The sequence below is a fragment of the Anomaloglossus baeobatrachus genome, chromosome 6, assembly GCF_048569485.1.
Source record: "Anomaloglossus baeobatrachus isolate aAnoBae1 chromosome 6, aAnoBae1.hap1, whole genome shotgun sequence".
Classification (NCBI taxonomy): Eukaryota; Metazoa; Chordata; class Amphibia; order Anura; family Aromobatidae; genus Anomaloglossus; species Anomaloglossus baeobatrachus.
The window spans coordinates 210404320-210476408 of NC_134358.1; positions in this window are offsets into that span (position 1 = coordinate 210404320).

Genomic DNA, 72089 nt, shown 5'->3' on the forward strand with positions numbered 1-72089 from the left:
TTCAACTGGCCTAAGATGACCAATCCACTTTCCAGGACACTGTTCATGTAGGAATGCTCGGACCTGACATCCATAATGTGGTGGTGCACCATCACATTGCGTCAGTTCTCGTGAAGCACCTGAAGGGTTAATAAACTTGTTGAATGTAGTTTTGAGCAGTTTGAAAAGTGTAGTTTTAATATGGTGTGATTTGGGGACATTTTCTGTTACATAGACCTCTCAAAGCCACTTCAAATTTAACATGGTCCCTAAAAAATGGTTCTGTAAATTTTGTTGAAAAAATAAGAAATTGCTGGTAAATATCTACCCTTCTAACTTCCTAACAAAAGAATATGTTTCCAAAAATGTTGCTGATGTAAAATAGACATGTGGTAAATGTTACTTATTTACATTTTTTTTGTGGCAAAAAAATTAAAATTTGAAAAATTATGAAATTTTCAATTTTTTTTCCGAATTTCCAATATTTTCACAAATAAATGCAAAAAATGTTGCCCGAAATTTACCACTAATATGAAGTACAATATGTCATGAATACAATCACTGGGATCTGTTAAAGTCTTCCAGAGTTATTAGCTCATAAACAGAAACTGGTCAGAAATGAAAAAATTGGCCTGTCAGGAAGATAGTGGAGAGGTTAGGCGGGCTTTGCACACTACGATCGCAGGTGCGATGTCGGTGGGGTCAAATCGAAAGTGACGCACATCCGGCGTCGCAATCGATATCGTAGTGTGCAAATCCTTTTTGATACGAATGACGAGTGCAAAAGCGTCATTATCGTATCATAGGTGTAAGGTCCGACATTTCCATAATGCCGCTGCAGCAACAGGTACGATGTAGTTCCTCAATCCTGCGGCAGTACACATCGCTGTGTATGAAGCCGCAGGAGCAAGGAACATCTCCTACCTAAGTCCCGGCTGCAATGCGGAAGGACAGAGGTGGGCGGGATGTTTACATCCTGCTCATCTCCGCCTCTCCTGCATGTGAAGCCGGCGTAGCGATAATGTTCGCTAGCCAGCAATCACAAGATATCGCTGCTGCGACGGGGGCGGGGACTATCGCGCTCGACATCGCAGCATCGTCTTGCGATGTCGCAGCATGCAAAGTACCCCTTAATGTTACTCATAATCTGAACAATTCAAATGAAATACAATTTGAAATCTGTTTGGGTGCAAAAGAAAAATAAAGAACTCATATAAATGTAGTTACATACATATGCACACCCTTTAACTAACACTTTGATGAAGTACTCTTTGAATTTATGATGCATTCAGCCTTTTTGAGTAGATCAGCATGGCACAAATAAAATTGGCTAGTTTTGCAGTAGCACTCAAAATCTTTGAGATGTGAGGACATCTCTGGTGTACAGCCCTTTTCTGATGAACCTACAGATTATATCACTTTTATTCAGGTTTGGGCTCTGGCTGGACCATTACAAAACATTCACTGTCCTCTGGCAAAGCCATTCTTTTGTTGATTTAAAGGTATGCTTAGGTCGTTGTCATGTTGCAAAGTAAAATTGCGCTTCTTCAGCTTTTTAGCAGATATCTCAAAAATTTACTAATATTTGTAATTGTTCAAAATCATGAGTAAGGCTGAAACGCGTCGATCTATACGCTAATCTGCTGTTTCTTGACTGCATGTGCAAATCTTTTTAATGGATGGAATAAAGAAATTAATTTTATTATATGAAAATTCAAAAGAAAGACTGAGCTGGAACTTTTCTTGCATATTCTCTGTAACTACGGCAGCTCCAACCGGATCGGTGCGCCTTGATTGGGATCATATGGTACTGCAGCAGCGGGAGCTAACCACACCTTCGTTTATTTGAAACTGTTGAAAATTCACTCCACTTTGACTAAAGCTGCGGAAAAGCAGCCACAAAGCATGGTGCCTCCACCATACTTCACTGTGGAAATGTTGTTCTTTTGGTGATGTGCAGTGTTGGCTTTGCGTGAAAACATATCTTTTGGAATTATGGCCAAAAAGTTAAATATTGGTCACATAAGACCATAACACATTTTCCCTCTATGTTTTGGCAGACTTTATGTAGGTTTTGGAAAAACATAGCCAGGCTATTCCACCCTACCCCACAGGCCAAATATCTGAAAAATTCGGGAGGTTATTTTCACTTGCTAGAAATTTGTATAACTCGTTTAACGTTGCTGCAGACAGCTTTCAGGAAGAATTTTCGTCTTTCATCATTTTTTGAGGGATGTCCAGTTCTTGGCAATGTCACTGTTGTACCAAATTTAACCCACTTATTCATGATCATCTTCACTCTGTAATCATGATAGATCTACTCCTTTGGAAAATATGTTGTACTATTCTCCTTACTGATAATTTTCAACAATTTTCAACGATAAGATCCCTTTGCTGTGTTGTAAGTTTTTTATGGGCCATGGCATTTGCTATAAAATGCAACTAAAAAAATGTCGGAAAATCCTACTATGACATAAAAACTTTATATGGGGTCTGGGGACTGTGCTCTCAAAGACATTGGCAGGGACATAGTAAAGAGGCACTCACAGGTTCTCAGTACAAAGCTAAGTGTTTTATTCACACTGGTAGCAAATAAAAAAACACAGCCTTACTTCAGACAGGTATGTTATTCCCTCAAATTTTGCTTCAGCTTTCCAGCCCAAACACGCACCACACTGAAAAGTTCTGGCTGCCTATTTATGCTGTCCTAATCCTGCAGCTGTGCAACTTAGGCATTGCCCCAAAACCGAGAATAGCAGAGAAGGTCCAGACCAGGGTTTGACCCCTTCTCTGCTGCTCACCAGTAGAGATGAGTGAACTTGTTTGAAAATCTCAAACTCGGCATGAACCTTGCCCATTCGGGTTCGTCCTAGGATGCCCCACCACTTTTCTCAAAAATTGTCAAAGTTCGGCTTTGTTTGGTGACTGTTTGCATTTTACATTATTGCAGAAACCATCCACTTCTAGCGTCATCCCAGCCATGTCAAGTATTGGCATGGTTTTGATTGGCCAGGGAAATCACTGTACACAAAAAAGGAAGCAAAATGGTTAAAGGAGGACATACTTACCAGTCTTCACCTGGCTGTAACACTACTTCCTAGTCCGTTCATTATACCTCATGCATATTCACTGATTCACAGGCTCACTGTCTCTGACACCACATGTGAATGGCAGCAGTCTGACTGCAGGCGCTTGTCTGATTGGTTTCCCTCACAGTAGCTCTCTGTCTCTCTAAGTGAAGTGTAAGAATAAATAAATGTAAAAAAAGGCATGCGGTCCCCTACATATTGATACCCAGTGCAGATAAAGCCAACAGCGCTGCAGCCCCCAGCTTTGCATGTTATCTTGGCTGTGTATCAACATACAAGGGACCCAGTGCAGCTTTTTTTAAATTGTTTAAATAAATAATTTAAAAAAACTAGGTGTGTTACCCACAATTTTGATATTCATCCAAGATAAAACAAATAGCTGGGGGCTGGTATTCTTAGGCTGGAGAGGTTCATGGTTATGGGCCCCCCAAAGCTAAAAAGAGTAGCCCGCAGCCACCTAGAATTGTTGCATCCATTAGATGTGAGAATTCCGACTCTTTACCTGACTCACCCAAATTGCCCTGTGTGGTGCCAGTTGGAGTAATATAATGTCATCCACATGCGAGATACAGGGACGATCTCAGCTCTCTTACATCTGATGTTGCAGTGTGCGGTCACATTAGCAAGCATGACCACTCACTGCGGCCATCAGAGACACAGTGAGTCTGAGCCGCAGCTGTGAGCAGTGACATCACTGAGTTCACCTTACATCAAACCTCGAGGCTTCCATGGTACCCCAGCTGTGGCCTCAAGTGACCTGACTTCTGGTGAACTCATTGGACTCAATATCCTCCCCTCAGGTGAAGTAATTGAACTCAATGCTGGATTATCGGATAACGTATGCACATTGGTGCACATTGAGTATTTACTGAAGACATTCCTGCACTAAATCTGAATCGCCTGGCAAAAAATCACATCAATATCCCATCAAAACAGCATTGCATTTTGATTCTTGTTTTGCCAGAATATGCAGATTTGATGCATGAATTTTTTGATTAATATATGGTGGTATTATGCTGGGTCTATAAAATCAATTGTTATGTGATTACTTTATGTTGGTATTACACTGGGTCTATACAATGCAATTTCATTATTTCATGACTATTATGCTGGGTCTATACAATGGAGAGACTAAATTGGGGTGTACTGAGCTTAGGGTAGGTCACAGAATGAGAGTTTCATAGTGGAAGAAGGGTATCCCAGAAGCACAGAATTGTTCAGCAGAGGAACATCAGAGTCTTATAGGAGGGAAGAGGCATAGAGTATTTGATAAAAGCAGTAAGCTGATGTTGTAGTAAGTCACAGATGGAGCATTACACTGAATGATGTAGGGCTTCCTGGCAGCACAGAGGATTTCAGGATAAGAATGTTGTGGTAACGTGGCAGGTCACAAGCTGGAAAGTGTAGGTTCCACCCACAGCACAGTGTATTTCAGGGTTATGATAATGTTGCGGCTAGTCACAGACTGAGAGTTACATTGTGGAAGAAAAATTGTCTTCCAGCAGCACAGAGTATAGGAATTGAATGTTGAGATATTGTAGAGATGTTTCTCTCTTTATCAAGGCTATGCAATCAGTGAAGGACCAAGCTATAATTACAAGAAGGCATGGCAGTACACCCTGGAAGAGATGTAGAGGGGGGACTGTGATTCAATTCAGATACAATTTTAAAAACATTTTGACTCCTAAACTGGGAAAACCTATGCATTCAATGTGAGATCTAGCTACAGTCCCTGACAGACGTTCTGTCACTTATCCATGTTATGTAAATAAAACCTTATAACCTGACTTTAAATTCATCTATTGGTTTCATAAATTACTCTTTGAAAGCTGAAACCCTCCCAAATTTGGTTTAGGTTATGAAAATAAAGTTGAAATATTGATCGTTTAATGAACACAGAAAGGTCAGATTTTGGCAAGACAAACGTTTTGTCACCTTGTCATATAATGCACCCAACCCTAGTTTACATCCTCACCTGTGCTCACTAAATGATCGGTTAATTAGTGGGTGTGTATAAAAAGAAACCCAGCACCCCATATCTTCTCTTTAACTGCAACTTAACATCTGACAACATACCAAAAATCCATCCTGCGACCAAAACCTTGATTATCAAGAGGCTGAAGACCAGATCCACTGCAGAGGTGGCTGGCACCTTTAATGTGTCTCAGCGTCAAGTAGAAATAATTAAAAAAAATATTTGAAGAGAGTGGAAATTTTTTTGACAAACCGAGGTCCTGCAGACCCCGCAAGACAACTGCTCAAGAGGAATGTTTGTTGGTTAGAAAATCCAAAGCCAGCCCCTGTTCCACTGCAGCAGAGCTCCAAAAGGCCTGGTCACCTCAAGTCCCTGTGTCAACTAGAACAGTTTGTAGGATTTTGTCTCAAAATGGCCTCCATGGTTAAATCAGTGCCCAGAAGCCAGCACTAAACAAAAGGTAATTAAAAAAACCATGTGGCAGTTGCCAAGTCCCACAGCCTGCTAAAGAGTTGGATGCTGGAAAAGTGGCAGAAGGTGGATTTCTCTGATGAATCTTCAGTTGAATTACACCAGAGCCACAGCAAATACTGCAGGAGACCTACTGGAGCCCATATGGATCCAGAAAACAGTTAAGTTTGGTGGTAGAAAGATCATGGTCTGGAATTACATTCAGTATGGGGGTGTGCGAAACATTTGCAAGGTAGAAGGCAATATCAATAGCCTAAAATATCAAGAAGTATTAGCTACCTCTTAAATTCCCAATCATAAAAGGGGTCAAATTCTGCAGCAGGATGGTGCTCCATCTCATACATCCATCTCTACAACAAAGTTCCTCCTTGCAAAGAAGATCAAGGTGCTCAAGGATTGGTCAGCCCAGTCACCAGACATGAACATCATTGAGCATGTTTGGGGTAGGATGAAAGAGAAAGCTTGGAACACAAAACCAAAGAATCTAGATGAACTCTGGGAGGCATGTAAGACTGCATTCTTTGCTATTCCTGATGACTTCATCAATAAATTGTATGAATCATTGTTGAACTGCATGGATGTAGTCCTTCAAGCTCATGGAAGTCACACAATATATAAAATATGGTTCTAATAGCACCACAACTTCATTCACCAATGGTCTGCAACATATCTTTGTATTAGAAGTTAAGTATTTGTTTGAATTTCACATTACTTTTTGTGGGTGACAAAACTTTTGTCTTGTCAAAATCTGACCTTTCTGTGTTCATTAAATGATCAATATTTCAGCTTTGGAGCAACTTTATTTTCATAACCTAAACCAAATTTGGGAGGGTTTCAGCTTTCAAAAGAGTAATTTATGAAACCAATGGATGAATTTAAACAGATATAAGCTTTTACTTACATAACATGGATAAGCGAAAGAACTTCTGTCAGGGACAGTAGAATGATAAGGAGGCATTTCAGTACATCCTGGAAGAGACATAGAGGGGGAATTGTGATTCAATTCAGGTACAATTTTAAAAAGATTATGTCTCCGAGACTTGGTATTATCTGCCATCCAACAGATAACCTATTTGCACTGTTCAGCCTTCAGGAGTGGTGTCTTGCGCCTCCCCTGCAAAGTGGGACAGGAATCTAGGTCTTGTGAATGAGTGTTTTTGTTATGCTCAGCAGCAGGCAGTTTCATCTGTTACATGACCCAGGCTTGTGCGTGCGCCATGAGTAGCATATCCAATTCGTCATCCCTCACTGCATGCCTTGATCATATTAAATTATGCATGCAGCTAAAAGTGGTATTAATAGGGAATAGAATGTAATACATGTAGCCTAGAAAAGGTATTTCAGTTTTAGGATGCAGCAACAATTACTATAAGCAAAGAAACCCTGCCTATATGCCTCTAATGATAAACTATCCCTTCTCCAGCAGCTAGCTCTACATTAATAAAACCTACTCATAAAACCTATGCACTAAGTGCAAGGACTGGCACAATTTAAAAGAAGAATTACTATAGACCGAACGTCAAGGCGACCTCTTATTGTTGGGTCCCTATCAAACTAAGGGTGGCTTTACATGCTGCGATATCTGGCCCGATATCGCTAGCATGAGACCCGCCCCTATCGTTGTGCTGGACGGGCATATCGCTGCCTGTCGCGCACAAAATCGTGCACCCCCGTCACACATACTTACCTGTCCTTCGACGTCGCTGTGACCGGCGAACCGCCTCCTTTCTAAGGGGGCGGTCCGTTTGGCGTCACAGTGACGTCACTAAGCGGCCGCCCAATGTAAGCGGAGGGGCAGAGATGAGCGGGACGTAACATCCCGCCCACCTCCTTCCTTCCGCATTGTGGCCGGAGGCAGGTAAGGAGATGATCCTCATTCCTGCGGCGTCACACGTAGCGATGTGTGCTGCCGCAGGGACGAGGATCAACTTCGCCCCAGTGACAGCAGAGATAACTGGCAGCGGACCCCCATGTCAACGAGGAGCGATTTTGGACGTTTTTGCAACGATCCAAAATCGCTCCTAGGAGTCACACGCTATGACATAGCTACAGCGGCTGGATGTGCGTCACAAAATCCGTGACCCCAACGAGATCGCTGTAGCGAAATCGTAGCGTGTAAAGCCCGCTTAATGCCCCTCTTTGGGTTAAAAAAACCCTACAATTTATGGGCAGATAGGAATCTACACTGGCTGTTGGACTCATCTAAAACTGCCCATTTTTGTGTGCTAAGTATCGCAATTTTTACATGTTGTTCATAACATTAAGCATATTCATATATATGCATTGTTTGCATATCTTAGCACTACAGAGTGCAACTGTCTTTTTTTTGTTACTCAGTTTCATGCTCAGCATTTACCTGTTCACATTAGAAAGTTAGGAAGTACCATCAGTCTTTTTCTTAGATTATAGGGTCATGCCTTCTGATTGAGCTCTCCTGCACTTCAGCCTTAGGCGATTCTAATTCTTATTTAGCAGGTTCCTATCCCCCCCATAAATTTTAGGTTTTTTAATCTAAAGAGAGACATTAGCTTGATTGAGACCCAACAATAAGAGGTCGCCTTGGCATTTGCTGTTGGGATCACAGAAAACTGGCCATTTTTGTGTGCTAAGAATCTCAATTTTTACATGTTTTTCATAGCAGTAATGTATGTTTATATTCCTCTATTCATTGTTTACATATCTTATCAGTAAGGAGTGCAACTGTTACTTTTTTGATACTATGTTTCATGCTCAGGATGCACCTGTCACATTAGAAAGTTAGGACGTGCCATCAATCTTTTTCTTGTATTTTAATCCACAAAGGCATAGTGTGTTACTAAGGCCGGGGCCACACGGGGCAGTAGTACAATCCTCGCATGACACTCGGCTCACATTTGCAGCACAGCGGGAGCCGAGTGTCATGCGAGTGTCACTGCGACTGAGGTCCGATCATGCGATCGGACCTCAGCTGCGAGGGGGCGGGCCAGCACTCAAGAGGGGCGGGTCGGCGCTGAGGAGGGGTGGGTTGGTGCTGCAGAGTGATGGAGGGATTTATCTCCCTCTCTCCTCTGTAGCCGGCTATTGCCATTCTCAATTTTCAAGCCGTGTGTTTTAGGCCTAACTCAAATCTTTGAGACTGTGGTCCCAGCTTTATTTAGAATATTAACTGACCTTTCTCAGAATCATCCTTACCACACACATAGACTGAGTAAAATTGACAGTCATTTTGTATTCTGTAGTCAGTTGTATTCTCACCAAGCTGCTTGCCTATTTGCCTTTAGCTCATCCCAGCTTGCGCAGGTCTTCAATTTTATCCTTAGTGTCATGGTGGAGAGGTTGGACTGTGATTGAGAGTGTGGACAGGTGTCTTTTATACAGGTAACGGGTTCAAGCAAGTGCAATTAATACAGATAATGAATGCAGAGTAAGGCGGGCTTTGCACGCTGCGACATCGGTAACAATGTGTTACCGATGCTGCAGCGATAGTCCCGCCCCCGTCGCACGTGCAATATCTAGTGAAAGCTGCCGTAGCGATTATTATCGCTACGGCAGTTTCACACGCACATACCTGCCGTGCGACGTCCCTCTGGCCGGCGACCCGCCTCCTTCCTAAGGGGGCGGGTTGTGCGGCGTCACAGCGACGTCCCACGGCAGGCGGCCAATTGAAGTGGAGGGGCGGAGATGAGCAGGATGTAAACATCCCGCCCACCTCCGTCCTTCTCATTGCAGCCGGCGGCAGGTAAGGTGAAGTTCCTCGCTCCTGCGGCTTTACACACAGCGATGTGTGCTGCCGCAGGAGCGAGGAACAACATCGCACCTGTCGCTGCACCGGCATTATGGAAATGTCGGAGGCTGCAGCGATGATACGATAACGACGCTTTTGCGCTCGTTCATCGTATCAAAAAGGATTTGCACGTTGCGATATCGACTGCGACGCCGGATGTGCGTCACTTTCGATTTGACCCCATCGACATCGCACGTGCAATGTCGCAACGTGCAAAGCCGCCCTAAGGCTTCTTACTGAAAAATATACCAGGTCTGTGAGACACAGAATTCTACCTGGTTGGTAGGTGATCAAATAGTTGTTTCATGCAAAAAAATGCAAGTTAATTATTTAAAATCACACAATGTGATTTTCTGGATTTTGGGAGGGATTCAGTCTGTCACAGTTGAAGTGTACATGTCACGGGCGGAGGAGGGGATGCTGCGCTCTCCCACTGCTCGGGTCCAGCTGCTGCTGCTGCTCGGTGGTGGCTCGAGCGGTGGGCCGGATCCCGGGGACTCGAGCGGCGTTCCTCGCCCTTGAGTGAAAAGGGGATTTGGATTGGATGGTGGGGATTTGGTGATTGTCCGTGACGCCACCCACGGTTGCGGTGACACCACCGCTGCTCTGGACGGGGATCCCGGAAGCGATGACTGGGAGCAGCTTTGATGTTAATTCTCCCCTCCGTGGGTAGGGGGTTGGTTGTCCCAGGGCCCGATGATGGGGTAGGGATGGATGGCAGGCGGGTTACGGGGCCTGATGAGGTGCAGGGTCACGGGGGCAGCGCTGTGCCGCACGGCACGGTGGTAATCACTCAGCCAATGATGAGGACACAGTTCTCGGTAAAACACACGGCTGGATGGATGGGTCCGACAGACGGCTGCGGTGTTGTTTCTCCCGGCAGGTTGATGGTGACTGCCTTTCCCTGCACCGGTGTACTGTAAACGGTTCCAATGGGTTCCCACTGGTAACCCACTCCCCGGCTTGGATGTGGGCCGGAGGAGCCCCTTTTGCCCGTAGGCTCTGGCCCTGGGAACGGTAGCCTTGGCGGTGGCTGTGTTTCCCTCTCACGGTTGGACTGTTGCCTTCTGTCGGGACTTGGCTGCTGGGAAACCCAGGAGGTTCCCTTCGCTAACGAATTTGGCAAATTCACGGCGACTCCTAGCCTTGCCGGGGTCCGTAAGCCCCTGCCGGATGGTGCTGGCTTCTCTTTGCGTACTGGTCCGGTACCGCCGGGCCACCGCGACCGTCCACGGTCTTTACGGTAGACTCCGATAGGCCACTCCTGCAGACGGTCACCACCGTCTGCCAACCTTGCTGATCTGTCCGGGCCACACACCCGGACCAACTTCAGGCTGCTTAACTGCCACTTTACTCCTCTCACTTCCACTTCCCACTCTAATCTGCCTTACTTTTCCCGCCTCCAGGACTGTGAACTCCTCGGTGGGCGGGGCCAACCGCCTGGCCCACCCCCCTGGTGTGAACATCAGCCCCTGGAGGGAGGCAACAAGGGTTTGTGTCTGACTTCGGTGTGCCTGACCGGGAGTGTGGGGTGTGTAGGTGTTGTTCTCTGTGGCCCCTGGCTTGTCCAGGGCGCCACATACATAGGATACAAATTACAGAGCTGTCCATTCTTTGTATGTGGGAAAGCTTGCAAAATCGGCAGTATGTCAAATACTTATTTTCCTCACTGTATTAGGGCATCATTCAAACCCTTGAAAATTAAGATTGAGGGTCGAATCATGACCCTGTTGATATGGTATAGAAGAAGGAGGACACAAAAAGGAAGAAAACAAGAACTGTATACCCTTTTTGGGTGGGAGGTGTTGCATAGTAATACACCTCAATTGAAGTAACATTACCATTGCTTTTAGGTTCGGCTGGTGTCATCTGGTGGGATTGAGAAGTCTGAGCTAATCCACGCTTTGTTCATTTTGATCAGTCAGCCTGTCAACATTGTCAGTTGGCAAGCACATGCAACTATTGGTTATTATGCCTCCTGCGGCACTAAAAACTCAAACAAACAAAACATTAGTGGCAGGACAGGCCAACACCTCCAAGGCATAGAGGTACAATTCATGCAACGTGTCCAGCTTTGATACCCAATAGCTGGAAGGTTTAATGAAACTGTCCCATACCATTGATAATGTTCCCCTGCTCCTGTTAGTTCTGCTGTGTCTCTCCCGCCTCTTTACTCCTTGGTTTTTAAAAAAAACCTCTGACCTCGGTCACTAGTGTTGACAGATGGGAATTTTTTTTAATAATTCTTCAACTGTGGCCTTCTGCGATTGCAGCATTTTAGTAGCCCTCTCCACCACCAGGAGAGATGGAAAGTTATCCTTGTAGCATGTTTGCAAAAATGTCTATAACGGGAAAGCTAGAGAGACATAAAGTCTACTATGTGTGTCAGACTCTTAATAGGCAAGACTTCCCTGTCCTCACCAGAAGGAAGACTCTCCATCTCCTCCTCCTCCCCCTCCTCCTCCTCCTCCTCCTGCTCCTCCTCTTTAGACCATCCAAGCTGAACAGACGAGAAGGTGGTGTTGGTAGTTTTTAGTGCAGGCAGCCATGTCCTGTTCCTCCTCCTCCTCTTTAGCCTCCTCCTACTCATTACAAGGGGCTGCTGATAAGTCTTTGGCTTTACCCAGAAAGAAACGAGATAGGATGATGAAACTTTACATTTATTCCACATTCTCTCCACTGATGTCAACACACTTCTTACATCAGTATTCCAAGTTCTGTAAGCCTAGCAAAAAGAAGGATTTTGATTGTGCCTCAAACAAGGCATTTGTAGCAGCCATGGTATCAGAAATGGTGTGAAATTTGGTACACTTGAGGAGTTCCTTCAGGTTTGTAAACAGATGATAGTCGGAGGGAGCTAGATCTGGTGAATATTGTGGGTGTTCAACCAGCTGGAAAGCCAGCTCTGCCAGTTTTGCCGTTGTCACTTGTGCAGCATGAGCGGAGGTGTTGTCTTGCAGGAACAAGATTCCTTTGGACAGCTTGCCGCACCTTTTGGCCTTCAGAGCTATCTTCAATTGGTCCAAAAGTTCAATGTCATACCTTGCATTGATGGAACCCCTTATGAAGGTAGTCCACTAGCATCATGCCCTCCTTATCCCACAACACAGATGCCATTACCTTAGTGGCTGATTATTGCACCCTGAACTTCTTTGGACGAGGAGAAACACTGTGACTTCACTCTTTTGACTGCTCCTTGTTTTCAGGGTCATACAAATAATTCAAGGTTTCATCCATAGTGACCAGTCGATCCAGGAAGTTCTTATCAGTCCAGAAATGCTGACAAATGAACCAGGAAGTTTTCACTTGCATGCTTCTCTGTTCTGTTGTCAAACATTTGGGGACCCACTTTGCAGATAGCTTTCTCATGTCCAAATCATTAATGTTCATGATAATGACAGAAACACGTTCACGGAAAATTCCCATGACGTCTGCTATTGCTTTAGCTGAAATTCGTTGATTCTCCAGTATGAGGTTGTGCACGGCATCGACGATCTCCAGAACAACAACCACTCTCAGTAGTCCAGGACGCTCCTCATCGTTGGTGCTGAAGTGGCTCGTTTTAAATTTGGCAACCCAGTTCTTAACTGTGAAATATGAAGGGCATTGATCCCCCAATGTCTGTGACATATCACCATGAATATCCTTCAAGGACTTTCCTTGCAGAAACAAGAATTTTATCACTCCTCTGCTCTCAGTTGCTGTGAATATTGCATTAGACTCCGCCATTTTGTTTTCCCGCATGTGTAGAACACTGTTGCCATAAGCAACAAACACAAAATTTTAAAAACATATATTAGACACATAAGACTTTCATGTGATGTACCATTTGTTACCATAGAAACAAAAAAAATCACAAAGCCAAAGACTTATCAGCAGCCAGTCGTATCAATTAATCCACACTGAGAAGATGAGATGGGGTTGGGCTGGGCAGTATCACCCTGTGAACTTTCTTCCTCCATCTCCACCTGTTGCGCACGCTAAGCTTCCTCTTCAATTGTCCGCAGCAAGCGGTTAAGTAGATCCAGAAGTGGGATCATTACGCTTATTATGGCATCATTGCCACTCACCATCTGTTAATTTTTTGGTGAACCATATAGATGTCACACATCCATGGCCACTCATCGGTTCTTATGTGCGGAGGCTAACCAGAATATCAACGGGTATGTTGAAGCTGGTATTAAACTACTGCCCTCTGCTGCTCACAAAGCATTGCTAACATATGTCATGTTGGGTTCCAGCATATGGTCAGATAGCAAACTAGTCAGTGAGCTGGCACTTGCAAGCACTGCTGCAGCCCTGCCAGACCGGCAGCAGCTGTATGTGACTTGTAGAAATGGGTGCACAGGCGGCATACCTTCACAAGTAGCTCATTCAAATCTGGATTCATTTTCAGAAAGCGCTAATCCACTTAGTTGAGCATGTGGGCCAGGAATCGTATGTGTGGCAGCTTGCCAAGCTTCAAAACCATCACTAGGTTTCTGCCATTATCACACACAACCATGCCTGGTTGGAGGCTCAGAGGTGAGAGCCACAAATATCTATACTCTGTTAAACCTTTCAACAACTGTGTGGCGGTGTGCTGTTTGCCACCTAAAGATATCAGTTTCAGCAAAGTCTGTGGCAACGTCACTGAGGCAGTGCTGCAGTGTTTCCAGCTTGCAATTCATAGTGACAAAAATTCAGAGATAGAGGAAGAGGAGGAGAGGGGGGTACAGGAACTGGTGTAGGAGATGGAAGAAACCCTGATGGAACTAGAGCTTGCAATTCTAGGTGTTGGTAGCACGTGTGCCTTCCCAGGGTCCGACTAATTTCCGTCTTCCATAACATTCACCCAGAGGCTGTTAAGCAAATGTAGCATCCCTGGCCACAAGCACTTTTCCACGTGTCGGTGGTTAAGTGACCTTTCCCAGTAACTGCACAGGTCAGGGCAAGGGTGATGTTTTGGGACACATGCTTGTGTAAGGTAGGGATGGCACACCAAGAGAAATACTGCCGGCTGAAGGCAGAGTACCAAGGGATGGCAGCCGCAATCAGGGTGTAGAGAGTCTCAGTCTTCACAAGCCTAAATGGCAACATTTCCAGGGCAAGCAGTCTGGAGATGTGGCCATTTAGTCGTTGGGCATATGGGAGGATGGCTGGGGATTTCCACTTGCATTTGAAGGTCTGGGGTAGAGACAGCTGAAGTTTGCACTGGGACCAGGTAGTAGACGTGGTTGCTGATGGTGGTTTGAAATATGCAACAGGTGCAGGGCAGGAGGCATCCATCCTAGACAGGGGATGGCCCAGCTCATAGCACAAGGGAAGAGGCAGTAGTGTCACCCACAGACACTGATTGTGGACCCAAAATATTGGTGGGGGTCAGGCTGGTAGTGGTCTGGCCACTGCTGAGCTTGGATAGCACAGGTTGCGAATCACCATGTTCTTATCTTCTACACATTTTGTAAAAAAGCGCAAGACTGGAGAATACCTAACCCTTGGCATGTGATTTGGCCTCATGAGGGTGCTTTCAGAAACAGTTGCCCACCTTCTTCCTCTGGTCACTGCCTCTTCCTAACTGTTGAGCTGCTGCAGACCCCTCCTCCTATGTACTTGGCCAGCATGCCACCTTGGGTCAGTGATGTCATCATCCACCACCTCACCTTCCACTTCTGCACTCTGGTCCTCCTCCTAACTTGTTCACTTTACATTACTTGTTAACAACTGTCTCATCATCATCCACCTCTTGAAACAGTAATTTCCATTCCCCACCATTGGCTTCTTCTGACTGTGGCTGCTCAAATATTTGGGCATCACTGCACACAATCTCCTCATGACCCTCTGGAAATATGCACATTGAGATGCCAGAAGAAGCCATAAATTGAAATGTAAAGAGTAGTCATGGGTGGACCCGGAATGTAAAAATCCAGATTCATGCAAGTTCAAAAGTATCTGAGCACCGACCCCGGGCCCGAATTTCTCAGGAGACTCAGAGTAACGATCCGATTCCGGCAACATGGGTAAATAAAAACAATAAAGGAAAACTAAAGAAAAAAAATGGGAAGCAGGCACGCTATACGTACTTAACAAGTCTCTTGAGTGGCTATACACTGCTTCCAGGCCACTCATACTACTTCCTGGGCTGCTCATTAACCTAATACATATTCACTGCTCCACCCACCCACCAGCAGTCCCGGCATCTCTGATTGGTTGCAGTAAGATGCGCCCCCACCCTGTGTGACAGCGTGTCTGACTGCTTGCAATCAGAGGCACTGTGTATGAGTCTATTGGTATAAAATAAATAAATAAAAAAATTGGCTTAGGGTCTCCCCATATTTAGGATACCCAGCACAGATAAAACATACTTGTACAGGCTGCAGCCCGCAGTCTTACACTTATCTTGGCTGTGTATCAAAAAAGGAGGGACCAAATGTGGATTTATTTTTTAAATTATTTAAATAAATAATTTTTAAAAATGGGGCATGCAGTCCCCCCAATTTTGATACACAACCATGATAAAGCCAGCAGCTGGGGGCTGGTATTCGTATTCGTAACTCTATCCAATAGCCTTCTGGGTTGTCAAGGTTATCTTTAGCAAACTACAGACATGCAGCAATGTTCTTTTTGGAAAGCACTAACTTTCTTTTTATAATCCTGCCATAGATGCTATTGTTATTTAGTGTCCTTATGTTACTGGACTAATGAAAATTAACATTAGTATTAATTAAAATGAGAGACCTTTTGTTGCTTAAAGAATACCTTGATTTCCTTTGTGGAAGTACAGGAGAAGAAGCTATGGTGGAGCTTAAGTGGTTAATAAAATGTCGGTGTGATTCTGTTGAGCAGGTTATAAGTGATATATAATGTGGCACAGATCCTGTGTTCTGCCCATTGAAGGAAGGACCTTTGTTCAACAGGCATCGCTTCAGATCTCCACTTCATTATATTATATAGTATATTTGTGACTTTGTGATCTATTATACATTTTGATCTTGAAGTCGGTTTTGGTCTGCCAAACCTGGGAAGGAATAGACTTGAATTTCTTCTATCCATACACAATCTGTCTGACTATGGAATGGTGAAGTCTAAACTATTTTAGAAATGTTTTTGTAACCTTTTCTAGTCAGATAGGCACCAACAAGTCTTCTGAGGTCTTCAGAACTTCCCTATAGTCGTGCCATAATACATTTCCATAAACATGTTGTGAAGATCAGGCTTTGATAAATCCCTGTTCTTTAATTAAAACAAGTAGCCCTATCACACCTGATTGTCATCCCCTTGATTGAAAACACCAGACTCTAATTTCACATGCAAATTATTTGCTAATCCTAAAGATTTAAATACTTTATCCACTCACAGATATAGGATATTGGATCATTTTCCTCAATAAAATAACTGACGAAACCTAATATTTTGACTGCTTTGTTTTATTTGACTCTCTTCCTTTACTTTTTTAGACTGTGTGAAAGTTTGATGTAGTTTTAGGTCAAATATACAATGAATTACATAATATTCTTAAGGTTTCACAAACAGCTATTAACAACATCACAGGACAGTCATGAAATCCCCTAACATTAGGTGGTCAGTTGATCCCGTTGAAATTTGCAACTTCAGTCAACAATAATTTGTTGTACTGTATATGGCTTGTTTAAAAATCTGTGTGCAACTCAAAAAACCTTCATTATTAGCAAAAAAGGGAAGGGTAATTGGCCAGTGGGTCATTAAAAGTGTCACATGTAATAGAGGGTCTAGTTTTAACAGTAGACCACTCCCTCCTACTACAGATTCTCTCATCTCTGGGCATCACAGACTTGGCCCTATCTTGGATCTCCTCATACCTAACCGACTGAACTTTCAGCGTCTCCCATTCTCACACCACTTCCTCATCTCGCCCCCTATCTGTCGGTGTCCCCCAAGGTTCAGTTCTTCGACCCCTGCTGTTCTCCATCTACACCTTTGGCCTGGGACAGCTCATAGAGTCCCACGGCTTTCAGTATGATCTCTATGCCGATGACACACAGATCTACCTCTCTGGACCTGACATTACCTCCCTACTAACCAAAATTCCACAATGTCTGTCTGCTATTTCATCCTTCTTCTCTGCGCGATTCCTAAAGATTAACATGGACAAAACAGAATTAATTGTCTTTCCTCCTCACTCAACTCCTCCAACAAGCCTATCCATCAAAATTGTTGGCTGCTCACTCTCCTCATTCTCACAATATCATTGCCTTGCAGTAACCTTCGACTCTGCTCTATCCTTCAAGGCATGTCAGTATTCACACAGCAGTTTCTGCTTTTCATATATTCCCCTTACATAGTCACTGGTGTGCATACCTTCTCTCCATATAGTGTAGATTTTTTAGGTTTTTGCACCCAGTTCAGACTCAGAATTGGTGTTCCAGACGTTATTTCTTAATTGATTTGTAGTCTTTCGTTTGTGAACCCAGCCCCACCATACCTATTGCCAGTCCACATTATACGCATAAATAGCCTGGGTCTCAGCTTCCCAACACGGTAACTTTTTTAACTGCATGAGAGGACACACACTAGCTAGGGACCCCAACGTAGAGAAATACTTTGGTGTAGTGTTGGGGCTCTATTGCATTGATCAATTCAATAGCTAAATTTCTCTTTATTCATATGTTCATGGCAGTAGTGCATATTTCATTTTCATATTTTCATTCTTACATATAGCTAATGGATTTTTCATGTCAGTATTCACACAGTAGTTTCTGCTTTTCATATATTCCCCTTACATAGTAACTGGTGTGCATACCTTCTCTCCATATACTATCCTTCAAGGCACACGTCCAAGCCCTCTTCACCTCATGCAGACTACAACTCCCAGATCCGTGCTTTCCTTAACCAAGAATCAGCAAAAACATTAGTGCATGCCCTCATCATCTCCCGCTTCGACTACTGCAACCTCCTGCTCTGTGGCCTCCCTTCCAACACTCTTGCACCCATCCAATCTATCCTAAACTCTGCGGCCCACTTAATCCACCTCTCCCCTCGCTATTCCCCAGCCTCGCCACTTTGCTAATCCCTTCACTGGCTTCCCATCATCCAAAGACTCCAGTTCAAAACATTACCCATGACATGCAATACCATCCACAACCTGTCTCCTCCTTACATCTGTGACCTAGTCTCCTGGTACCTACCTGCACGCAAACTCAGATCATCACAAGATCTTCTTCTCTTCTCTCTTATCTCCTCTTCCCACAATCACGTACAAGATTTCTCCCATGCCTCCCCCATACTCTGGAAGGCTCTATCCCAGCATATCAGACTCTTCCCTACCATGGAAAGCTTCAAGAGGAACCTAAAGACACATCTCTTCCAACAAGTCTACAACCTACAATAATCCTCAGTCCAGAACACCAATGCGCAACCAGCTCTGTCCTCACCTATTGTACCATCACCCATTCCCTGTAGACTGTGAGCCCTCGTGGGCAGGGTCCTCTCTACTCTTATACCAGTCTGTTTTGTATTGTTAATGATTGTTGTACATATACCCTCTTTCACTTGTAAAGCGCCATGGAATAAATGGCGCTATAATAATAATAATAATAATAACTTTGCTTAGTTGCTCCACTAATTTCCACTGTTTGTAGGTATTTTCTCTACAGATTAATTGAAAATTAAATGGTCACCTGTGCCCATATTTCATTCTCCATTCGCTTATAAAAAACTTAAAAAAAATATACGGTAAATACAGTATTCTGTAGTGTAACTCTATGCTTGATAACATTTGATGACCATGCATGCAATGCAAGCAAATTGGAAAAGTGCACTACGCATCAGCTGCTTTAAAACACTTTATAGATTTTTTTTTCTCTTTAATTCCCTTATCGTTTTTATTTATTTGGTTAATGGTATTAAACAGATTTTAGTCTTAAGACCTCATTTAGCAAGGTTTTATGCAGACTATAAGGTATTTAACCCTTTATTGATGATGAAAACTCCATAGAACCACTGCTGTAATTATTAAGTGACTAAATACAACTGACCTGGTCCTCATTCTATACTATAAATATAATATATCACAAAAAAAGAAAGACCTGCTTAAAAAAAATAGCAAAAAAAATATTTAAAAAAATCTAGACATTTAATTCTGTTTTTGCATAACTGTTTACTAGTACAATTAAGCATTGATAAAAGCCACTTCTATAAAGTGGCCTATTGCAAAAAGTAATTGGCTTTTTGCATGTGTATCTAACTAACTGCTTCACCTTACATTTTCTGGCTTTTTAGATATGTGCCTAACTACCTACCTAGCATTTTTTGGTTACATACTTTTTTAGACAGAGGGAAAGAATTTTGCTTAAGAAATAGCAAAACATATTTAAAAAGAAATCTAGACATTTAACTGTGCATGTTTGTTTTGGGGGGCTTTTTTTACCCTTGTTTTACTAGTCCAATATAACACCTGTACACGCCAGACAGTGGCCTACTGCAGTTATTGATTTTTTGGATGTGTACCTACCTACCATTTTTTTTCTTACATCCTTGTTGGCAAGATGGGTAAGAATTTTGTGAAAATACAGCAAATAAATAATAAAATAAAAAATCCAGACATTTACTGTGCATGTCTGTGTTTGTTCACCTGTTTTACTTGTAAGATGGTGGTTGCGTTCCTACCCTGAAGACATCAAATATGTTATTAAATATATATATCTCTCTCTCTCTATATATATATATATATATATATATATATATCTATATATATATATATATATAGATATATATATATATATATATATAGATATATATATATATATATATATATATATATCTATATATATATATATATATATATATACATATACTAGCTGTAGTACCCAGCGTTGCCCGGGATAGCAACTGTATCTCTGTTTCACAATTAAGCTTTGACATTGCCTTCAAATCTGGTAATGACACCTTTATTTGGTTTGACTCTTTGTCCCCTGAGCCATAGTACTTGGGCACATAAGAAAAATATTTCACAACAGCGTATTAGTTTTTTTATTTTTTTGAATGAGATCAACAGTCTAACCTTAATATTCAAATGAAATTGGGTTGGAGGAGATAGATGACATAATTCAAACACTTAGCTGTGTTGGTGGATGTCAGCCGTAGTGGTAGGGTATTGTGAATGTCATCGGAGGGGTTGATGGTTTGGAGCTCCCTCTGGTGGTCAGGACTGGGGGTGAAGCTGACTGTGCCTCAACAGGTGGAGTTAATTGGGAGTTTGGGAAGCCCAATTGCAGATCAGCCTGAGTTATATAGTAGAGCAGTGTCTGCAGGCTGGGGCCGGTTATTGTTGTTGTTCTTCAGTCCCTGAATTGGTTTGGAGCTGTCCTTCCATTTTTCCTGTGCCTGTACCATTCCAGATAAGTTGCAAGTTATTTGCTTTATTGCCTGATCCACACCTAAGGGTGTTTGTTTTTCTTTTTGTTTTTCTTAAAGTCTGTTTTCTTACAGGAGAGGAATTGTCTTTCTGTTTTGATGAGCATGGGGGTTCCCCTTTTGTAGGTCCAACTGCAAAAAAAGGGAGACTCTCCCTGTTCTATTTGATTATTTGGACTTTTGTATTTCTTGTGGTTTTTTTTGGTATTTTGTTTCTCCCATTATTTACAAGAGTCCCTGATATAGTGGGGAAGAGACCCAGTGGTCTCAGTATTTTTCTTATCAGGAGATTGGTATTTTTTCCGCAGGGTTTATGTACTGACTGCAATCAGTTATCTGTCCTGTCCTGTTCTATCTAGGAAGTCGGGCCTCGACTTTGCTAATGTATATTTTCTATCTGTCTATTGTGTTTTCTTACATCACCGTTGCCTTTATATGTTGGGGGCTTGCTATTCCTTTGGGGATTACTCTGAGGCAAGATAGGTTTCCTCATTTCTATCTGTAAGGTGTAGTAAGTTTTTCCGGCCATGACATGGCGTCTTGGTGTGTTTAGGAACACTCTATGGCTACTTTTAGTGTGGTCTGACAGATAGGGGATTGCGGTCAGCTCAGGTTCCAACTACTCTTGTGTTTTTTCTGCTGATGGGATTTTTGTGATCATCCTGCTACTTGCACTCTGTAACGTCCTGGATGTGGATTGACTAGACCGTGCACCGGACTCCTCCAGTGGGGCAATCCAGAGCTAACCCCTATACAGGGACTGTCCGATCACCCTACCAGAGGGCCTAGATCACAAGAGACCAGGAACAGGACGCAGGAGAGCACGAGCGGGAGCGGTAGCCGTGACCGGTGGACACGTGGACTAGATCAGTGGTTAAGGAGCGTTGCCGTGATGGTGAGACCGGATCAGTGGGTAAGGAGCGGTGCCGTGACACCGGAAGCATGACAGTACCCCCCATTTACGCCCCCCTCTCCGCGCAAAGTACCCCCGGGGCACCCTGGATCGGACCTCCGGACCGCCAAAAAGCCCATCAACAGGGAAGGACTGCCGACCCCGCACCCTCTTCCTGGCCACTACGCCTCTTACCGGACCAATGGGCCCGACCAATAACGCTCAGGGTGTCCTCCCGACTGGCGTGATCAGTCGCTTTCAAAGAATTCCCCCACTGAAGGACCTCGAGTTTGTCGGACTCCGCGACGAAGGACTTCCCAGGAGGAACCTGTGCCAGGGGGAACGTAGTCACCGGAACAACTTCATGAGGATCAGTGCCGGACTGAGTGATCTCATCTTCTGGATCCTGGGGCATAAATGACTCTAGCGCCAAAGACCGTGGAACGATGCTGGGTTGCGTCGTCTCTTCTTCTTGTTCTCGCAGAACGAATGACTCCAATGCCAAGGACCGTGGAACGATGCTGGACTGCGTCATCTCTTCTTCTTGTTCTTGCGGCAGAAGAGACTCTGGTGCCAGAGACTGAGGAATGGGCCGCAGACAGTTGTTGTAGCACAACGGACCCCAACGAGTGACCGCGCCAGAGCGCCAATTGACAACAGGATCATGGAGTCGCAACAAGGGCAGACCCAGCAGGAGCACATGGGCCATTCTTGGGATTACATATAGAGCAATCGTTTCGGTGTGCAAGGTCTTCCGTCCACAGAGGCGAACCTGAGGGGTTGAGCAAGCGGGATGACAGGTATCCGATGTCGGTCCACAGTAGCCTGTTGGATGAAATTGCCCACTGCCCCTGAATTAATGTAAGCTTCTGCCGTTTTCTCGGTTGTCACCTGGACAGACTGTATAACTGGGACTGAGGGGGTTCCGGTACCAAGGGTGGCGGTTCCCACCAACCCTTGGACTTGGGGTCTTCCTGGTCTCTCAGGTCAAGAGCGGACAGGTGTGTACCATCTCTGCAGTAGAAACACAGGCCTTTAGCGAGCTGTTCTGCTCGGCATTGCTTAGCTTGTTCCAGATGGTCTATTTGCATGGGTTCGGGAGTAGAATCGCAGGATGACAGTGGCGGAGGAACGGTAGACCTCTGTGGAGTGGAGGTGTGACGGATTGGTCGCCTCTCCTGGGATACTTCCTTGGATCGTTCCTGAAAACGAAGATCAATCCGGGTTGCTAGAGAGACCAGAGCTTCCAAGGTACGGGGAACATCACGACCGGCTAACTCATCCTTGATGCGGCCTGGAAGGCCCTCCCAAAAGGCTGCCGTCAGTGCCTCGTTGTTCCATCCTAGCTCAGAAGCGAGCGTACGGAACTGGATGGCGTACTGACCAACTGTTAGGGTTCCTTGGCGTAGCGGGAGGAGCGAAGAGGTAACCGCGGTGGTGCGTCCTGGTTCATCGAAGGTGCTACGGAAGGCCAGAAGAAATGCCGAGATGTCGTAGTCACTGGGTCCTCATTCTCCCACAAAGGATTTATCCAGGCCAATGCTTCGCCTTCCAGGTGGGACATCACAAAATCCACATTTGCTCAGTCGGAGGCAAAGAGGTGTGGAAGCAATTCAAAATGTAGCGAGCATTGGTTTAGAAAACCTCTACAGGTCTTGGGGACCCCAGCATAACGAGGCAGAGCAGCAAGGCGAAGTTTCGACTCCGAGGACGAACCGTAAGCAGATGCAGTGGCAGTTTGCATCGCTGAAGACGTGGCTGCGGTTTGTAAAGCAAACAAACGGTGGTCCACAGACGTCAGGAAATTCATTATGCGGGTTAGGGTCTCACGCTGTCGCACCAGTTCCTGTCGCAGTTCAGCCAGTTCAGACGTTTGTGCTCCGGTGGAATCCATGGCCTGATCAATCTGTAACGTCCTGGTTGTGGATTCACTAGACCGTGCACCGGACTCCTCCAGTGGGGCAACCCGGAGCTAACCCCTATACAAGGACTGTCCAATCACCCTACCAGAGGGCCCAGATGCACGGCAGGCAGCCAGAACACTAGGGGTACGAGTCCTTCAGGGATTTGCAGGGAATGTCTCTGAGTCCAAAGGCACCGTGGGCAGGATGGATGGCGGGAACCGGGTTCAGGTGCCGGGTAGGAACAGCAGACGGGGTCTGGGTCCAGTGAGCCGTGCAGGCGGATGTACCAGGTGGAGTCGGGGATCGGTGATGGGAATATGCTGACGGAAGATGACGGGATCCTCAGCAGACGGTCACCGGGACACTTCCTGGAGAAACGGTAGTCAGGACCAGCGGACGGAGTCTGTGGACGAGACAGGGTTAATGGAGAGACACAGCACAAGGGGACCTGAGCACCTAGCTTGGGGAACATGTTGATCAGGCCCGCCCACATGGAAAGGGAAGTCTTATATACCCTGTCCCCGTAACATGTCATATCCTGCTTCAGGAGTGCTGGGCCTATAAGACTAGGTGAGTGGACGCGGCCCCGCCCTATACACATGCATGTGCCTAAGAATCAGAGTCAGACACAAGAGACCAGGAACAGGACGCAGGAGAGCACGAGCGGGAGCGTTAGCCGTGACTGGTGGACACGTGGACTGGATCAGTGGGTAAGGAGCGGTGTCGTGATGGTGAGACCGGATCAGTGGGTAAGGAGCGGTGCGTGACACCGGGAGCGTGACACACTCTAAGTTAGGGCAAATTTAAAGTTGGGGCAAGGAGGGGCAAGGATTTTAGGTCATTTCCCTCACTGAGGCAACTGTCAGCTAAGATATTATGATGATGAGGATAATTGGTGGGGAAAAACAACTGAGAACCAGATTGGGGTGAAGACGATGACCATGGAAAATAAATGATGATGCTGATGTTTGCTATGGTGATGCAGCAAAGTGTGGAAAGTGAACCAACAAAGCTCTCAGCCGTGTTGGTAAGCATGTAGTCTGCATGATCAATTTCTTGTGAGCTGATAGACATATCATTAGCATCTAACAAAAGGAATGACTATTGGATAAATATTTGTTTAGATCCTAACTATAAAAGAAAAATAGAAGAATTTTTTCTTACTTCCAAGAGGAAATTAAAAGCACACCTAGCATGCGTTTTACAAATGTTTTGGGGTTTTTCTTTCAATACATAGTATAAGCAGTCACATGATCATAGGTTCTAGTCCCCTGATGACTAAAGAACTATAGTAAAAAACAAAATGTTATTAAAAAACTAAATCCCTACCCTAAATCCCAATTTTACTTATTCAAAATAAATAAAATAAACACGTTGTTTCGCTGTATTCATAAAAGTCCAATCTTTCAAATTTTAAATTTAATAACTCAGTAAAATCTAAATACCTGAATTCCAGTTTTTTATTCATGGCAATGCGATATGAAGAAATAAAAATGTTGTATTTACCCCCAAATAAAATAAAGAAAAGCTTCAACACACCACACAAAAAATCAGGTCCTCATAAAGTCCAACGTATGTAAAAGTGAAAACTTTACAAGTCTTGGAAAATGTCAACTCAAATAAAATAATTTTTTTCATTTTCAGAATTTTCTGAACTACCATTCTTAAAAAAACTATGCAAGTTTTGCAGTTAAGGAATTTTACTGACCTGGAGAATCATATTGCCAGGTGATTTTTACAGGACAATAATTACCATAAAAACAAAACCCCCAAAAAACTGCACTTGGATTTCATTTTTTCCGTTTTCCAGTATATCAAATGAGAAAACTAATGGTGTCATTCAAAACTGCTCACTGTTACACAAAAAAAGTCCTGAATTGGCTATGTAGAGGAAAAAAAAGTTATGGTTCTTTGAAGAAAAAGAGAAAAAAGCATAAAAGAGCAAAAACAGAAAGTTACTAGTTTCGCAAGAGGTTAAAGCGGTTTGATTCAATTCAGTCCAAGGATGCTTTGCTGTAATGCAATTCGTTGCACATCGATTTTCTCTGAATCAAAATTATGGTGAAATAGCGACAAAACTGACAAATCAAAATTTCAAAAGATTTGCTTATTTCTATTAATATACAGGTAATACCAGAAATTTACATACACTATCTAAAAAGACACATATGCTTGTTTTTCTCACTATCTGACATGAAATCAGAATAAACCTTTCCCGTTTTAAGTCAATTAGGATTACCAAAACTATTCATAGTTGCCAAATGCCAGTAAAATGAGAGAGATTATTTTAACCCCTTCCCCCACCATTCTGAAAACACCTTAATGACAGAGCCATTTTTTACGATTCTGACGAGTGTCACTTTGACAGGTTATAACTCTTGTAAGCTTCAACGGATCCCCCTGATGTGCCTAAACAGTAGAACTTCCCCACATGTGACCCCATTTCGGAAACTAGACCCCTCAATGAATTTATGTAGATGTTTGCTGAGCCCCTTAAAACCCCAGGGGCTTCACAGTAGTTTATAATGTTGAGCCATGAAAATAAAAAAAAAATTACCACAAACATTTTTTTCACATGGGTGTCAGAAAAAAATGCACCATAAAGTGTATTGTGCAATTTCTCCTGAGTATGCTGATGCCTCATATGTTGTGGAAATCAATTGTTTGGGTGCACAGCAGGGAAGGGAAGGAGCACCATTTGATGTTTTGTGTTAGAAATTAGCTGGAATCATTAGCATAGGCCATGTCGTGTTTGGAGACACCCAGATGTGCCTAAACAGTGTAGCTTCATCACATATGACCACATTTTGGAAACTAGACCCCTCAAAGAATTAATCTAGATGTTTGGTGAGAAACTTGAACCCCCGGGGGCTTCACAGAAGTTTATAATGTTGAGCTATGAAAATATGTATTTTTTTACCATAAACTTTTTACTTCAACCAGGTAGCTTTTTTTTTTTTATACAAAGGTATCAGGAAAAAATGCACCATAACATTTGTTGTGCAATTTGTTATGAGTATGCAAATCCCTCATATGTGGTGGAAAGAAACTGTTTGGGCTCACAGCGGGGCTCAGAAAGGAAGGAGTGCCATTTGGCTAAAAAATTGGCTGAAATCATTAGTGGACACCATGTTGCGTTTGGAGAGTCCATGATGTGTCTAAACAGTGGAGCTCCCCCACAAGTGACCCTATTTAACAAACTGGACCCCTCAGTGAATTCATCCAGGGGTGCAGTGAGCATATTGACACTACAGGTGTGTCACAAAAGTTTATACCTGGGTGCTGAGGAAAGAGCCAAGTGTTAGCATCATTATCCCGTACCCCGAGTGTCGGCATCATTATCCTGTACCCAGAGTGTTGGTGTACGTGGAGGAGGGGCCCAGGTCCAAACTTTGCACCGGGGCACATCAAACTCTAGTTAAGCCACTGCTCCCTTGCTATAAGGACATCACAAGGAATGCTTTATAACCAGATATTTGTCCACAAAATTAAATGTGGCAACATGCTGCAGTATTGGTGTATTCTGTAAGGGAGTCAAATTGCACTAGAATATAATGTGGTGCAGGTTCGTAGTCATGGTCGAGGTAATCGTCTACTGCACCCTGGCAAGTTACATGAAAATGGAGGTCCTGGCCGTGTGTGTGGTGTTGCACTACAGAGGTGATACGTCTTTGCAGGCCTCATGTTGCCAATTGTTTTGGCTGGCCAGGACCAGATGGTGCACCGTTCATTGATCACTTAAGGACAAAGCCAATTTTGTACTTGATGACAAGGCCATTTTTTGCAATTCTGACCGGTGTCACTCTCACAGGTTATAACTCTTATGATTCTGAAAATGTTTTTTCATGACATATTGTAGTTCAGGATAGTTATAAATTTAGGACATTTTTTGCTTTATTTTGTGAAAAACTTGGAAATTTGACGAACATTTTGAAAATTTCGCAATTAATTTTTATGCCCCTAAACCAGAGAGTTATGTCACACAAAACAGTTAATTTCCCACATGTCTAATTTACATCAGTGCAATTTTTGAAACAAATTTTTTTGGGGTTAGGAAGTTAGAAAGGTTCAAAGTTCATCAACAATATCCCATTTTTTGAACAAAAGTTACGAAACCATTTTTTTAGTGACCACATCACATTTGAAGTGACTTTGAGAGGCCTAGGTGACAGAAAATACCCAAAAATTACACCATTCTAAAAACTGCACCCTTCAAAGTACTGAAAAACACATCTAATAAGTTTATTAACCCTTCAGGTGCTTCACAGGAACGAAAGCGATCTGAAATGAAAAAAAAACTAAAATGATCATTTTACCTAAAAATGTTGTTCTATCCCCAATTTATTCACATTTAGAAGATATAACACAACAAAATGGAACACAAAATGTGATACTCAATTTCTTCTGAGCGCGCTGATACCCCACATGTAGTCAGAAACCTCTATTTGGACAACTGGAAAGGCTCGGAACCAAAGGAGCAATATTTGAATTTTGAAACACAAATTTGGTTGAAATAGCTTGCAGGCACTATGTTGCATTTGTTGGGCCCCTAAGGTACCTAAACAGCAGAAAACTCCTACGAGTGTCCACATTTTGGAAACTAGACCCCCTCAAGGATTTTATCTAGGGGTATAGTGTGCATTTTGAACCCATAAGTATTTCACAGAATTTGATAGCATTAGGCTGTCATATTGAAAATATTCATAAAAATGTTGCTTTAGCACTAAATTTCAAACTTTTTCAAGAGGTAACACCAAAAAGTGGACAACATGGTTTGTTACCCACTTTCTTATGAGTGTGCTGATACCCCACCTGTTGTCAGAAACCTCTGTTTGGACAAATGGAAGGGCTCGGAATGGAAGGAGCAATATTTGAATTCTGTAAAGCAAATTTGGCTAAAAAAGATTGCGGGTATCATGTTGCATTTGTAGGTCCCATAAGGTACCTATACAGCACAAACCCCACACAAGTGACCCCCATTTTGGAAACTAGACCCCTCAAGGAATTTATGCAGATGTTTGGTGAGCACCTTAAAACCCTGGGGCATCAGGGAAAAATGTACCATAAAGTGTATTGTGCAATTTCCCCTGAGTATGCTGACACATCATATGTTGTAGAAATCAATTGTTTGGGTGCATGGCAGGGCTCGGAAGGGAAGGAGCACCATTTGAATTTTTAAGATAAAAGTTAGCTGGAATCATTAGTGGACGTCATGTTGTGTTTTGAGACCCCCTGATGTGCCTAAACAGTGTAGCTCCCCCACATGTGACCACATTTTGGAAACGTGACCCCTCAAGGAATTTATCTAAATGTTTGGTGAGAACCTTAAACCCCTGGAGGCTTCACAGAAGTTTATAGCGATGAGCCATGAAAATATATTTTTTTTTTTTACACAAAATTGTTACTTCCACCAGGTAGCTTTTTTTTTTTTTTTTTACAAAGGTATCAAGAAACAATGCACCATAACATTTATTGTGCAACTTGTTATGAGTATACAAATCCCTCATATGTGGTGTAAAGAAACTGTTTGGGTGCACAGCAGGGCTCGGAAAGGAAGGAGTGCTATTTGGCTAAAAAAATTGGCTGAAATCATTAGCAGACACGATGTTGCATTTGGAGAGCCCCTAATGTGCCTAAACAGTGGCGCTCCCCCATAAGTGACCCCATTTTACAAACTGCAACCCTCAATGAAATCATCCAGGGGTTCAGTGAGCATATTGACACTACAGGTGTGTCACAAAAGTTTATACTATTGGCCAGTGAACAAAAAATAATTACATTTTTACCACTAAAATGTTGTTTTAACCCCAGATATCCAATTTTCACAAGGGTAAAAGGTAAAAAAAAGGCCTCATAATGTGTTCCACAATTTCTCCTGAATGTGGCAATACCCTACATGTGACCGTACAGTAGTGTTTGGCTGCATCACAGCCATTTGATTTTTGGAGCACAGATTTTCCTAGAATAGTTTGCGGACTCCCTTTGCAGAGCCCCTAAGTGACAGAACAGAAGAAATCCTCCTGAAGTGACCAAATTTTGGAAAGTACACCCCTCTTGGATTTCATCTACAGGTCTAGTGACGATTTAGTCTCTGGAAAACACCCATGGTGTCAAATACAGTGAATGTTGCAGAATTAAAAATTGAAAATAAGACCTTGTTGGGCCTGTACATTGTAGTGCCCGTACATTGTACCCAGCTCGTGCTTATGTAAACCTGCACCCTGTACATTTAAGTGGGCTCTCTTCAATACAAACATGTGGACGGTAACTGTGGTTTCGGCACATTTTGTGTGGAGCATGTGTAAAAAATAACTTTATTAGTGTGTGTGTGTGTGTGTATATGTTAAAGGAGATTAAAATTTGGTAACAGAAAAAAGAAACGTACTAAACGGAAGTCAGTAAAAAACAAAAAAAGTCCTGCCCAAAATTAAGCACGGACACCAATCTGTGATGCGCATCACTGATTGGCGCTTGGTGCCTGCAGGTTGCATGCACGGATGAGGTGTTTCTTTTGGAGTAATGGCATCTTCCTAGTAGAGTGGCCTTTCAGCCCATCTCGATACAGTACTCGTTTCACTGTGGATCATTACACAATCTTACCAGGTTCCACCAGCATCTTCAGAAGGTCTGTTGCTTTTGTTCTTGGGTTAATATGCACAAGTCTGACCAAAGCATGTTCATCTCTGGTACACAGAATCCATCTCCTTCCTAAATGGTATGATGGTTGGACATTCCCATGTTGTTTGTACTTGCATATAATTCTTTGTACAGATGAATAAGTCATTTTTAGGTATCTGGAAATTGCACTCAATGATGAACCAGCCTTTTGCAAGTCCACAATTCTATTCCTGAGATCTTGGCTGATGTATTTTGACATTCCCATGATGCTATACAAAGAAGCAGTGTGTTTCAGGTGTGCATTAAAATACATCCACAGGTGTGTCTCTAATTAACTCAGATGTTGCCAATAAACCTATCAGAAGCTTCTTAAGACATGACATCATCATATGAGCTGTCCCAAAGTAATACAAATGCCTTAAAACATGATCTCTCTCTCTCTCTCTCTCTCTCTCGCTCTCTCATTATTCTGGCATTTTACAAATATAAAAAATGTTGGTAATGCTAATTGACCTAAAATTTTAAAGGTTTATTCTGATTTAATGTCAGATAGTGAGAAAAACATGCATATGTATCTTTTTAGATAGTGTATAAACATCTAGTTTCAACTGTAAATCTGTACCTCCGATAGAAACAGACCATGCAGCTGCTATGGGGATGGTAAATTGGGGGGTGGCAGTATCAACTGGGTAATCTGGAGTACGTTTGCACTGCATGCAGCATTGAAATTTCCATGCTCCAGTTGTTAACTTAAGACCTATTAAGATAGGCCAGTAATCATGAACGAGTGTTTCATAGAAAGCTTGTTTCCTGATTATTGGCTTCTGAACAAATGCCATCAATCACCCACCAAACAAACGTTAACATTCGTATCACCGATGATTGTTTTTTATATGGGCAGATCGGAAGTCGTCGGCATCTGGGAATGGGCATTACTGCTGGGATATTTAGGAAGCTGTCATAGCTGTCATGTGTATACAGTATCACTGTGGTCAAAGCTGCCTAACAGTAAGAAGCTGGCTGTGTGTGCTCTTCGCAGCTCCCCTCCTTTCCTCTCCCTTGTAATTTTGTGAGATGAGAGAGACACCTGCTGAGAGTGAAGGGCAAAGTGTGAAAAGATGTCCTGGGAATAAAAAGAAAATAAAACATATTTTTTTTTTTTTTTAACCCTAAGCCTAGGGTTAAGGTTATAGTTCCATAAATTAAAACACAAACAAATGGCCAGAAACATCAGTGCATTCAGCTGGTCAATAAACAATGGGAAGCTCTGCTTATGATAGCTGAGACTTCTGAGGTCTCCTCCTTTTTAAGCCCTGCCCAATATACGCTGTATATGTAAAGCAGAAGTCAATAGGAGTTGTATGGAGCAGGCTCACGCGCTGAGACTGCTCTGACTTGCTTTTGCCAGCGGTTTTAAACAGCAAACACCTGCTGCATGTTTTTACTTTTTTTTTAGGGGTGATGGCCCAATTTGGATGTATGCTATAGAGCTTTGTAAATTCTTTACGCCCCAGGATCTCCCCAATAAATGTTGAAATATTTTGGTAGAATACTTATAGAAAGTCATGGCCAGCTTTCTCCTTTTAATAGCTACTGGGAAGAAATCAGATTTTAGCCTGCCCAAACTAATTACAGCATAGAATCAATGTCGGTAACAGTCCCTTTTACCATAGAGATTAGTAGGGTGAAGAGGAGCTGAGAGAGGAAGTTCAGACACATCATTATTATTCACACTGTAATAGGTAATCTCACTAAGGACTTCAAGCTGCTTACTGTCAATTACTTATATGTAAATGCATGTAATGTACTAGGCCAACTACTTTGACGCAGTATTTATGACTGCTCATATACGGTTGTGTTTCTTGTTGTACATTATACTAAGAAACAATGTACATTTACATATATTGTGAGGCCTATCTTTTATACACATGTAATACTTATCTGTTCATATACAGCTTTAAGATTATATTCTAATGATATAAGGGTTGGGTTCATATATAGGCATATTAGGCTTGTGCCTTGAAAAAGTTACATTTTACATATGAATACACAACTTTATTCATATCTAATTTTTATAATAGTGGGTATATCTTTCACTTTTCACCATATTTTTCATGTAGAACTGAAGACACCATGTAAAAGTGGCTACAGAGTGGAATCAAAAAGGTTTTTTGTCTGCGAATTCAGTGTACAGCTTTCCACGGCCGGTGTTTAAACAGTCAGGCCTGGGTCCTGTTCTGCCCCGTCAATTTAGGCCTGCTGGCACGTAGAGCGGTTAATCACTAGAGTAAAGGGTACTTTACACGATGCAACATCGCTAACGATTTATCGTTGGGGTCACAGGGTTTGTGACGCACATCTGGTGTCGTTAGTGACATCGCAGCGTGTGACACGTACGAATGACCTTCAACGATCGCACAAGTGGTAAATATCCTTGGTTTTAGAGAGGTCATTTAAACACCAAATATCGTTGTCTAGTGAGTAGTGAGGTTGTTTGTCGTTCCTGCGGCAGCACACATCGCTGTGTGTGACACCGCAGGAACGAGGAACCTCACTGTACCAGCGTCCCGCTGCCAATGAGGAAGGAAGGAGGTGGGCGGGATGTTTGGACCGCTCATCTCTGCCCCTCCTCTGCTATTGGGTGGCCGCTTAGTGACGTTGCTATGACACCGAACTAACTGCCCCCTTAGAAAGGAGGCGGTTCGCCGGTCACAGCGACGTCGCAGGGAAGGTAAGTCCGTCTGATGGGTGTAAGGGATGTTGTGCGCCACGGGCAGCAATTTGCCCGTGACGCACAACTGACGGGGGCGGGTACGCTCGCTAGCGATATCGGTACTGATATTGCAGCGTGTAAAGTACCCTTTAGGCTCCATCCTGATTGGGTATACCTTATCACCGTCAGGTGATTTCATGCTTCTTTGTTCAAAATAATGTCAACTAAATACCTTATGTTATTTACATGTACTATTAGTATTTACTCATTTACTTACTGCTGGGTATTTGCTCACTTTGTTTTTATCTTAAGATGTGTTGTTACGCCTACGATGGCGGCCCCGTACTGTCCAGTTTCCTCCTGCCAGCATGGACACTGATGCATTCAACCTCTTGGGTTCTCAGAGGTGGTGTCTGCTCCTGTCCCTGCTGTTGGCGCCTGGGGTCTTCACATGGTGCATGGGTCTACTGGGAGCGCACTTAGGAAGTGCGCCTCACTGCTGTTATAGGGACAGCATGCCCTAACCCAGAAGTGCCTTTCAGCCTATGGCTGAGAGGCACTAGGTACTTAAGGCATCCTCTCCCTATGCGAGGTGCCTGAGCAACGTGGGCTTATTGCTAAAGACACGCTGCTAGTTGATAGGTCCCGTTACCTGTATCCTGTGTCTGATACCTGTACCTGCTGACCCGTAGCTGAGTTCTAGTAACCGCTGTACCTGCTAGTACATGCTATATCTGCCAGAACCTGCCATACCTGCTCTACCTGCTGTACTTTTCTGAACCAGCGATCCAGTCTGCATCACCCATCCTGCCTCCACCTAAGTCTGCCCCTGCATCCTAAACCCCTGAGGTCACCTGCCACACTGCCAAGATATCCCCTGAGGTAGCACCTGGCAGGTACCTTCCAACACAAGCCTATCCTGACCATTAGAGGCTCTAGTGAATATGAAGTAGTCACTTAGATAAGCCTGTTCTGTGAAACAGTGGGTTCACACCCACAAACGTAACATATGTTTGTTAATGGCCACAGTATCAATGTGCAATGACACAATGCACTTATGCTGACATGTACCAGCTCATGTCTTTGGTTTTCTTTAGTTTTTTGTACTTATAGGTGTATGGCCCCCACTTTGTGCTGTGCATTTAGTGTATATTGCATTCCACGGTCCGATGTTTAAATAGTCAGGCCTGGGTCTTGCTCTACCCCGTCTATTGAGGCCTTTTAGAACTCCAAAGACATGCAGATAGGGAATTTATATTGTGAGCCCCAATGAAGACAGTGTTGCTGATGTATGTAAAGCGCTGCAGAATATGTTGGCGCTATATAAAAATAAAGATCATTATTATTATAACTTGTAAAGGTGAAGTACTAGCAATAGGACCATCCTGACTGGGTACACCTTGTCATGATGGGATGGCTTTTATGCTTTTTAGATCAAAATAGTGTCAACTAAGTACCCCATGTTATTCACACATACTATTGGTATTTACTCATTTACTTAGTACAAATTATTTGCTCATTTTGATTTTATCATAGGTTATGTTTAACGGCCACAGTGTGAACATGCACCTACAAACTGCATTTGCTTTAGCTCATGTTCTTTTTTTATCATGTAATAGTGGCTGCAGAGCAGAATAAAATAGTTTTTTTGTTTACTCACTGTTGCAGACATAAATATTTGGCATCTAATGAGTGAATTTTATGGTCAAGTGGGTGGTATTAGTTTTTACTGGGGGTGTGTACTTCTGCCACCTGTATGAAGCTTACCAATCATAAGCAGGCAGTAACATAGAAGTGCACAAAGAGCTCTGATGATGTCATCAGGGTAACATGACCAGAGTCCACAGGTCCTGCCAGCCAGAGTGTGCAGCCTAAATAAGTAATAAAGATATATCACGTAGGACAGATGTAGCGCCCCACGGGGCCTAGAGGGTTACTCGTCACCGAGCCAGTGGTATTTGGGGTTGCTGCTGTGACTGGCCTGAACCGGCTCCGTGGCCGCGTTGGCTACATGAAAAGACAAACAAGCAAGTGCAAGGTTGTCCGGTATAGAGGGGGTTGGAAGGAGGGTGAAGGGCCCCTGGGGAGCGTCACTGTTAGCAGTAGTGACTGGGGGTTTCGGCCGCTGACCCCTCCTGTGACTTCTCCTCTCCCAGGAGCGTTGTTGAATGGGGATGGGGGATGCTTTGCAGCGCCACCCATGGTGGGCGGCCAGGGATTAGCCGCCGCTGCGAGATGTTGCTCTCCTCTAGGGCTGATGTTAACGCAGCTCAAATAGTTCAGCTCTCCACAGGTGGAGCTCTCCCCAGGGAAGATGAGGACGATGGGGACGGCTGATGGCGCCGAAGCGCGAGAAAGCGGTGCCGGCAATGACAAGTATGACACAGGGGGCTGCAGTTCAAAGTTACGTTTACTCACAGTTCTTAAGGTGCCCCAGAAGTGCCGCTCTCCGCCGCCATGAATGGACTCCAGCCGATCCTGGGTGAATCAGAGGCAATCACCGGTGTCTGTGGAAATGTGTGAGACCTTCCTCCTTGCGCTACCACACGGTTCCCCGTAGCTTGAAGCAATTTGGGGAACCACATTGTTGGTGTCAAGTGTCCCGTCCCATAGACAGGTGACGTGGGTCCTTGCCATGGGGTCCGACCGTAGCCTTGACCCTGGATTCTATATGTCACTGTGCTCCGGGAAGTGGGTAGTGGACGATGGGACATGAAATCCCCATCCCCTGCAGATTTGTTGGAGTCCGTGAAGGTGTCCCCAACCGAGGGTCCTGCACCCCGAATGCGCTGGCACTGTGAGAACGGTTAGGCTCAGCCTCAGCTACCATGTCTCCTCTTGTCCCAACATCTCCACCAGCTGCCTCTGTCTCTCTCCCTCTTTCAGTCTCACTCCTGAAGACTCAGTGCAGTGTTGTGGCCCCTGGCCCTAGGATTATCTCCATCAACTTCCCGTCCCAGGGCCAGCTTCCTTTATGCTGCTCTCAAGGCTGTCTGCTGTCTTCTCTGTCCTGAGCTGTTTGGTCTGAAAGTGAAACTACTTAAGTCTTTTTGCTCATTGAAAGTGCCCCCCCTCAGGAATGACTCAGCAGTGCTGGGTGATTTCCAGCCTGGCTTCCTGAATGTGAATCCTGAATTACAAACATCATGCTAGATGTTTGTAAGTGCATGATAGAAACCAGTGGTTAACCTCTTCTCCACCAGGAGAGAATTACAACTTAAACCAGAGACAATTCCCTGAGGCGACTGAGCATCTGGGGCGCCTCACAGACGTGTGGAAATATTAAAATGAATCTGTCACCAGATTTGTCCCCTATAAACTGCGCTCCACATGGAGCAGGGAAAGGAGGACGGCAATCGCAAGGTAAGAAGATCAAGATAAAGGCACCGATCAAGACCAGCTACGCCCATAGGATCGGACCACCCCTCAGGTGAGTATAATAAAAGCTGTTTTTCAGGTTTTACAGATTGACTTACATACAGTATTTTCGAATGTTGTATATAAGAGCTTACTGGTGGTGGAAGCAGTTTATTGGGGACAAATCTGGTGACAGGTTCCCTTTAATTCTAGATAATAGTTTCACACTTCAAAAACTTAAAAGTCCTCAAACTGATTTCACGCTCAGTTTCCACTTCAAAAGCTCATCAAAAAGAATCAGTGTGAACATACCCTTGCAGAGATTTTACAAAACTAGAAAACACATGTTCGCTGTCCTGGTTTGCCTTAAAAATAAACATAAACAAAACAGTGTTTTACCTGCCATCCTGGAGTCCAGCCTTGCGTTTCCGCTGGTGCTCCTGGTATCTGTTATTATCTGCATGGCCGACAGTACTGACTGCAGCTATTCAGTGAATTTAATTATTTTCACTGCAAATAATAACAAACGAGATGCAGCAGAGGACTCAGTATTGGACCCAGGAAGGGTGAGTAAAGCACAGTTGTTTTTTAAATAAACAGCTTCCAATAATCAGAGGTTTACAAAACCGTGAATCCTTTTAATGGTGTGCAGTTGTAGTCACAGTGCCTGTTTGCAGTGTATCAAGGACAATGTATAATTTATCTATAACTTGTTTTTAAAAGTATTCATGTGTTTATCCGATTATAAAAGGGTCCTTCTTTGATATCCAGTGACATTCATTGTCTTTCTGGGGTTTATTGGATAGGAGTAAGAGCTACTTTCAATCTATATATAACATGTGAATGTTGTTATAATTGTACAGATAGGACATTGGATCTGGGATCAGAGAGGTTATTTGTATATCATTTGTGTAATAGACCCTGATAGTAAGTGACTGGATCAGATCCAAATAGGGTTGTCTTCTCCTTCGGAGCCCATTAATGTGTCAGGAAATGAATGTGGGCCCAATGAAGAATAAACTTGAGCAACTCTGGGCCAGTTGGACCCTGCTTAAAAGCATCGGTTATAACTACAACTACAACCGGTTAAAACTTAAAACTTTGTTTAAACTACATTGAAAGAAATCAAAACATTTTCAGGCTACAAATTGATAATCTCTTTTTCGATTATTTTCCGCGCTGTCTTGGGGATCAGTACAGGGCAGACAGAAGGTGTTGATTGTACAACACTTCATATACATAAGGCATTGGAACTCAAAAACCTGGATCACCTAATAAAAATACCGTGACACTAAATGTACGTAATAAAAGCAATAATTCACACTAATGATGTAAAGAAAGAAAACACTTGATCCTAGCAGGAGAAACATGAAAAAAAAATCATTCTGCTGTTATTCAACGCAGCTAACTCTTAAAGGGGTTGTCTAGGTTAACATTTTACTGTTCCATAGGGTTACATATCTTTACATTAAAGAATCTCACCCTCCCCTGGTTCAGAACTTTGATGTTTTCATTTATAGACTTCAGGTACAGTGATGAGAAAGAAGCTTTGGACCTGAGGAGGGTGATTGTTATTTTAAATTGACCAGTAAAATTTGAAATTACACAACCCATTATTCTTATATTAAAAATAAAGTTTCACTTATAGAAATAATCAGCAAATAAAGTACATTGCAGTTAGAAATATTATTCGATCATTTCCCTCTGGAGTTGAATCAGTGATGACCATAACTCTGAAAAGGGGTTTCTCATTGTGAGTGATTGAAGTTGAAATAAAATAAAAATATAATTTAAATTAAAAATGATAGAAATATGATAAAATTGTTTATTAATAGGGATGATCGAAGACTTCGATTATCCGGCTTCGTGAATATTTTCCGAATACCTCGCCGCTATTCAACGCGCAATGTAAGTCTATGGGAAGTCCGAATAGTTCCGAATAGTTGTTATTCAGGTTTCCCATAGACTTACATTGCGCATCGAATATTCGTGAATAGTCGAATGGCAGTGAGGTATTCGGAAAATATTCGCGAAGCCGGATAATCGAAGTATTCGATCATCCCTATTTATTAAGTATAAATAAAGGCTGAAGCAATGACATAGTTACTAAAAAAAATCTCCTACCATCTACACACGCCGTCGGACTAAATAAACTAAAAGAAATATAAATGTAATTTTTCTAAATAAACAATACACCCTAACTTTCCGTTGTAATCGATGTCGTTGCCCGTTTCGTGCCTGCTCCTCTATTCATTCACTCCGCTACTCTTTCCCTTTTCTCAGCTTGTTAAATCAGAACGCTGGACAGATATTTGGCAATGTGACTTGCAAAATCCCTACACAGCAAATTGTGCAATTAATTATATATACCCAAATGAACGATATAATGTACTTAACATCTAATTTTATAAGAAACCGTCTCTACATAAATGCGCTGCATTGGTTACACATGGCTTTATACAATTTCCGCTAATAATAAAGTACATTAGTAGAGCCAGGCACTTTCCATGTCTTTTTATGAGAAGATATATTTTTTTTTTAAAAGTGTCTTTTACTCAAAAAATATCCCCAGCATTATGATCATAGCAAGCTTCTGCTGTTTGCATACAAGCAATAAACGGGCATGTTAGTAGGAGCACGGCTTATTAAAGAGGGATTTATGAACGCCTCTGTGACAGCCCTGAGTATGGACAGAAATCCTGCAGCAGATGTAGGCTATTAATTAGCACCCTGTAAATGCAGTCAGTACGGTTTAATACATGTGATACTACAGAGGATAATGTCTGAAGAGGCACTTTAACTGAGTAAAATTGGACCTTTTTTAAATATACACTGGCTTGCGGAAATCTCTAAATTTCTACGCCTATCTAATTTACCATTTACAAAGGAGGAAGATTAGGTCAATGATACTGTAGTACTCTCTTACAATTCACAAGTACAATAATTTAAAAGTGTACTTAGTGCTAGGCGTTAAACATTTAAACGCGCGATTTAGAGCATTACAGGGAAATTGCTTAACCATTCTGTTCAGTTTTATATGCAGTTTGTTTCCTGTCAATTGTGGTGATGAACTTTGTAATGGAAAGCTAATGCCCAGTGGTTGTTAATAAGGGCTGTGAGAAAGCCAAGGAACAAACAACTAGCACTTCATCTTACTCCATACAACAGGATTGTCTCAGCCGGTGGAGTACATAAAGGCTGAATGGTAAGTTCCTATACAAGGTACCGCTCGTCCTGCTAATATTACCCCACATGAAATGCTTTTAGGAACAAATAAACATGTTTCATATAAATATTTACAAAGCAGAGGATTTATACATCTTTTTCTCTAGCATATGATATGATTGATGCCCTCCAGTGTATACTTCACTAACTTACTGTCAGGGACATACTTCTGTTGCAGACTTTAGTGACTGGTCTGTGTCTCACTTTGTTTTGTCAGATTCAGCATATTAAATGGATTCCCTTTCCTTTGGGGAGGAGAGAGTTAGGCTAGTTTCACACATCCAGCTTTTTGCCGGTTTGCCGGATTCAGCGGACTCCAGTACAGTGTGACAGGGCCGCCACTAGGAATTTCAGGGCACCATATTGGCAAAATTTTCAGGCCCCCTTGGGATTCCGCCCAGGCTCCACCCCCAGCTCCAAATCCACCACTCAAACTTCCTACAGTCTCACTGCCACTCTTGCAAAAACATATATGTATGTACAGTATAATATATAAATTATATATATATATATATATATATATATATATATATACATACATACATACATATATATATACATACATACATACATATACACAGTCATGGCCAAAAGTGTTAGCACCCTTGAAGTTGTTTCCCTCAGAAAATTACACAGACAGACAGACAGACAGACTGCATACACAGACAGACAGACTGTATACACAGACAGACAGACTGTATACACAGACAGACTGTATGCACAGACTGTATACACAGACAGTATACACAGACAGACTGTATATACAGACAGACTGTATATACATAGATAGTATACACAGACATACACAGTATAGACAGACTGTATACACAGATAGACAGTATACACAGATAGTATACATAGACAGACAGTATACATAGATAGTATACATAGACAGTATACACAGATAGTATACATAGACAGACAGACAGTATACACAGATAGTATACATAGACAGTATACACAGATAGTATACATAGACAGACAGACAGTATACACAGATAGTATACATAAACAGTATACACAGATAGTATACATAGACAGACAGTATACACAGATAGTATACATAGACAGACAGACAGTATACACAGATAGTATACATAGACAGACAGACAGTATACACAGAAAGTATACATAGACAGACAGACAGTATACACAGATAGTATACATAGACAGACAGACAGTATACACAGATAGTATACATAGACAGACAGTATACACAGATAGTATACATAGACAGACAGTATACACAGATAGTGTACATAGACAGACAGACAGTATACACAGATAGTATACATAGACAGACAGTATACACAGATAGTATACATAGACAGACAGTATACACAGATAGTATACATAGACAGACAGTATACACAGATAGTATACATAGACAGACAGTATACACAGATAGTATACATAGACAGACAGACAGTATACACAGATAGTATACATAGACAGTATACACAGATAGTATACATAGACAGACAGACAGTATACATAGATAGTATACATAGACAGACAGTATACACAGATAGTATACATAGACAGACAGTATACACAGATAGTATACATAGACAGACAGGTACATATTGCACACTATACAGGACACACATATCTTATACATAACACAGATAGGCAGCACATTACACAGACAGGCAGCACATTACACAGACAGGCAGCACATAACAACCTGGCTTTTATCAGCGCCACCTCCCCGGGCTGAGAGCTGAGAGCAGCGGGCGGGCTGGCAACCTTACCCCCCCGCCCCCGTTCTGAGATGAGCGGGCGGGCCACCTCACCACCTGACCCCCTTCCCCCCCGGTTTGAGATAAGCGGACCCCCCCCCGATCTGAGATCAGTGGCCGGGCCACCTCACCTCAACCCCCCCATTCTGAGATGAGCGGGCGGGCCACCTCACCACCTGACCCCCTTTCCCCCCCGGTTTGATATAAGCGGACCCCCCGGTCTGAGATGAGCGGCCAGGCCACCTCTCCACCTCACACCCCCCCGGCGAATGTCTTCAGCTCACAGCGCTTACCTGTCCTGCTGGCTGCCGCGTCCTCGCCACCTCTGCCGCTGTTACTTGCAGGAGTGTAATGAGGTCGCAGAGTGATGACTTCACTACACTGCTGCAAGGCCCAGTGGTGACGCGTTGGCGCCCTGCTCTGCTCCAATGACTCTGCCTCCACTCCACCACATGGCTAATTTGCATGCTCCACCTCGTCGCATGCAAATTAGTCATGTAAGGAGGTGAAGCGACACTGCCGGGCCCCTCTGCTGCTGCTGTGACTGGGGCCTGGTGAAGAGGAGGGGCCCGTCCTGCCGGGGGCTTAATAAAGATAAGTATTTACCCCGGGCCTGTCCGGGCCCCCTCTCTTCACCGGGCCCCTTACACCAGGCACAGTAGTAATGCCCTGATGGCGGCCCTGCAGTGTGATACAGTACAATGGCAGCGCGGCGACTTCCAGGTAACATGTTCCTGTCACATGACAGCATGTGACCGGAGCTTGTTGTACCTGCCATTGTACTGTATACACTGTACTGGAGTGCGCCAAATCCGGCAAACCGGCAAAAAGCCAGATGTGTGAAACTAGCCTTACTGCCAGGTTTCCTTCCAACAGCTTCTGACTCCTGGTCAGGTGTTTCCGGTTGGGACCACGCCCAGGTTCTATAAATACCCTCTCCATCCACCAGAAGAGGCTGGTTATTTTCTATCATTAGGAATCTTGGCCAGAAGGTGGAAGGAGCTGCTATTTACTCTCTCAGTTGTTCTGTTGGCTGCAGCATTGGAGTTTGCTGCAGCATTCTCAGGTGTGTTTGTTCTGGTTTGGTTGTTCTCAGTAGTCTGCTTTTTTTCCCCTTTTAATGTTGTTTCCCCTTGTGCACTTTTAGTGGCTCCTTTATGTGTGGGTGCCATGTGTACGAGTGGTAGTTTGTTTTTTGTTACCCCTGTTATTCCTTATTTGGTGGTGGTAGACTTCTGTTCTTGCCCATTCACCCTGGTGGTGAGTTGTGGAGTGGGGGGGTTCATAACATCAGGGACAAGGACAGGAGCTAGGGCCTAGGTTGAAGGCCCAGACCTCCCTACCATTAAGGGTACCTCCGGGTGTTATGGTGAGCTCAGGGGCCCCAAACTTAGGGCCAACATAGGCTTCCCTGGGTTCACCGAAGACATCCTTGACACCTATTGACTTTCGTTGTCTACATTTATCAAGTTAAAACTAAGTAGAATATGGACTTACACTATGTATCCCAATTTAAAGGGAATCTGTCAGCAGGATTTTGATATGCAAACTGAGGACAGCATCCTGTAGGGGTTATAAAATAAAAATCAACTATGCCTCTCCTATCAGGCTGTGTGCTGTTGTTTACTTACAGGGAATCTGACAGGAGGTTTTTGCCATCTAATCTGAGAGCAGCATAATGTAGGAGTAGAGATCCTGATTCCAGCGATGTGTCACTTACTGAGCTGCTTAGAGTAGTTTTGATAAAATCACTGATTAATCAGGAGTCGATTATCATTAGAGGACTACTCTGCGTGCTGCCAGGTAGTCCAGCATATTCATGAGCTCTGTATAACTGCTAGATCTGCAGTAGAGAAAACATTGATTTTATCGAAATGACAGCAAACAGCTCAGTGACACATTGCTGGAATCTGGCTCTGTCTCTACATTATGCTGCTCTCAGATGGGAGAGTAGAGAATTGGTGACAGTGTCCTTTTAAACTAAAGGCTTTATCAACTAGTGATTATCATTGCTTGGACTACAATGTCACTCGTGCGGCAGTCCAGCACGCCCCCTAACTTTCCTGAGCAGGGACATTTTCGGATTTAATCGTATATGAACTTTTAAACATTCTAAAAAAATGTTTGTTTGGATATTCAAATATTCTTTACCCCTTTTTTTGCCTAAAGGGTTTAACTTTTATGTCTCTTCTTTATTACTTTTTTTCTGATATTAGTGGAAAATATAAAGAAAAATAGGAAATATGCATTCTTTTTCACATTTTTAATTTATTTTTTTTACTGCCACAAAGGACCACAAAACAATTTAAAATTGTAGTCCCCTTTCCATAGAAATATTTTATTTAATTGGGGTGAGGGTAGAAATAAATTTTCAGACTGGCCGCGTCTCCATCTTTTTTTTTTAACACTAGGAAAGCATATACATGGCTCACCGTGTATTGGAAATGAATCTGGATCCTATTACAATGGGTGATGTTCCAAAACTGCTGACTGGCAATAGATTGCTATGCAGACCAAACATCAGTCAGATCTAAACAAAGATAAAATCTTCAAACTGTATTCCATAATGTTTAGAAAATTAAAATTTCCACATGCTCAAGTTTAGAAAACACTATAATAATTTACACCTACAGAGCATCAAATTATAACGAATGACGAAATATTGTCTGTCCATTACAAATATATCAGAAACATCAGACAAGAAACACTTGAATTTCATCTTCAGTTAAGACAGGTTAGCATCTGAGATGTCAGGTTATTATTATTTATTTTTAAAGCATCATTGATTCCATGGTTACATACAAGATGAGAGTATAGATGTAACAAGTGTGTCACAGTCTGATGTGACCTGGGGGGATCTTGGATCAGAAGGTCACAATGTTTAGTTGATCAAAGATTCTCTTTAGTGCCCACTCATCGTTTACCCTTAGTTAGAGCATATTTCGTTCCATCCGGTGCTGAAGGGGTTAAGGTTCCTTTCTATCCTGCTGTGATTAAATAGGAAGTTGTCATCTCAGCTGCAGCCACTCCCTTCTGATATAAATATCCACGCCTCCCAATGCCAACTATAGTTCATTCTAAGCTGACCTGAGAAGTAGCTGTCTTTGGATAAAGCAGTGGTGTTCTTTCCAGCATATGCTGTGGAGTCTCTCCTTGGAGAAGAATTGGAGTTCTTTATTGTATCTGTTTCCCTTGTCTGTTCCCCTTCCTGGTGTTTTCTTTATACTAGCAGTAAGATTAGTGTCTTAGTGGCCTGCTTACCAGACAGGGCTAATCCAGGGTAAGCCAGGGTCCAAGCACATGTTTCACCCACTGGGTGAAGGATCCAAGTACGGACTTTAGGGAGCTCAGAGATCAGCCACAGATAATGTCACGTCCCCACCGGAGTCCACTCCTGCTTCAATCACCATGCAACGCCATGTTCCTGCTGTGGATAGTGCTGGTGATGGGAGAGAAGTCGGTGCCAATGACTCTGGTGGACGCAGGGTCTACTCATCCACGTAGCTGGGTTTCCCTGGGATTTGCAGTACCACAGGCTGACTGTAGGTGGCATGTGTCTTCCAGCTGAAGTTACCATCATTCAGCCTCAGCCAATGGGAAGACACCACACCCTTTTAATTCCCCCTCCCGTCTGCTGGCTACTGCCAGAAATAGTTCTGTTTTCCTGTTACCTGGCTCCTTCTCTGTTTTGCTTAGTGACCCCACTGTGTTTGGACTTCTGTTTCTTTTCTGACTACCCTTCTGCCTGCCATTTCTGTACCTCGCTGCCAGTCCTGGATTTGACCTCTGCTTGGTTTCCTGATTACGTCCTTGCCTGCGTGATTCTGTCCCTGTTCTGCAATTCCTGGTTTGACCCTGTCTGACTACTACTCTTATCGGACTGCAGCCTTCCATAGGTAGTGACCACCTGGGCCCTGTGTAATTCCAAATCCCTGTATAGGGATTAAAGGGTTTCAGGGTTGTCGGGGTCCTGCTTGGTGAGTGGCTTCCCTCTAGCCTGTCCATTACATCCAGTCTGAGTCTGTGGTTCCAGACAGGTGTTATAGGTTAGTTCAGGTGATATCCCCTCTCTCCTTTCCCTATCATCAGGGTCTTCCTTTACATCTTCCTTGGTTCACCCCTTCTCTTGTGCCGCATGTTGATTGGTCCTCGGTGTGACATTATAGCCAGCCCACATTTTTCAGAATTTTTAAAGGGATCCTACCACCACTCTTACTGATCAGTTGCATACTCTGTCTCTAGAGCTGAAAAATCTGCGACATGAGTTTTTGCATCAGCAATAGCTGTCGTATCATGGTCTGTTGTTCTCGGCAGCTAACCTGGCTGAATAAGAACCTAAGGTGGCTCTCCCACAATGATTTTCGGGGGAAAATAATTAGTTTTTGTTTTTTTGGGAGACTTAAGGCTGCTTTAAACGCAGCGACATCGCTAGCGATATCACTGGTGAAACCACCCGCCCTTGTCAGTTGTGCATCACGGGGAAATCGCTGCCTGTGGCGCACAACATAGCTAGGACTCGTCACACATACTTACCTGCCTAGCAACGTTGCTGTGTCCGGCAAACCGCCTCCTTTCTAAGGGAGAGGTTCGTGCGGCATCACAGGGACGTCACACGGCAGCCGTCCAGTTGAAGCGGAGGGGTGGAGAGCAGCCGAAAGAAAGTGACGCCCACCTCGTTGCCGGAGGACGCGGGTAAGGTGTTGTTCCTCGTTCCTGGGGTGTCACACGTAGCGACGTGTGCTGCCTCAGGAACGACGAACAACCTGCGTCCTGCAACAGCAACGATATTTGGGATTAGAACAACGTATCAACGATTAGGTGAGTAATTTTGATCATTAGCGGTCATTCCTTTGTTTCACACGCAATGACGTCACTAACGAGGCCAGATGTTCATCACGAATTCCGTAACCCCCAACGACATCTCGTTAGCAATGTCAATGCATGTAAAGCCCCCTTTACAAAATTTATTTCAATCTTTGTCCACTTTCTTCTAAGGGTAAGGATCACCAGGTAGGGGTTATTATCTGACTCCTACAAGGAGATCCTCATACCTGGGTCTTTTCCCTTGATAGTGACTAACAGTCAGTCCGGTCAGTAGGTGGGTTGTTTTTTTTTCAAATCTAAGTCTTGTCTATGATGATCCTGACGTGCCTCTTGTGCTGGGTTAAAACTATGCAAGCTACAGCAGGGGGACGGCTCGCCGAGATGTTTTGTTCAGAGTTCCGTAGGTGGGCAACTGACACCAGGTGGAAGGAGCCTGCTGCAAGAAGTCATTTTTTCCAGGGTCTGGTAGAAAGGTTAAAGGAAACGCTGGTATTATATGAAACTCTTGAGTCTTTAGAGGCCGCTATGGCCCTTGCCTTAGAGATTGACGCCTCAGGGATAGACTCCGCTGACTCTGCCCCTTATGGTACTCTAGTGGTAAAGTCCTGCATGCATGCAATGATGAGCCTATGCAGTTAGAGGGGTCACTCCTCAGTCTGGGTTTCAGGTGATATGTTGTAAGTCGGGGGGGTGTTTCTTTTGCAGTAAATGGGGTCACTTTATTAGGGCTTTTCCATCCATCCGCAAGCAAAAAAAACCCTTACTAAAACCTCTGACCCCAGGTTATGTTTAGGATTACAACCTGGGCGTATACATTTCCTATGCATATGTAGCTCAATTTATCTTACCTGTAGAAATGGTCTTTTAGATAAAACTGAGAACATTTCTGTGGATAGTGGGGCAGGACCCAATATGGTGGATTCTTGGTTTTCTCAGACCCATGGCTTCTCCTAGAGCTTCATTCTTGCTGCATCCTTTGAAGGTCTTCCCACCCCTATTGTATTGGGCTTTTACTGGTTGTTACTATATCGCGGTATTTGGCTTGCTCTATACAATGCAATATAATGTGGTTACTATATGGTGGTATTATACTGGGTCTATATAATGCAAAGTAATGTGGTTACTATATAGTGGTATTATACTGGGTCTATACAATGCAATGTAACGTGGTTACTATATGGCAGTATTATGCAGGGTCTATGCAATGCAATCTCATTCCTATATGGTGGTATTATGTTGAGTCTATAAAATCCAATGTAGTTACTATATAGCATTATTATGCAAGGTTTATATAAAGCAATCTCAATACTATATGTGGTACTATGCTGGATTTTTACGATGCAATGTGGTTACTATATGGTGGTATTATGTTGGGTTTATACAATGCAATCTCGTTATTATATGTTGGTATGATACTGGGTCTATACAATGCAATCTTGTTACTACATGGAGGTATTATGTTAAGTTTTTAAAATGCAATCTCGTTACTATAATCCCTATTATGCTACATCTATACAATGCATTGTGGTTACTAAATGGCAGTATTATGCTGGGTCTATACCATGCAATGTAATGTGGTTACTACAGTATATAGTATGGTGGTATTATGCTGGATCTACACAATGCATTCTCATTACTATATGGTGGTATCATGCTGGGACTATACAATAGAGAGAGTAAAGTCAGGTTTCCCAGCAGCACAGAGCTTTCAGGAAAGAAGTGTATTGACCTAAGGGTATGTAACAGACAGAGTTTCATAGAGGAAGATGAGTGTCCCAGCAGCACAGAATAATTCAGCAGAGGCATATCAGTTTTATTGGAGGTCAGAGGCAGAGTATTTCAGGAAAGCAGTAAGCTGATGTTGTGGTAGGTTACGGGTGGAGTGTTAAGGTACCGTCACACTAAGCGACGCTCCAGCAATCCCACCAGCAACCTGACCTGGCAGGGATCGCTGGAGCATCGCTACACGGGTTGCTGGTGAGCTGTCAAACAGGCAGATCTCACCAGCAACCAGTGACCAGCCCCCAGCCAGCAGCGACGCGTGGAAGCGATGCTGCACTTGGTAACTAAGGTAAATATCGGGTAACCAACCCGATATTTACCTTGGTTACCAGCGCACACCGCTTAGCGCTGGCTCCCTGCACTCGTAGCCAGAGAACACATCGGGTTAATTACCCGATGTGTACTCCAGCTATGTGTGCAGGGAGCAGGAGCCGGCACTGGCAGCGTGAGAGCGGCGGACGCTGGTAACGAAGGTAAATATCGGGTAACCAAGGAAAGGGCTTCTTGGTTACCAGTGTCCACAGAAGCCGGCTCCCTGCTCACTGCACATTCAGATCGTTGCTCTCTCGCTGTTACACACAGCAATGTGTGCTTCACAGCGGGAGAGCAACAACTAAAAAATGGTCCAGGACATTCAGCAACAACCAGCGACCTCACAGCAGGGGCTAGGTCGTTGCTGGATGTCACACACAACAACATCGCTAGTAACATCGCTGTTGCATCACAAAAGTCGTGCCTCAGCAGCGATGTTGCTAGCGATGTTGCTTAGTGAGACGTGGCCTTTACACTGTGAATGATACTGTATTGATATGTTGTGGTAGGTAACAAGCTGGAAAGTGAAGGTTCCTCCTGCAGGTAGGAGTAATTCAGGAGTATGATAATCTTGTGGCTGGTTACACAGTGGTAGGAACACTGTCTTACAGCGGCACAAAGTATTTCAGAAAATTAATGTCTAGTTATTTTAGTAGGTTGCAAGCTGGAAAGTGCAGGTTCCACCTGCAGCACAGAGTCTCTCTCTCTAGCTTCCAAGAGCCCCCTTCTCCCTCCAGAGAGCCCCCAGGAAAATGCTTGAGTTTCCCATTGACTTCCATTATGCTCGTTACTTGAGACGAGCGCACGAGCATTACAAATTGTTTGACTCAAGTAATGAACACCTGAGCATTTTATTGTTCACAGATCACTAATCATAACTGATCAATTCTGGCAGAGAAAAAAGCAAATTTGCCTTATAAGATATATTAAAAAGTTGCTTACTTTCATGTGTACTATTGATGTATGAAATATAAATTAATACAATGGTTACCTTTTAAGGCTTTTCTGTTTAGTGTATAATTGTGACCCTAGTACGCCAACTCTGACACTCCCCTGACAAAAGGTCCGGGGTTAGGTTATTGCTAAGTGAATTTATTTGTAATAATTTTCACTGATTGCATATAGCTGATCTATTGTAACTGTGAATCATGCCAACTGTGATTTTCTTTTTTTTGCTTTGTACTTTTTCATCGCCTGTTTCTTTCCCAGCCCTTCTCCATCTCCCCGTTCCCTACTAATAAAAAACCCGTTGAAATCACCACTGAGTTGCCCTAACTGCGTGTTGCATTCCTGGCCTGTGTTACACATGCATAAGAGTTTATTCTGAAAATTCACTTGAAATTATAGGTATGTTTTAAAGTTTATACTACGGTAGCATGATAAATAGTATAAAAAGCCAAAGAAATGATAACCATACTTATTATCACCATCTAAAATAATAATAAGCTTCTACTGAAAGAAAGCATTGTACTTTCTGAACTGTTTTTAATCATTTTTAGGTGTATCACAAATACTGTACATTTTCCATGTTACTTGGTACAGATTTTTCACCAAACTGATCCATATACCTACATGGAAAGTCATTGTCAGATTGTCACTACTCACTATGGGTAATACCCAGGATTTACCAGGGTCAGTGAGCATTAACACTTGAGCAAGTTGATCCTGTAGGGCTAAAGGTGGTGTCACACACAGCGACGACGACAACGACGTCGCTGCTGAGGCACCATTTTCTGTGACGTTGCAGCGACGTCCCGTCACTGTGTGTGACATCCAGCAACGAGCTGGCCCCTGCTGTGAGGTCGTTGCTCGTTGCTGAATGTCCTGCTTCATTTTTTCGTCGTCGCTCTCCCGCTGTGAAGCACACATCGCTGTGTGTGTGACAGCGAGAGAGCGACGAAATGAAGCGAGCAGGGAGCAGGAGCCGGCGTCTGGCAGCTGCGGAAAGCTGTAACCACTGTAAACATCGGGTAACCAAGGGAAGACCTTTCCCTGGTTACCCGATATTTACCTTCGTTACCAGCCTCCGCCGCTCTTGCTGCTTGTGCCGGCTCCTGCTCTCTGCACATGTAGCTGCAGTACGCATCGGGTAATTAACCCTATGTGTACTGTAGCTAGGAGAGCAAGGAGCCAGCGCTAAGCAGTGTGCACGGCTCCCTGCTCTCTGCACTGTGACATGTAGCTGCAGTACACATGGGGTTAATTAATCCGATGTGTACTGTAGCTAGGAGAGCAAGGAGCCAGCGCTAAGCAGTGTGCGCGGCTCCCTGCTCTCTGCACATGTAGCGACGTTATGATCGCTGCTGCGTCGCTGTGTTTGACAGCTAAGCAGCGATCATAACAGCGACTTACAAGGTCGCTGTTACGTCACAGAAAATGGTGACGTAACAGACGTTGTCGCTGTCGCTATGTGTGAACCCAGCTTAATAACAGTGTCAAATACAGATATGTTTGTTTTATCAATAATTCTTGTCTATGAAGTAGTATATAAAGTTGTTGTATATGTTACAGAAGTTGCAGTGGTTTATAATGCTAAGCCAATCCAAGACACGTGGTTTTAATTCTCGTTCATTAGTGAGATAATTTTTGCCCTTATTTTGTGATAAGTAGTGCCTCATTTTTATGCAATTTTTACATTTAAGAATTTTTGGATTCTGTCTCCAGAACAATTATTTTTATTGATTGCACATGAGGGTTTTTCTTTTTTGTTTGGTTTAGAAACATTGGTGTAGACTGGAAGTGGTTTTCTACTTTTCTAAATTTATTTTACTTTCCAGAAGGACATTTATATGAATATTTATTGCTGATTTCCTCTGTAACTGAGACTGGCATATTAGCCCCAGTGGAAAGGTAAATTCAACCTCCTGGTTAAACAGTAAAGTTGACCTGAGTCTGCTAAGACCAAGCAGCTCCTGCACCTTCCCATCACATTCTCAACCACATGATCTCCAGTAAAAAAGCGAAAGTGCTGTTAGTTCTTCTAAATCTTAAGCTGGGGTCACACTAAACGACAGCGACAACGACGTCACTATTACGTCACCATTTTCTGTGACGTAGCAGCGACCTTGTAAGTCGCTGTTATGATCGCTGCTTAGCTGTCAAACACAGCAGGCGAAGCAGCGATCATAACGACACGTGTCGCTGTGCTGCAACATGTGCAGAGAGCAGGGAGCCATGCACACTGAGCGCTGGCTCCCTGCTCTCCTAGCTACAGTACACATCGGGTTAATTACACAATGTGTACTGCAGCTACATGTGCAAAGAGCAGGGAGCCGCGCACACTGCTTAGCGCTGGCTCCTTGCTCTCCTAGCTACAGTACACATCGCTTTAATTACACGATGTGTACTGCAGCTACATGTGCAAAGAGCAGGGAGCCGCGCACACTGCTTAGCGCTGGCTCCTTGCTCTCCTAGCTACAGTACACATCGGTTTAATTACACGATGTGTACTGCAGCTACCTGTGCAGAGAGCAGGGAGCCGCGCACACTGCTTAGCGCTGGCTCCTTGCTCTCCTAGCTACAGTACACATCGGGTTAATTACACGATGCGTACTGCAGCTACATGTGCAGAGAGCAGGAGCCGGCGCTGGCAGCGTGAGAGCGGCAGAGGCTGGTAACGAAGGTAACTATCGGGTAACCACCTTGGTTACCCGATGTTTACCTTGGTTACAGCTTACCGCAGCTGCCAGATGCCGGCTCCTGCTCCCTGCTAGCTTCATTTCGTCGCTCTCTCGCTGTCACACACAGCGATCTGTGCGTCACAGCGGGAGAGCGACGACCAAAAAATGAAGCTGGACATTCAGCAACGAGCGGCGACCTCACAGCAGGGGCCAGCTCGTTGCTGGATGTCACACACAGCGACAGCGACGGGACGTCGCTGCAACGTCACAGAAAATGGTGACGTAGCAGCGACGTCATTGTCGTTGTCATTGTGTGTGACACCACCTTTATACACAGTGATTGTTCAGTACTGTGTATATTGTGATTAGGCAGGCTGGGATGGTAATACACAATCTCTGCTTTTATTATAGGGAGTGTGGTACTGTCTAACAGCCCATATCCAGGAGCTCACATGAGGTTGTGACATCACACGAATTCCTCGACTAATTACCGCCAACGTCTGTCTCCTAGCCTTCCAATGTATGAGTAATCAACAGGAAGGAAGAGCTGTGGCTAGTAGTCAACATTCTGTTGCCTACTTATATATCCGAAGAGAGAGAAGCCAACGGTGATTGGGCATGGGGCTCGAGTGGCGTCACAACCTCACATGAGCCCCGGAATCGCGAGCACCAACACCGCCAGCACGGGACAAGAGAATAAGCTTTTGTTATTTTAATAGGCCAAAAATGAGGAGTGAGAAGGGTTTGTCCTAGAAGTGGACAACACCTTTAAAGACTTTGTGAAGTCAACAAATGTGTTTTCTGGCCTATGAGGATGCAAGGTTTACTTGGCTTTTTCTGCAAGGTTAAAAATGTGTTGACAAAGTGTAATTTAGAGGTTATGTCAGCAGTTGTGGAAATAGCAGTCCATATTACAACATTCATGACTTCTATTACATCATTGGTATGATTCCTAATGCAGAAATATCTCTCCTACTTAATAGATTAATTGATGGAATTTGTGATTAAACCAACGTGTATAATGTGACCAGCAGAATAAACCTGGATATTATATATTTTACTTACATAGAAGAAATGGATACCAGCAACAGCATACTACCAACCAGGAAATGGTTAGTCTACATTACATTGCACAACAGGGAATTAACACTATACATGATGCTATTCAATAGGGAAAAGCGCACTATTCATTACACTCGTCACCAGGGACGAGGACAATATACACTTGCTTTTAAGAAAACGTCACCATTTGTTAAACTTTTCACCAGGCACTCGTATGTCACAGAAGTCATCAATTAGTGAGGAACTGAAAAAGAGAACATAAAAAACCAGTTAAAAAGGTAAACTTGAATGAAGTATTTTTTAGCAAATAATTGAGATTGTGTTAAAAATGGAGTTAGAAAAAAAACCCTGGACATAATTGCTAAATTCAAGAGGCCAACTTGACAACTTGAGTCGCACACCATACTCTCACCACTGCCCTTGATGTACAAGGTCAAGGAATAAACACATTATTATAGTGCATGTAATTTATAGCTATATGCCTCCAGATCATAAGAAGACCTGCAACAATGTGCTGTCATTTCCAATGACTCTTTTTCTATCTTACCTTAAGAGCAAGTGTTGATTTCTCGAGGTTTGACCTGTATCTTTCTGTAATCCTTTTAGTGGAAGAGTAATCTGTGACTGGATTCTCTCCAGGTTTATCTGCTAACATTGAATGAGTTAATACATCCTTAACCTTTCAAAGAGATTACATCTATTATTATATTATTTGGGTTTGTCATTTTGACATAGGCTTTTAAATGCTGAACAAAAATATTACGATAATGTGTTGCGGAGATTTTTGCTTCCTATAATGAAATAAGTATGTAGGAATTTGACAGGGGAGCAGATAGATAGAAGTCGGCTCCTTGTGACCTTGGACCCTGTAACTTAATCCCTTTATCCCACGCAGTATAAAAAGACTCTGCACTATCACTGTCTGCACGTTTCCATCAGATCTTAGTGGCTGAACTGAACCATGATGAACTCTTAAAACCAAAAATATCATACAATAAATTATTCGAGAAATAATTTTTACATGTATTTTTTTATGTTTACTTGTCTTGTCATTTTTTACAATTATGTACAATATTTAGAAAATATCTCAGCTCACAAACCTTTGATGTGCACGTACTGTATGTAGTTTTAGTTCATCTTTGCATGCCTAATATATATTCTTCATAAATTAATAGCACAAATATTTTTTTTAAATCTGTGTCTTCAGTAATTAAATCACCAAAAGGTGCTGTTCAAAACTTAAAAAGAAAACAGAATAAAAAAAGTATCCAAAAAAGTGAAAATAAGAATATTATATAATTTTATAATTAAAACAAAGAAAAAGGTGCACTTTCCATGTAATATCCATGGAAATCCTCTCTTAGTTTGCACAGTACCTTACTCCTAAAATTTAGAAAAATGGTTTTCTCAAAGGGATTTTCCAGTCTTCTGATAAAAGTCTGCAGTCACTCTATACTAATTACTAATGTATGGCTTAGTGGCAGCTGTGAGCTGATATTAACCACTTATTACCCCGATTGTCAGTGTACCAGAGCAATTGCGATGAGCCGGGTAAAGTTCTGAGATTGTCATATGGTGTGACAATCTTGGGCAGCTGCAGGATGGTATTTTTAGACTGGGGGACCAATAAGCATGGCCCCAGCCCGAGAATACCAGCTACCAGCTGTTGGCTTTATCATGGCTGTGTATCAAAATTTGGGGGCACCACATGCCACTTTTTTTAATTATTTATTTAAATAATTAACGCCTTCACGACTGGCCAATTTTGCGCTTGCCATTTTTTTTCCCGCCATTCTTCTTCCGAGAGCCGTAACTTTTTTTATTTTTCCATCAATATAGCCATGTAAGGGCTTCGTTTTTTGTGGAATGAGTTGTACTTTTAAATTAAACTATTATTAGTTTTACCACATAGTGTACTGGAAAACGGCAAAAAAATTCCAAATGCGCAAAAAGTGCAAAATAAAAGTGTGATTGCATGATTGTTTTTGAGATATTTTATTCACTGTGTTCAATATATGGTAAAACTGATGTGTTTCTGTGATGCCTCAGGTCGGTGCAAGGTCGTAGACACCAAACATGTATAGGTTTACTTTTATCAAAGGGGTTAAAAAAAAATCAGAAGTTTCTCCAAAAAAAGTGGCGCACGTTTTGATCCATTTTCCAGGACTCATAGCGTTTTCATTTTTGGGATCTGGGCCTCAGTGACAGCTTATATTTTGTGCCTCAAGCTGACTTTTTTAATGGTACAATTTTTGCGCAGATGCTATGTTTTGATCGCCTGTTATTGCACTTTAAGCCAAATTTGCAGCAACCAAAAAACGTCATTTTGGCGCTTGTAAAAAAAATTTCCGCAATGCCATGTACCAATCAGATTAATTGATTTTATATTTTAATAGATCGGGCATTCCTGAACGCGGCGATACCAAATGTGTGTATAATTTATTTTTTTAACCCTTTAATTTTCAAAGGGGTGAAAAGGGGGTGATTTGAACTTTTAGATTTTTTTATTTTTTTAATTTTTAAAAACTTTTTTTAACTTTTTTTATTTTACTAGTACCCATAGGAGACTATAAGGATAAGCAATCTGATCGCTCTTCTATATCTGCTGAGCATAGCTACACAGCTGTGAACACCAGACCAAACGTTTGGACACACCTTCTAATTCAAAGAGTTTTCTTCATTTTCATAACTCTGAAACATGTAGATTCACATTGAAGGCATCAAAACTATGAATTAACACATGTGGAATGAAATACTTAACAAAATAGTGTGAAACAACTGAAAATATGTCTTATATTCTAGGTTCTTCAAAGTAGCCACCTTTTGCTTTGATTACTGCTTTGCCCACTCTTGGCATTTTATTGATGAGCTTCAAGAGATAGTTTTTGGAAATGGTTTTCACTTCACTGGTGTGCCCTGTCAGGTTTAATAAGTGGGATTTTTTTGCATTATAAATGGGGTTGGGACCATCAGTTGTGTTGTGCAGAAGTCTGGTGGATACTCAGCTGATAGTCCTACTGAATAGACTGTTAGAATTTGTATTATGGCAAGAAAAAAGCAGCTAAGTAAAGAAAAATGATTGGCCATCATTACTTTAAGAAATGAATGTCAGTCATTCCGAAAAATTGGCAAAACTTTGAAAGTGTCCCCAAGTGCAGTGGCAAAAAACAAATGCTACAAAGAAGCTGGCTCACATGAGGACCACCCCAGGAAAGGAAGACCAAGAGTCACCTCTGCTGCAGAGGATAAGTTTATCTGAATCACCAGCCTCAGAAATCGCAGGTTAACAGCAGTTCAGATTAGAGACCAGGTCACACAGAGTTCTATAAGCAGACACATCTCTAGAACAACTGTTAAGAGGAGACTTTATGCAGCAGGCCTTCATGGTAAAATAGATGCTAGGAAACAACTGCTAAGGACAGGCAACAAGCAGAAGAGACTTGTCTGGGCTAAAGAACACAAGGAATGGACATTAGACCAGTGGAAATCTTTGCTTTGGTCTGATGAGTCCAAATTTGAGATCTTTCGATCCAAATACCGTGTCTTTGTGTGACGCAGAAAAGGTGAACGGATGGACTCTACATGCCTGGTTCCCACCATGAAGAATGGAGGAGGAGGTGTGATGGTGTGGGGGTGCTTTGCTGGTGACACTGTTGGGGATTTATTCAAAATTGAAGACATTCTGAACCAGCATGGCTACCACAGCATCTTGCAGTGGCATGCTATTCCATCCGGTTTGCGTTTAGTTGGACCATAATTTATTTTTCAACAGGACAATGACCCTAAACATACCTCCAGGCTGTGTAAGGGGTATTTGACTAAGAAGGAGAGTGATGGGGTGCTACGCCAGATGACCTGGCCTCCAGAGTCACCAGACCTGAACCCAATCGAGATGGTTTGTGGTGAGCTGGACCACTGAGTGAAGGTAAAAAGGCCAACAAATGCTAAGCATCTCTGAGAACTCCTTCAAGACTGTTGGAAGACCATTTCCGGTGACTACTTCTTGAAGCTCATCAAGAGAATGCCAAGAGTGTGCAAAGCAGTAATCAAAGCAAAAGGTGGCTACTTTGAAGAATCTAGAATATAAGACATATTTTCAGTTGTTTCACACTTTTGTGTTAAGTATTTCATTCCACATGTGTTAATTCATAATTCTAAAATGTTCAGGGTCATGAAAATAAAGATAACTCTTTGAATGAGAAGGTGTGTCCAAACTTTTGGTCTGTACTGTATGCTGATCTCCTGTCTCACACAGCTCTCGGCCGTGTTAAACAGGAAGTGAGTCATGTGAGCTACCGGAGTCATCACATGACCCTGTGCTACCATGACAATCATCGGATCCACTTGATCACGTCATGTGACTTCCGGTGTCGGGTGGTGAGTAAACTTTAACCGCAACCGTGATTATAACGGCACTGTCACATTTTGACAGTGCTATTTAAGGGGTTAAAAGGTACGGGCAGATCGTGGATCTGCTCATGCCTGCAAGGCACACATGTCAGCTGTACAAATCAGTTGATATGTGTGCGGATCCCTCCCAGCTGTCCCCGCTGGGACATAATTTTACTGCATGAGGTCATTAAGGGGTTAAAAAAAAAAAGCCACATGCGGTATCTCTTATTTTGATACACAGCCAAGATAACTACACAGCTGGGGGGTGCAGCCTGTAGCCATATGCTTTATCTGTGCTGAGTATCATAATATGGGGGATTCTACGTCAATTTTTTTAATTTATTTATTTTTGCAGAAACAAACTGTTGTGCACAGGAGCGAACTTCTAGGTGAGCATTATAAAGTGTTTTTTATGTTCTACAGTGCGGTCTGCGTTCTTATACATTATACAGCATGTTAGAATGCTGTATATAAGAGCCCAGTGGTGGTGCCGCAGCTTATAGGCCCCAAAACTGGTGACAGGTTTCCTTTTAAACCTAGTTTTTGGGTGGAGGAATGCTTTAAGTAATGTGATATAATAAACACTTGATTCAAACAAAGAGCATTTTAAATTCATTCACTCAATATAGCCAAACAAAGTTTTTATTTTTTAAAGCAGCAAAAAGTAGTTTTTATTTTTCACAAAAAAACACGAATGACCTTCAAAAATTAACGAAGGAGATGACCCATCATGAATTCATAAGAATCTAGAATGTGATTTCACAATTATAATTAGGAGTCTTGTTCTTTGTAATAATTAACTTCCAAACATGGATTTGGTGCAGCCGTTATGAGTCAGAATGAATCACGTGAAAACACAAGTCCACTTGTTATTTTTTCCTTACCGTTATTGCTGTGTCCATAACGTCTGACCTCTTAATCAGTTTGAATGTAATTTAATGTTCCTTTCTCACACCTAGGACACGTAATATAGCAAAACAAGCCGAAACATTGAAGGTCATTATATAAGACTACACTAGCTAGTAACAGACCTCCTGCATATTGATATTGCAGCAGGACAGAGACTCTATCTTTACTTTATTTTCCCCAATTTCATTATTAAACACTGATGTAAGAATTTAAAGATGACCTGTCACTAGGTCAGAAGTGGGCAGAAGATCAACTATGTGATGCCAAAGATGAGAGCAATTTTTTACTTAGTGTTAAAGGGGTTCTCCACTATACAATAACAAAGTCTGCAGTCACTCTGTGTCACTCTATGTGACTATAGACTTATGCATAGTGATAACTGTAAATATCGGGGATCGTACCGATCACATAGTGATCGTGTACATCATCCCGATCACGAGCTCTCCTGGAAGCTCATGTTACAGATTGGGTCCAGATCGGGTCCATGGGCTGTAAAAAAAAAAAGCACATTATTAACCCCTTCAGCCCCCAGCCTGTTTTCACCTTAAAGACCCGGCCATTTTTTGCAATTTTGACCAGTGTCACTTTGACAGGTTATAACTCTGGAACACTTCACGGATCCTGGCGATTCTGAGATTGTTTTTTCGTGACATATTGTACTTCATGTCAGTGGTAAATTTAGGCAGATATGTTTTGCGTTTATTTGTGAAAATTTCGGAAATTTGGCGAAAATTTTGAAAATTTTGCAATTTTCAAAATTTGAAATTTTTTGCCCATAAATCTGAGAGATATGTCACACAAAAAAGTTACTAAATAACATTTCCCACATGTCTACTTTACACCAGCGCAATTTTTGAAAAAAAAAAAAATTCCGTTAGGAAGTTAGAAGGGTTCAAAGTTCATCACCAATTTCTCATTTTTCCAACAAAATTTACAAAAAAAAATTTTTTAGGTACCACATCACATTTGGAGTGATTTGAGAAACCTAGGCGACAGAAAATACCCAAAAGTGACCCAATTCTAAAATCTGCACCCCTCACTCTGCTCAAAACCACATCCAAGAAGTTTATTAACCCTTTAGGAGCTTCACAGCAACCAAAGCAATGTAGACGAAAAAATGAAAATTTTACTTTTTTAACACAAAAATGTTACTTTAGCCATAAAAATTAGTATTTTTACAAGGGTATCAGGAAAAATGCATCATAAAATGTATCGTGCATTTTCTCCTGAGTACGCAGATACCCCATATGTGGTGGAAATCAAATGTTTGGGCACACAGCAGGACTCGGAAGGCAAGGAGCGCCATTTGAATTTTTGAGTGCAAAATTAGCTGCACTCATTAGCGGACGCCATGTCGGGTTTGAAGACTCCCCGAGGTGCCTAAACAATGGAGCTCCCCCATAAGTGACCCCATTTTGGAAACTAGAGCCCTCAAATATTTTTTCTAGATGTTTTATGTGCACTTTGAACCCCTGGGGGCTTCACAGAAGTTTATAACGTTGAGCCGTGAAAAGAAAAAATTTTTTTTTTACCACAAAACTGTTGCTTCAACCAGGTAGCTTTTTTTATCACAAGGGTATCAGGAAAAAATGCACCATAAAATGTATTGTGCATTTTCTCCTGAGTACGCAGATACCCCATTTGTGGTGGAAATCAAATGTTTGGGCGCACGGCAGGACTCGGAAGGCAAGGAGCGCCATTTCACAGCAAAATTGGTTGGAATTATTAGCGGACGCTATGTTGCGTTTGGAGACCCCCTGAAGTGCCTAAAGAATGGAGCTCCCCCACAATTGACCCCATTTTGGAAACTAGACCCCTCATGGAATTTATCTAGCTGTTTAGGGAGCACTTTGAACCCCTGGAGGCTTCACAAACGTTTGTAATGTTGAGCCGTGAAAATATTTTATTTTTTTTACCACAAAATTGTTTTTTCAAACAGGTAGCTTTTTTTCCACAAGGGTATCAGGAAAAAATGCACCATAAAATGTATTGTGCAATTTCTCCTGAGTACGACGATACCTCATATGTGGTGGAAATCAATTGTTTGGGCGTACGGCGGGGCTCAAAAGAGAAGGAGCGCCATTTCACAGTAAAATTGATTGGAATTATTAGCAGACGCCATGTTTCATTTGGAGACCCCCTGAGGTGCCTAAACAATGGAGCTCCCCCACATGTGATCCCATTTTGGAAACTAGACCCCCCCCCATACAAAAAAAATTAGTTTGGCGAAATAAAAAATACAGACATCAGTAGAAAAAAAAAAAAAATGAGCGCCTTCCAAGACCAGTGCCAAACGTGAGAGCAATGCACGAGTCTCGCATCGCATCATCCACTGCAGTCTGGAAGCGAGCAACTGCGCTGGATAATGCGATGCGAGAGGGCGGGGCGGCAGATGAGAAAGGGTGCAGCGGATGGAAGATGGGAAATGGCGCAGCGGATGGAGGAGCGGCAGAGGATGGGAAAGGGCGCAGCGGATGGATGATGGGAAATGGCGCAGCGGATGGAGGAGCGGCAGAGGATGGGGGGGGGGTGAGATGGGGATACCTACCTTACAAGATGGATCTAGGCAGCAGGATCACAGCAGACAGAAGAGGCAGCAGATGAAGGAGGCAACAGATCAAGGAGGGTGAGAGGGGGCAGTAGATGGAAAATGGGAGAGAGCAGGCAGCAGATCGGGGAGGGGGGAAGAGTCTGATGGGAGAGAGAGATGGCACATGTAGGGGAAGGGAGGGGGGCTTGCAGCACATGTAGGGGGAGGGAGGGGGGCTTGCAGCACATGTAGGGGAAGGGAGGGGGGCTTGCAGCACATGTAGGGGGAGGGAGGGGGGCTTGCAGCACATGTAGGGGAAGGGAGGGGGGCTTGCAGCACATGTAGGGGGAGGGAGGGGGGCTTGCAGCACATGTAGGGGGAGGGAGGGGGGCTTGCAGCACATGTAGGGGGAGGGAGGGGGGCTTGCAGCACATGTAGGGGGAGGGGGGAGGGAGGGGGGCTTGCAGCACATGTAGGGGGAGGGAGGGGGGCTTGCAGCACATGTAGGGGGAGGGAGGGGGGCTTGCAGCACATGTAGGGGGAGGGTGGCTGGCTTGCAGCACATGTAGGGGGAGGGTGGCTTGCAGCACATGTAGGGGGAGGGTGGCTTGCAGCACATGTGCTGCAAGCCAGCCACCCTCCCCCCACATGTGCTGCAAGCCAGCCAGCCACCCTCCCCCCACATGTGCTGCAAGCCAGCCACCCTCCCCCCACATGTGCTGCAAGCCAGCCACCCTCCCCCCACATGTGCTGCAAGCCAGCCACCCTCCCCCCACATGTGCTGCAAGCCAGCCACCCTCCCCCCACATGTGCTGCAAGCCAGCCACCCTCCCCCCACGTGGGGGGAGGGTGGCTTGCAGCACATGGAGGGATAGGTGGTGTGGCGATGGAGAAGGGGCAGCCGATGAAGGAGGCGGCGGCCGCCGCCGATCGGGGGCAGCAGCGGCTGAAAAAGGTGGGTGCGACGGCGGCGGGGACAGTGGCGAGCATGGCGGCGGGGACGGCGGTGGATCGGGAGCGGCGGCGGGGACGGCGGTGGATCGGGAGCATGGCGGCGGGGACGGCGGTGGATCGGGAGCGGCGGCGGAGACAGCGGTGCAGCGGGAGCATGGCGGCGGGGACGGCGGTGGATCGGGAGCGGCGGTGGAGACAGCGGTGCAGCGGGAGCATGGCGGCGGGGACGGCGGTGGATCGGGAGCGGCGGCGGAGACAGCGGTGCAGCGGGAGCATGGCGGCGGGGACGGCGGTGCAGCGGGAGCATGGCGGCGGGGACGGCGGTGCAGCGGGAGCATGGCGGCGGGGACGGCGGTGCAGCGGGAGCATGGCGGCGGGGACGGCGGTGGATCGGGAGCGGCGGCGGAGACAGCGGTGCAGCGGGAGCATGGCGGCGGGGACGGCGGTGCAGCGGGAGCATGGCGGCGGGGATGGCGGTGCAGCGGGAGCATGGCGGCGGGGACGGCGGTGGTTCGGGAGCGGCGGCGGAGACAGCGGTGCAGCGGGGGCATGGCGGCGGGGACGGCGGTGGATCGGGAGCGGCGGCGGAGACAGCGGTGCAGCGGGAGCATGGCGGCGGAGACAGCGGTGGAGCGGGAGCATGGCGGCGGAGACAGCGGTGCATCGGGAGCATGGCGGCGGGGACAGCGGTGCATCGGGAGCATGGCGGCGGGGACAGCGGTGCATCGGGAGCATGGCGGCGGGGACAGCGGTGAAGCGGGAGCAGCGGCGGGGCGATCGGAGACAGCGGCGGTGAAGCGGGAGCAGCGGCGGGGCGATCGGAGACAGCGGCGGTGAAGCGGGAGCAGCGGCGGGGCGATCGGAGACAGCGGCGGTGAAGCGGGAGCAGCGGCGGGGACAGCGGTGAAGCGGGAGCAGCGGCGGGGCGATCGGGGACAGGGGCGGGCGGCGGGGCGATCGGGGACAGGGGCGGGCGGCGGGGACAACAACTTACCGCTCTCCTCGGCTTCCAGGGACGGTCACAGGCCGCAGATCCACATTGATTGGAGAGAGCGGTCACAAGACCGGTCTCTCCAATCAGAGCTGGGGGCGGGTGAAGCATCGATCACCCAGCTCCAGCCAATGGCCAGTGCTACAGCAGCACTGATCAGGGCTGAATTTCAATGTTCCAGCCATTTTCAATGGCTGGAACATTACAGTGGCTGTAATTGGCTGAGCGGCGTTCGTCAGCCAATCACAGCCTCTGTAGGTTCGGGGAGGAGGCACCACCCCTCCTGAGGTCAGGCAGAGGTCCCCTCCTTCCCGAATCCACCGTTTAAGTAAATAAATTTCACTCCCCAGGGCTCCGGGACCGCGATTTCGCCAGGACGTACTGAGTACGTCATGGGTCCTTTAGCACCATGTCACCATGACGTACTCAGTACGTCCAAGGTCGTTAAGGGGTTAAGAAACATTATGATCATACATACAAGTCCCACAATGCATCCTGCAGACCCGCTATCTCCTGGCCGCTGCTTCTGTGTCCGATCATTGTTGTGCCCCCATTAAGCACCATGGCCTAAAGGACCTTCCATGACGTCATATCCATGTGACCAGTCTAATGTGAATGTTGTACAGACATTGGCTTACAGACTGGTCACATGACTATTATGTCATCGAAGGTCCTGGAATCAGGAAGGTGGAATCATACCCTCAGTGTCAGCCTGTTCTCGCTCTGTACAGAGCAATGTAGGAGAGCTGACAATGCTCTCTGCTTCTCACTGTGTATAGACTGTGTCTGTACAGAGTGATGAAGCAGAGTTGACATTGCTGTACCTGTGGATTACGTCGCACTAAGGATTTGTTTATAATAAAGATGGAGTCTCTAAATGTTTTTTTTGTTTTATTTCTAATGAAAAAAAAAATTATTATTTTTTTACATAGTTAAAAAAAAAATAAATGGGCTTCCCTGCATCTTGATTGGCAGTCAAGAGAACGCCAGGCAGATAGGAGTGGGGGACACAGCCTGCAGCCGTCTGCTCTACCTGCGCTGAGAGTCCAAAATACCACTGAGCGCTACGTCGTTTTTTAAATGATTTCTTTATACAACTATACATTGTGTGTGCGTATATGTGTGTGTGTGTATATATATATATATATATATATATATATATATATATACATACTATACATATATTATACAGCTCTGGTAAAAATTAAGAGACCACAATTTTCAGTTTTTCTGATTTTTCTGTTTATAGGTATGTTTTTGAGTAAAGCGTAAATTGTTCTTTTACTCTATAAACTACTGACATCATATCTCCGAATTTCCAAGCAAGAAAAAAAATGTATTTATTTTCTGAAAATAGTAGTATATAGAATAAAACAACAATTTAAATTGTACTCAAAAATATACTTATAAAGAGAAAAATCAGAAAAACGGAAAATTTTGCAGTGGTCTCTTCATTTTTACCAGAGCTATATATATATATATATATATATATATATATGATCCACAATGAAGAGATGAAAGGTCGCACTCCAAAGGTCGAATAAAATATTTTTCTTTTTATTCCACGATCACATCAGGGGTACAGGTAGTGAGGGAGGATGAGGGTGTGCCACGTCGGACGACGGCAGCCGTTTCGCAAGTAACCTTGCTTCTACGGGTCCAGAAAAATATTTTATTCGACCTTTGGAGTGCGACCTTTCATCTCTTCATTGTGGATCTTATATCGCCTTTGCTTTGGGACACGCACCCAGGTCTCCACCTGCCTGAAAGCACAGCTTTGTCAGCCATACAGGGATCGGCGGTGCCCGGTATCCTCCACTCAGCTTTATATATATATATATATATATATACAGTACAGACCAAAAGTTTGGACACACGTTTTCATCTCTAGAACAACTATTAGGGGGAGACTTTGTGCAGCAGGCCTTCATGGTAAAAGACCTGCAAGGAAACCACTGCTAAGGACAGGCAACAAGCAGAAGAGACTTGTTTGGGCTAAAGGACACAAGAAATGGACATTAGACCAGTGGAAATCTGTGCTTTGGTCTGATGAGCCCAAATTTGAGGTCTTTGGATCCAACCACCATGTCTTTGTAGAAAAGGTGAACAGATGGACTCTACATGCCTGGTTCCCACCGTGAAGCATGGAGGAGGAGGTGTGATGGTGTGGGGGTGCTTTGCTGGTGACACTGTTGGGGATTTATTCAAAATTGAAGGCATAGTAAACCAGCATGGCTACCACGGCATCTTGCAGTGGCATGCTATTCCATCCGGTTTGCGTTTAGTTGGACCATCATTAATTTTTCAACAGGACAATAACCCCAAACACAGCTCCAGGTTTTGTAATGGCTATTTGACTAAGAAAGAGAGTGATGGGGTGCTACGCCAGATGACCTGGTCTCCACAGTCACCAGACCTGAACCCAATCGAGATGGTTTGGGGTGAGCTGGACCGCAGAGTGAAGGCAAAAGGGCCAACAAGTGCTAAGCATCTCTGGGAACTCCTTCAAGACTGCTGAAAAACCATTTCCGGTGACTACCTCTTGAAGCTCATCAAAAGAATGCCAAGAGTGTGCAAAGCAGTAATCAAAGCAAAAGGTGGCTGAAGAACCTAGAATATAAGACATATTTTCAGTTGTTTCACACTTTTTTTAAATATTTCATTCCACATTTTCTCATTCATAGTTTTGATGCCTTCAATGTGAATCTACAATTTTTAGAGTCATGAAAATAAAGAGAACTCTTTGAATGAGAAGGTGTGTCCAAACCTTTGGTCTGTACTGTATATGTATATATATATATATATATATATATATAAATATATACAGATTATATATATATATATATATATATATATATATATATATATAGATATAGATATAGATATATATAGATACAGATTATATATATACAGTTAGGTCCAGAAATATTTGGACAGTGACACAAGTTTTGTTATTTTAGCTGTTTACAAAAACATGTTCAGAAATACAATTATATATATAATATGGGCTGAAAGTGCACACTCCCAGCTGCAATATGAGAGTTTTCACATCCAAATCGGAGAAAGGGTTTAGGAATCATAGCTCTGTAATGCATAGCCTCCTCTTTTTAAAGGGACCAAAAGTAATTGGACAAGGGACTCTAAGGGCTGCAATTAACTCTGAAGGCGTCTCCCTCGTTAACCTGTAATCAATGAAGTAGTTCAAAGGTCTGGGGTTGATTACAGGTGTGTGGTTTTGCATTTGGAAGCTGTTGCTGTGACCAGACAACATGCGGTCTAAGGAACTCTCAATTGAGGTGAAGCAGAACATCCTGAGGCTGAAAAAAAAGAAAAAATCCATCAGAGAGATAGCAGACATGCTTGGAGTAGCAAAATCAACAGTCGGGTACATTCTGAGAAAAAAGGAATTGACTGGTGAGCTTGGAAACTCAAAAAGGCCTGGGCGTCCACGGATGACAACAGTGGTGGATGATCACCGCATACTTTCTTTGGTGAAGAAGAACCCGTTCACAACATCAACTGAAGTCCAGAACACTCTCAGTGAAGTAGGTGTATCTGTCTCTAAGTCAACAGTAAAGAGAAGACTCCATGAAAGTAAATACAAAGGGTTCACATCTAGATGCAAACCATTCATCAATTCCAAAAATAGACAGGCCAGAGTTAAATTTGCTGAAAAACACCTCATGAAGCCAGCTCAGTTCTGGAAAAGTATTCTATGGACAGATGAGACAAAGATCAACTTGTACCAGAATGATGGGAAGAAAAAAGTTTGGAGAAGAAAGGGAACGGCACATGATTAAGGCACACCACATCCTCTGTAAAACATGGTGGAGGCAACGTGATGGCATGGGCATGCATGGCTTTCAATGGCACTGGGTCACTTGTGTTTATTGATGACATAACAGCAGACAAGAGTAGCCGGATGAATTCTGAAGTGTACCGGGATATACTTTCAGCCCAGATTCAGCCAAATGCCGCAAAGTTGATCGGACGGCGCTTCATAGTACAGATGGACAATGACCCCAAGCATACAGCCAAAGCTACCCAGGAGTTCATGAGTGCAAAAAAGTGGAACATTCTGCAATGGCCAAGTCAATCACCAGATCTTAACCCAATTGAGCATGCATTTCACTTGCTCAAATCCAGACTTAAGACGGAAAGACCCACAAACAAGCAAGACCTGAAGGCTGCGGCTGTAAAGGCCTGGCAAAGCATTAAGAAGGAGGAAACCCAGCGTTTGGTGATGTCCATGGGTTCCAGACTTAAGGCAGTGATTGCCTCCAAAGGATTCGCAACAAAATATTGAAAATAAAAATATTTTGTTTTGGGTTTGGTTTATTTGTCCAATTACTTTTGACCTCCTAAAATGTGGAGTGTTTGTAAAGAAATGTGTATAAAGTCCTACAATTTCTATCAGATATTTTTGTTCAAACCTTCAAATTAAACGTTACAATCTGCACTTGAATTCTGTTGTAGAGGTTTCATTTCAAATCCAATGTGGTGGCATGCAGAGCCCAACTCGCGAAAATTGTGTCACTGTCCAAATATTTCTGGACCTAACTGTATATATATATATATATACTAGCTGTAGTAGCCGGGCGTTGTCCGGGATAGTAACTGTCTCTCTCCCAGTCTCTGTCTGTGTGTTGCTGTCTGTGTGTCTCTCTGTCTCTCTGTCTCTTACATTGTCTGCCTGTGTCTATGTCTCTGTTTGTCTGTTTCTATCTCTGTCTGTATTTGTATCAGTCATTCTGTCACCATCTCTGTGTCTGCCTGTGTCTCTCTACCTCTGTGTCTGTCTCTATGTGTGTCTTTATCTGTCTCTGTCTTTCCTCGTCTGTCTCTTTCCTGTCTGTCTCTTTCCAGGTCTGTCTCTTTCCAGGTCTGTCTCTTTCCAGGTCTGTTTCTTTGCCCATCTGTCTCTTTGCACATTTGTCTCTTTGCCCATCTGTCTCTTTCCAGGTCTGCTTCTTTCCAGGTCTGTCTCTTTCCAGGTCTGTCTCTTTGCCCATCTGTCTCTTTGCCCATCTGTCTCTGTCTGTCTCTTTCCACGTCTGTCTCTGTCTGTCTCTATCTCTCTGTCTCTTTGCCCGTCTGTCTCTTTGTCCGGCTCTCTTTTTGCCCGGCTGTCTCTTTCCCCGGCTGTCTCTTTCCCCGGCTGTCTCTTTCCCCGGCTGTCTCTTTCCCCGGCTGTCTCTTTGCCCGTCTGTCTCCTTGCCCATCTGTCTCCTTGCCCGTCTGCCTTTTTGCCCGTCTACCTTTTTGCCCGTCTGTCTTTTTGCCCGTCTGTCTCTTTCCACATCTGTCTCTTTCCATGTCTGTCTCTTTCCACGTCTGTCTCTGTCTGTCTCTCTGTCTCTATCTCTATGTCTCTTTGCCCGTCTGTCTCTTTGTATGGCTGTCTTTTTGCCCGGCTGTCTCTTTCCAGGGCTGTCTCTTTCCAGGGCTGTCTCTTTCCCCGTCTGTCTCTTTCCCCGGCTGTCTCTTTCCCCTGTTGTCTCTTTGCCCATCTGTCTCTTTGCCCGTCTGTCTCTTTGCCCGTCTGTCTCCTTGCCCGTCTGTCTCCTTGCCCGTCTGTCTTTTTGCCCGTCTGTCTCTTTCCACGTCTGTCTCTTTCCACGTCTGTCTCTTTCCACGTCTGTCTCTGTCTGTCTCTCTGTCTCTATCTCTATGTCTCTTTGGCCGTCTATTTCTTTGTATAGCTGTCTTTTTGCCCGGCTGTCTCTTTCCATGGCTGTCTCTTTCCAGGGCTGTCTCTTTCCCCGGCTGTCTCTTTCCCCTGTTGTCTCTTTCGAGGGCTGTCTCTTTGCCCATCTGTCTCTTTGCCCATCTGTCTGTCTCTTTCCATGTCTGTCTCGTCTGTCTCTCTGTCTGTCTCTATCTCTCTGTCTCTTTGCCCGTCTGTCTTTTTGCCCGTCTGTCTTTATACCCGGCTGTCTCTTTCCAGGGCTGTCTCTTTCCCTATCTGTTTCTTTCCCTGGCTGTCTCTTTCCCCTTTTGTCTCTTTCGAGGGCTGTCTCTTTGCCCGTCTGTCTCTGTCTGTCTCTTTGCCCATCTGTCTCTTTGCCCATCTGTCTCATTCCAGGGCTGTCTCTTTCCAGGGCTGTCTCTTTCCACGTCTGTCTCTGTCTGTCTCTCTGTCTGTCTCTATCTCTTCGTCTCTTTCCTCGTCTGTCTCTGCCTGTGCTTATGTCTCTCTGTCTCTTTTTGTCTCTCCCTCTATCCGTCTCCCTACCGACATCATATTACTTCACACATAAGCTTCTTATACTAACAGTTTATTTTGTTCCTATAGCAACCACTGACAGTTGCTATTAATAGCCTGTAGCTCCCACCTCCATTCAGTTTAATGGAGGCAGGATTTTGGAGAGTAACTGTAAAGCGCAGGGTTAAATTTTCCTGTCAAAACATAGTCTATGACGTTCCCTGAGTCACATGGAGTGTCTGTGCAAAATTTCGTGATTGTAAATGAAGAAGATGAGTATAGAAATTCTTTTTCTTTCACAGACGTGTGTTTTCTCCAGTGCGTGTAACACGGATCACATCCGTGCAGCCCGTGTGATGCCGGAGAAAAACGGACATGTCTACGTGTGGAGCACACGGGCACATATATGCTCTACATGGACACACGGTCCATGGCAAAACACGCACATGAGCGCAGACCCATTGATTTTAATGGCTCTACAGGTGCCCGTGTCTCCGGCATGTGAGGAAATGGACCAAACACATACCGGAGACACGGACGTGTAAAGGAGGCCTAAAGGAAATATTTAGTAATGAGTGAGTATGCTCTGCATTTGATCATTTGATCGAGTATAGGGGTGCTCAAGAAACTCAATATTCTATTGAGTATCCTGGCCACTCTTGAATCCCTGCCTTACATGTTTTCCATCTTTTTTCAGCCACTAAGCATGCAGGGATTGCCTGCCAAGCACGGTAATGCTGCAGCTATGTTGGCTACTGGTTTTACTGTGATTGGCAGGCCGTATTGTGCTATCTGGTCTATATAAGACCCAGTGGCATCATGTTTACCGCACTGTACCATGGAAATAATATAACTTGAACAAAGGAACAGCACTACAAATCTTCTGGCATTTTTTACAATTTATTCCACATCATAAGTATACAGGCGTAAATAACACGTTTCGGCTAATAGTGACCTTTTTTCACATCACCGATGCCGCCAGTCCTTTGTTCAAGTTATGCCTTCCATGGACACGTGCACTTTGGATTGTGTGCCGCCTGGAACTTTTGTTTCTACGGAAATAATATAGGGAGAGTTTCTATTGGAGAAGGGACAATGTGTTACAGTACCTGCTGGTGCAACATTAAACCAACAGTCATTTTTCAGGGCTAATTCTGTAATAACACCACTCTTTTCTGCACTTAATGTAGGGCAAGCTGCTGGAGAAAGCATAGTGTATTAGAGGCATATAGGTAGAGATGAGCAAACTTTTGGAAGTTCGGTTCGCCTGGTACATTCAAACCTTAAAACAAAGTTAGATTTTTGACCCTGACTTGATCTGAACCTCAATGGAAGTGAGTAATTGTGCATTTTGTGGCTCCACCCACATACAGCTAGCCATAAGCAGAACACTTCTGGGAGAGGTTGGGCGAGGCTTTTCAAATTTTTTTTTTATTTGTGTGTGCACACTACATTTGATCAAACTGATTTCATCCCAGGTGCGAGTTGTTCAATCACTGCAAGTGGCTCACACAAGGCTGAGTATCACTAATGCTCAAGCACAGCGCTGCTCGCTTGAGTGGTTTGCACTCGTAACTCTGCAGGTGCACTACAATACTTTGCTCAGGGCAGATCAAAATGCGCCTGCGCAGGACCTCAATGCCGGAGCGTGTGTATGACGTAGACGCGTCATGCATCGTAGCTTCAGAAATAGGAAGACCAAGATGGCCAAAAGGGGAGGGACCGGTCACAGAGAACGGCGCCACTCATCCGACTGTTGTGCACCGGAGCGACCTTCAAGGTGAGTATTATAAAGTGTTTTTTATGTTATACCCAGCGGCCTGGGGGCTCTTATACAGTATTCTGGAATGCTGTATATAAGAGCCCAGTAGTGGTGTCCGCAGCTTATAGGGCAAAAACTGGTGATAGGTTCCCTTTAAAGTGGCGTAACACTCTGACAATATTGTTCCCAGCAGCGAACTGGGAGTCAGAGATGTGCCAGGCGTTTTCTTCATGCTGTTCCCATTACATTTGAGTGCTGTTTCCATCCAATTCAGCAATTTTCTTTCCCCCCCAGACCTCCTAAGAAGGTCTACAGGAAAAATGCTTGAGTTTCCCATTGACTTCCTTTATGTTCGTTCCTTGAGATGAGCACTCGAGTATTACAAATTGCTCAACTCGAGTACCGAGTACCCTACATTTTAATATTCACCCATTACTAGAAATATCTCCAAAGCACAAAAATATTTTTTTACCTTTAAATTCTTGTGCTAATTGCAACTGCACTCCAAGTTTCAGTTTTCTTTGCTTGCCATTTTTGGAAAGCTATTACAGCAAAATCATCCCTGGAGTCATGTTTTTCTTCAAATAAAAAACTAAGTACAAGATTGACATCTTAATGTGTTTATTCATACATACTGTAAAATAACAGTAAGGACCGTAACTGTTCAAACACTGCAGGAACTCGAGAATACTCCCATGCATGTTTTATTGTTTCTTAGTCATTCTTAGGACCAGTATAGATTCATGAATCATCAGGAAATTAAGCTTTTCCATATATTAGTGGACCACATAACTTTTTTGACAGTAACAAAGGATTAGCAAGTGAAATGACTTCCAGGAAAATACTGAATGTGTGCATAAGCCGCCATGAACAGAGTGAAAAACTTATATAACAGTATTTTTCTTAAATCAAAGTTAATGGCTGGCAAATGCCTCTATATATGTTTACAGTGGCATATGGGAAAGACCTAAATACAAATATTGTATATATAACAAGTCAGTACACCTCTAATTGAAAATTTCCAAAGTGTGCCCAAAGTGTTAATATTTTATGTAGCCACCATTATTTTTAAGCACTGCCTTAACTCTCTTGGGCATGTAGTTCTCTAGAGTTTCACAGGAGCCACTGGAATCCTCTTCCATCCTCCATGACGTCATCACAGAACTCATGCGTGTTAGAGACCTTGTGCTCCTCCACCTTCCGTTTGAGGATGTCCCACAGATGCTCAATAGGGTTGGGGTTTGGAGACATGTGTGGCCAGTTCTGCACCTTTAAATTTCTTTAGCAAGGTAGTGGTTGTCTTGAAGGTGTACTTGGGGTCCTTATCATGTTACAATACTGCACTACTGCCCAGTTTCTGAAGAGAGGGGATCATGCTCATCTTCAGTATTTCAGTACATGTTGACATGTATCTTTCCCCCAATGAACTTTAGCTCCCCACAGCTGGTGGCACTCATCAGTCATGACCATGACACTCCCACCACCTTGCTTGACTGTAGGCAAGACACACTTGTCTTTGTACTCTTTACCTGGTTGCTGCCACTCATTCTTTAAACCATCCAAAACAAATAAGTTTATCTTGGCACCATCAGACCACAGGACATGGTTCCAGTAAGCCATGTCCTTAGTCTGCTTGTCTTTAGCAAAC